This window comes from Ascaphus truei, chromosome 8 (assembly GCF_040206685.1).
Source record: "Ascaphus truei isolate aAscTru1 chromosome 8, aAscTru1.hap1, whole genome shotgun sequence".
NCBI lineage: Eukaryota > Metazoa > Chordata > Amphibia > Anura > Ascaphidae > Ascaphus > Ascaphus truei.
Window position 1 is genome coordinate 5,242,846 of NC_134490.1, and position 62,257 is coordinate 5,305,102.

A 62,257-nucleotide genomic window follows, 5' to 3' on the forward strand; every position below is an offset into this window, starting at 1 on the left:
ATATATGTATGTATGTTATGTATGTATGTTTGTATATGTGTGTATGTGTATATATGTATGTATGTGTGGGTATGTTATGTATGTATGTATATATGTATGTATGTATGTATATATGTATGTATGTGTGGGTATGTTATGTATATATGTATGTATATGTGTGTATGTATATATGTGTATGTATTGTGACAAACGGCTTACTCCGGGGCTCCGTCGTTTGTCCGGGACTGTTTAGAACACGGTCTTTTAGGGTAGGTTAAATGATGAGGCGTCACGTACTGTTCCTTTAAACAGGCTATGCCTGGTTTATTCAGTCCCAGGCACTGAGACTGCCACAGTGCATACAACAGAAAACAGATCAAAACAAAAGCTGCTCACCTGAGCGATAACTTAACTTAGATATCCCTGACTCAGGGTTGGAAGTGGCTTTTCCACTTCCAACATCAAAACACGGTACTTTTGCAGTCTTACACAAATGAACAGAAAGATTGAACCTGTTTGGGGAAGAGGCTTCTCCCCTCTGTAGTTCAGCAGCCTTCCAGCCTCCTGGCTCTTGTGGGGAGACCAGAGCAAACAGGAAATCAGTCTTTCATACCTGATTCCTAATTAGCATGACAGGTGACAGAAATCAGGCAGCAGACAAACTCTGGTCTGGATCTCTCATCCCTCAGTTCCAGCGCTTGCCAAACTGTGGGATGGAGTGTATGTATTATAAGGCTGCACTCCCAGGCCAAACAGGATAGAAACTGTCTAGTATCCTGGGAGCCCTATATACGGAATTTATTACCATCCCCTGGTTTCTGTCACATATCCTCCCCCCCAGCTCAGACCTCGAGGGATGAGCGACCATGGATATTAGGGAGTGCATCCTTGACAACCCGTCAGCATTGCCATGTTTGTGCCCTGACCTGTGTTCCACAGAAAATGTAAAGGGTTGTAGGCTTAGGAACCACCTGGTCACTCTAGCATTCTTTTCCCTGTTTTGACACATCCAGGTAAGGGGTGCATGATCTGTGACCAACCGGAATTTTCTCCCCAACAGGTAGTATTTGAGCGTCTCTACAGCCCACTTTATTGCGAGACACTCTTTCTCTACTATGGAGTAATTTTTCTCCTGGGGATTTAGTTTCCTACTTAAATAAAGGATGGGGTGCTCCTCACCTTGAGACTCCTGGGAGAGTACCGCCCCCAGCCCTACCTCAGATGCGTCGGTTTGGACTACGAACTCTTTGGAGAAGTCAGGTGTGACCAACACTGGTTGGGCACAGAGAGCTTCTTTCAGGCTTCTAAAGGCCTGTTCGGTTTCGGGGGACCACTTTACCATTAGCGGTCCTCTTGCTTTTGTGAGGTCAGTTAGTGGGGTTACCTTAGTTGCAAAATTGGGAATAAACCTTCTATAGTACCCAATTAACCCCAAAAAGGTCCTTACTTGTTTTTTTGTAACTGGCCTTGGCCAATTTTGTATCGCCTCCACTTTGAGTGTTTGGGGTTTGAGTAAACCTCTGCCAATAGAATATCCCAGATACTTGGCCTCCTCCAGACCAATAGTGCATTTAGCGGGGTTAGCAGTTAGTCCAGCAGACCGGACTGCGTCAAGCACAGCTTGGACCTTTGGAAGGTGGGATTGCCAATCTTCACTATGGATTACCACATCATCCAGGTAGGCGGCAGCATACCGAGCATGTGGTTTTAAAATTTTATCCATCATTCTTTGGAATGTGGCGGGAGCTCCATGTAAGCCAAAAGGCAACACCTTATACTGAAAGAGGCCGTCTGGGGTTGAGAAGGCTGTCTTTTCTTTTGCCCTTTCTGTGAGGGGAACCTGCCAGTACCCTTTTGTTAGGTCTAGGGTTGTGAGATATCGGGCTTTGCCCAGTCTCTCTACAAGTTCATCTACCCTGGGCATAGGATAAGTATCAAATTTTGACACCGCGTTTAGTTTCCGGTAGTCATTACAAAACCTTGTTGTACCATCTGGCTTTGGGACTAAGACTATAGGGCTGTTCCACCCACTTTGGGATTCCTCAATTACACCTAGTTTTAGCATTTTTTTAACCTCTAAACTTATAGCCTTTCTTTTGGCCTCTGGGATTCGGTACGGTTTAAGGTTAACTCGGACCCCCGGTTCAGAGACTAGGTCATGTTCAATTACGCTAGTTCTACCTGGCCGTATAGAGAAGATTTCTTTGTTTCTTTTCACTAAATTCTGAACCTCTCGTTTCTGATGAACAGACAGGGTTTCAGCTATGCTAACCTCTGGGTCAGTTTCTTGATTCTCTGACGGACCTGGGGGTACTAGGGTTAACAAGACTTCTCTATCTTTCCAGGGCTTGAGTAGGTTTATATGGTAAATTTGCTCAGGTTTCCTCCTACCTGGCTGTCTTACCTTATAATTTACTTCTCCCACTCTTTCCAAGACCTCATATGGCCCATGCCATTTAGCAAGGAATTTACTCTCCACGGTGGGAACCAGAACTAGTACCCTATCACCTGGAGAAAAAATTCTGACCCTAGCACCCTTATTATATGTATTCCTCTGTGCTTCTTGAGCTTTCTCCATGTGTTCCCTCACTATGGGTAGGACTGCAGCAATGCGGTCCTGCATCTGGGCAACATGCTCTATTACACTTCTGTAAGGGGTAACCTCGTGTTCCCAAGTCTCTTTGGCTATATCCAGTAAGCCCCTTGGGTGTCGGCCATACAATAGTTCAAACGGGGAGAAGCCAGTGGATGATTGGGGAACTTCCCTAATGGCAAATAACAGGTACGGTAACAAACAATCCCAGTTTTTCCCATCTTTATCAACCGCCCGCCGTAACATGCTCTTTAAGGTTTTATTGAACCTTTCCACTAAACCATCTGTTTGTGGATGATAGACTGAGGTTCTGAGATGCTTGATTTTTAGGAGTTTACATAGCTCTTTCGTTACTTGGGACATAAATGGTGTTCCCTGGTCAGATAGAATCTCTTTAGGAATCCCGACCCGGGAAAACAGAACTACTAACTCTTTTGCTATGTTTTTAGCTGAGGTGCTACGTAGGGGAACTGCCTCCGGATATCGGGTGGCATAATCTAATATTACCAATATATGCTGATGTCCCCTAGCAGACTTTATTAGGGGTCCTACTAGATCCATAGCAATCCGGTCAAATGGTACCTCTATTATGGGAAGGGGTACCAATGGGCTGCGGTACGCCTTGAACGGGGCGGTGATCTGACATTCTGGGCATGAGGAACAATAATTCGTAATTTCTGCCAGAACCCCAGGCCAATAGAAGCTTCGAAGAACCTTTTCTTTTGTCTTTTCCACCCCTAGGTGTCCCCCCAATGGATGACTATGTGCGAGGTGTAATACTACGTTACGGAATGTCCGTGGTACCAACAATTGTTTAGTTGTAACTGATTTCCTTTTATCAACCCGATATACTAGGTCGTTCTCTACCTCGAAGTAGGGGTAAGCAAGTGACCTATCTGGTTGGCCAGGAGTACTATTCTGGTCCCGTATATTTCCCCTTGCTACCGCTAATGTGGGGTCCTCCCACTGGGCCTTCTTAAAACTCCCAGGACTGACCTCTATGTCAGCGAGGGTCTTATCCGGTTCTGGGGTGGTAAGTGTCTGCTCAACATCTTGATTTGGGGTATTCCCTACCAAAGTAGTGATGGGGAAGGGAATTTTACAGCACTCCTCCTTTTCCCCCTTCTTATTTGGGCCCTCGTCAACCTCCATTTCTGAAAAAGGGAAAGGATTTGTTTCTTCTAATACTTCGTTATGGTCCGCTATTGAACTCTGGGTGCTATTCTGAGCGGGGGACCACATTTTTAGAAAATGGGGAAAGTCGGTCCCTATTAACACATCATGTGCCAGTTTGGGTACAATACCCACCTTGAAATCTAAAGAACCAAACTCTGTTTCAAAAAAAACATCAACAGTGGAATATTCATGATTATCCCCATGTATACAACAAATTGCCACTCTTTGTGAACTGTTTCCCTGTTTCTTCTTAATGGGCAAGAGGTATTCGGACACTAGTGTGACCATGCTCCCAGAGTCAAGAAGTGCCCGAACCCTCTTACCATTAACCTTTACAAATGCCCACAGATGGTTATTCAAGGGGTCCTCTGGGCTAGGGCCCATACATTGGGACAACAGCGAATAAGGTTCCACGCTGTTGCATTGCATGGGCTCATCATTTAGTGGGCAGATTTTTGCTGTGTGGCCCCTCTCATGACAATTTACACATTTAGGTACATAGTCTGTGTCCCACTTAGAGCCTTTTCCCGGCTCCCCATGTTGGCTATTGCCCTTAGTGTGCGAACCACTGTTGCTGGTGCTGCGTGAAGGTGGTCGCCGCTCTTCAGCGCCCCTTAACCCCGGTACCCTTTTACCGTCTCTGGAAGAGTCCTGGAACCTCGGGTAGTGGGGTTGCTCCACGACTGTGGGTTGCGGGTGCTCTTCTGCTGCATTGTACCTTTCTACGAGGGCCACAAGCTCATCCGCATTGTGGGGGTCACTCCGACTGACCCAACGGCGTAAGGCAGAGGGAAGTTTCCTCAAGAACTGGTCCATGACCAACCGTTCCACGATGTGGCTGGCTGAGTTGATCTCGGGTTGTAGCCACTTCCGGGCGAGGTGGATGAGGTCATACATCTGGCTTCGGGTGGCTTTATCCATCGTGAAGGACCATGCGTGAAACCTTTGGGCGCGAACAGCCGTGGTTACGCCGAGGCGGGCGAGGATCTCGAACTTCAATTTTGCATAGACGTTAGCTTCGGCTGGCTCTAGATCAAAGTAAGCCTTCTGGGGTTCGCCGCTTAGGAAGGGTGCGATTAGACCAGCCCACTCAGCTTCTGGCCATCCCTCTCTCTGTGCCGTGCGTTCAAACGTGAGAAGATAGGCTTCCACATCATCCGAGGGTCCCATCTTCTGAAGGTAGTGGCTTGCCCTGGTCATTTTCGGTACTGGGGCTGCCGCTGCCAGTGGAAGGTTACTGATAGTCCCCCTCAGGATCTCGAGTTCCTGCTGTAAGCCCTGAGCGAACCGCTGTTGCTCCTCTCTCAGCAAGCGGTTTGTCTCTTGCTGGTTTGCATTCGCGTTTTGCAGGGCTTCATTCGTCTGTTGCTGGTTTGCATTCGCCTGTTGCTGGTTGGCATTCGCCTGTTGCTGGTTGGCATTAATCTCTTGCTGGGCTATTAGCAGCTGTTGATGGGCTGCATTCGTCTGCTGCTGGTTTGCATTAGTTTCTTGCTGGGCTATTAACAGTTGTTGCTGGGTTTCATTCGCGTCTTTCTGGGCAGCGACATTGCGTACCAGCGCACCCACCACGTCTTCCATCTTGTTTGCAGAGGATGAAAAAAACTTTTTTTTTTTTTTTTTCAAAGTTCTTCAACCCGCAGACCCCCTAGTGCTCTGCCCGCATTCTCCACCATATGTGACAAACGGCTTACTCCGGGGCTCCGTCGTTTGTCCGGGACTGTTTAGAACACGGTCTTTTAGGGTAGGTTAAATGATGAGGCGTCACGTACTGTTCCTTTAAACAGGCTATGCCTGGTTTATTCAGTCCCAGGCACTGAGACTGCCACAGTGCATACAACAGAAAACAGATCAAAACAAAAGCTGCTCACCTGAGCGATAACTTAACTTAGATATCCCTGACTCAGGGTTGGAAGTGGCTTTTCCACTTCCAACATCAAAACACGGTACTTTTGCAGTCTTACACAAATGAACAGAAAGATTGAACCTGTTTGGGGAAGAGGCTTCTCCCCTCTGTAGTTCAGCAGCCTTCCAGCCTCCTGGCTCTTGTGGGGAGACCAGAGCAAACAGGAAATCAGTCTTTCATACCTGATTCCTAATTAGCATGACAGGTGACAGAAATCAGGCAGCAGACAAACTCTGGTCTGGATCTCTCATCCCTCAGTTCCAGCGCTTGCCAAACTGTGGGATGGAGTGTATGTATTATAAGGCTGCACTCCCAGGCCAAACAGGATAGAAACTGTCTAGTATCCTGGGAGCCCTATATACGGAATTTATTACCATCCCCTGGTTTCTGTCACAGTATGTATACAGTATGTATGTATGTATGTGTGTGTGTGTGTATGTATGTATGTATATGTGTGTATGTGTATATATGTATGTATTTGTGGGTATGTATATATGTGTATGTATGCATGTGTGGGTATGTATATATGTGTATGTATGTATGTATATGTATGCATGTATGTATGTGTGTATGTATGTAGCGTAGTGTTTCTCTATAGATTTCTACCAAGCACTATGACTTGGATTAATGCATTGCTGGCCCCTGTGGCAGTTAAGGGGTTAATTATAATATGTGTAACACTGAACTCTGGTTTATGAAACCTGCCACGCTGCAGTTAACAATGAAGGAACTGCCTGGGCTCATTTGCATGACCGTGTACCCAGAATGCTTTGCTGCATACCAATGACGTGTGTGTGTTGTGCCTCGTGCAGGACGAGTTCACATTGAGTTCTTATGTAAGAGGAGAGGATATCGTGTTATGCGTCCTCTGCGAGAGGAATTCTGTGACAATGTGTAATTATAATTATAAGCATCCTTTCTCTAACATAGACATGTACATGTAACATTGCATTCTTACTTACTTAATACAGATAAATGTAAGGTTATGCATTTGGGATGCAAGAATAAACACGCGACTTACAAATTAAATGGGGATAAATTGGGGGAATCCTTGATGGAGAAGGATTTAGGAGTGCTTATAGACAGCAGGCTTAGCAATAGTGCCCAATGTCACGCAGTAGCTGCAAATGCAAACAAGATCTTATCTTGCATTAAACGGGCAATGAATGGAAGGGAAGTAAACATAATTATGCCCCTTTACAAAGCATTAGTAAGACCACACCTTGAATATGGAGTACAATTTTGGGCACCAATCCTAAGAAAAGACATCATGGAACTAGAGAGAGTGCAGAGAAGAGCCACCAAATTAATAAAGGGGATGGACAATCTAACTTATGAGGAGAGGCTAGCTAAGTTAGATTTATTTACATTAGAAAAGAGGCGTCTAAGAGGGGATATGATAACTATATACAAATATATTCGGGGACAATACAAGGAGCTTTCAAATGAACTATTCATCCCACAGGCAGTACTAAGGACTCGGGGGGCATCCCTTAAGGTTGGAGGAAAGGAGATTTCACCAGCAACAAAGGAAATGGTTCTTTACAGTAAGGGCAGTTACAATGTGGCATGCATTACTCATGGAGACTGTGATGGCAGATACAATAGATTTGTTCAAAAAAAGGTTGGACATCTTTTTAGAAAGGAAAGGTATACAGGGCTATACCAAATAAGTATACATGGGAAGGATATTGATCCAGGGATTAATCCGATTGCCAATTCTTGGGGTCAGGAAGGAATTTATTTTCCCCTTATGAGATATCATTGGATGATGTGACTCTGGTTTTTTTTTGTTTGCCTTCCTCTGGATCAATATGTAAGTATAGATATAGGATAAAGTATCTGTCGTCTAAATTTAGCATAGGTTGAACTTGATGGACGTACTTCTTTATTCAACCTCATCTACTATGTAACTGTGTAACTATGTAACTATGTAACTATGTACTTCACTAGAACACCGTGCCTGTGATGTCAGAATCCTCGTCCTCGTTTTCTCACCTGAATGTCTCCATGTTATAATAATAACAGTAAGACGTTTCCTTATGTAGCGCTGATGGGGTAACCTGACCATGAGTACAATCTTGTTTTGATTGTTTCAGTTGCACCCAAACACAATGTGTCACCAGAACATATTTACGTGCAGGGACATGTCCGTGTGACAGGTGACTAAACTCATGTTTAACGTGTGGTATGTGCGTAACGTAACGTGTGTATTATGTGAGTGCCACAGTGATTAGTAATGTGACACTATGGAGATAATCATTAACCTCTGGTACGGGGGAATGCGCTGTGCCCTGTGTTACCTCTGGTACGGGAGAACGCGCTGCGCCCTGTGTTACCTCTGGTACGGGAGAACGCGCTGCGCCCTGTGTTACCTCTGGTACGGGAGAACGCGCTGCGCCCTGTGTTACCTCTGGTACGGGAGAACGCGCTGCGCCCTGTGTTACCTCTGGAACGGGAGAACGCGCTGCGCCCTGTGTTACCTCTGGTACGGGGGAACGCGCTGCGCCCTGTGTTACCTCTGGTACGGGAGAACGCGCTGCGCCCTGCGTTACCTCTGGTACGGGAGAACGCGCTGCGCCCTGTGTTACCTCTGGTACGGGAGAACGCGCTGCGCCCTGCGTTACCTCTGGTACGGGAGAATGCGCTGCGCCCTGTGTTACCTCTGGTACGGGAGAACGCGCTGCGCCCTGTGTTACCTCTGGTACGGGAGAACGCGCTGCGCCCTGTGTTACCTCTGGTACGGGAGAACGCGCTGCGCCCTGTGTTACCTCTGGTATGGGAGAACGCGCTGCGCCCTGTGTTACCTCTGGTACGGAGAACGCGCTGCACCCTGTGTTACCTCTGGTACGGGAGAACGCGCTGCGCCCTGCGTTACCTCTGGTACGGGAGAACGCGCTGCGCCCTGTGTTACCTCTGGTACGGGAGAACGCGCTGCGCCCTGCGTTACCTCTGGTACGGGAGAATGCGCTGCGCCCTGTGTTACCTCTGGTACGGGAGAACGCGCTGCGCCCTGTGTTACCTCTGGTACGGGAGAACGCGCTGCGCCCTGTGTTACCTCTGGTACGGGAGAACGCGCTGCGCCCTGTGTTACCTCTGGTATGGGAGAACGCGCTGCGCCCTGTGTTACCTCTGGTACGGAGAACGCGCTGCACCCTGTGTTACCTCTGGTACGGGAGAACGCGCTGCGCCCTGTGTTACCTCTGGTACGGGAGAACGCGCTGCGCCCTGTGTTACCTCTGGTACGGGAGAACGCGCTGCGCCTTGTGTTACCTCTGGTACGGGAGAACGCGCTGCGCCCTGTGTTACCTCTGGTACGGGAGAACGCGCTGCACCCTGTGTTACCTCTGGTACGGGAGAACGCGCTGCGCCTTGTGTTACCTCTGGTACGGGAGAACGCGCTGCGCCCTGTGTTACCTCTGGTACGGGAGAACGCGCTGCACCCTGTGTTACCTCTGGTACGGGAGAACGCGCTGCACCCTGTGTTACCTCTGGTACGGGAGAACGCGCTGCGCCCTGTGTTACCTCTGGTACGGAGAATGCGCTGCACCCTGTGTTACCTCTGGTACGGGAGAACGCGCTGCGCCTTGTGTTACCTCTGGTACGGGAGAACGCGCTGCGCCCTGTGTTACCTCTGGTACGGGAGAACGCGCTGCGCCCTGTGTTACCTCTGGTACGGGAGAACGCGCTGCGCCCTGTGTTACCTCTGGTACGGGAGAACGCGCTGCGCCCTGTGTTACCTCTGGATTGGGGGAACGCGCTGCGCCCTGTGTTACCTCTGGTACGGGAGAACGCGCTGCGCCCTGTGTTACCTCTGGTACGGGAGAACGCGCTGCACCCTGTGTTACCTCTGGTACGGGAGAACGCGCTGCGCCCTGTGTTACCTCTGGTACGGGAGAACGCGCTGCGCCCTGTGTTACCTCTGGTACGGGAGAACGCGCTGCGCCCTGTGTTACCTCTGGTACGGGAGAACGCGCTGCGCCCTGTGTTACCTCTGGTACGGGAGAACGCGCTGCGCCCTGTGTTACCTCTGGTACGGGAGAACACGCTGCGCCCTGTGTTACCTCTGGTACGGGAGAACGCGCTGCGCCGTGTTACCTCTGGTACGGGAGAACGCGCTGCGCCCTGCGTTACCTCTGGTACAGGAGAACGCGCTGCGCCCTGAGTTACCTCTGGTACAGGAGAACGCGCTGCGCCCTGAGTTACCTCTGGTACGGGGGAACGCGCTGCGCCTTGTGTTACCTCTGGTACGGGGGAACGCGCTGCGCCCTGTGTTACCTCTGGTACAGGAGAACGCGCTGCGCCCTGAGTTACCTCTGGTACGGGGGAACGCGCTGCGCCTTGTGTTACCTCTGGTACGGGGGAACGCGCTGCGCCCTGTGTTACCTCTGGTACGGGAGAACGCGCTGCGCCCTGTGTTACCTCTGGTACGGGAGAACGCGCTGCGCCCTGTGTTACCTCTGGTACGGGAGAACGCGCTGCGCCCTGTGTTACCTCTGGTACGGGGGAACACGCTGCGCCCTGTGTTACCTCTGGTACGGGGGAACGCGCTGCGCCCTGTGTTACCTGTGGTACGGGGGAATGCGCTGCGCCCTGTGTTACCTCTGGTACGGGAGAACGCGCTGCGCCCTGTGTTACCTCTGGTACGGGAGAACGCGCTGCGCCCTGTGTTACCTCTGGTACGGGAGAACGCGCTGCGCCCTGTGTTACCTCTGGTACGGGAGAACGCGCTGCGCCCTGTGTTACCTCTGGTACGGGAGAACGCGCTGCGCCCTGTGTTACCTCTGGTACGGGAGAACGCGCTGCGCCTTGTGTTACCTCTGGTACGGGAGAACGCGCTGCGCCCTGTGTTACCTCTGGTACGGGAGAACGCGCTGCGCCTTGTGTTACCTCTGGTACGGGAGAACGCGCTGCGCCCTGTGTTACCTCTGGTACGGGAGAACGCGCTGCGCCTTGTGTTACCTCTGGTACGGGGGAACGCGCTGCACCCTGTGTTACCTCTGGTACGGGAGAACGCGCTGCGCCCTGTGTTACCTCTGGTACGGGAGAACGCGTTGCGCCCTGTGTTACTTCTGGTACGGGAGAACGCGCTGCGCCCTGTGTTACCTCTGGTACGGGAGAACGCGCTGCGCCCTGTGTTACCTCTGGATTGGGGGAACGCGCTGCGCCCTGTGTTACCTCTGGTACGGGGGAACGCGCTGCGCCCCGTGTTACCTCTGGTACGGGAGAACGCGCTGCGCCCTGTGTTACCTCTGGTACGGGAGAACGCGCTGCGCCCTGTGTTACCTCTGGTACGGGAGAACGCGCTGCGCCCTGTGTTACCTCTGGTACGGGAGAACGCGCTGCGCCCCGTGTTACCTCTGGTACGGGAGAATGCGCTGCGCCCTGTGTTACCTCTGGTACGGGAGAACGCGCTGCGCCCTGAGTTACCTCTGGTACAGGAGAACGCGCTGCGCCCTGAGTTACCTCTGGTACGGGGGAACGCGCTGCGCCTTGTGTTACCTCTGGTACGGGAGAACGCGCTGCACCCTGTGTTACCTCTGGTACGGGAGAACGCGCTGCACCCTGTGTTACCTCTGGTACGGGAGAACGCGCTGCGCCCTGTGTTACCTCTGGTACGGAGAATGCGCTGCACCCTGTGTTACCTCTGGTACGGGAGAACGCGCTGCGCCTTGTGTTACCTCTGGTACGGGAGAACGCGCTGCGCCCTGTGTTACCTCTGGTACGGGAGAACGCGCTGCGCCCTGTGTTACCTCTGGTACGGGAGAACGCGCTGCGCCCTGTGTTACCTCTGGTACGGGAGAACGCGCTGCGCCCTGTGTTACCTCTGGATTGGGGGAACGCGCTGCGCCCTGTGTTACCTCTGGTACGGGAGAACGCACTGCGCCCTGTGTTACCTCTGGTACGGGAGAACGCGCTGCACCCTGTGTTACCTCTGGTACGGGGGAACGCGCTGCGCCCTGTGTTACCTCTGGTACGGGGGAACGCGCTGCGCCCTGTGTTACCTCTGGTACGGGAGAACGCGCTGCGCCCTGTGTTACCTCTGGTACAGGAGAACGCGCTGCGCCCTGTGTTACCTCTGGTACGGGAGAACGCGCTGCGCCCTGTGTTACCTGTGGTACGGGAGAACGCGCTGCGCCCTGTGTTACCTCTGGTACGGGAGAACGCGCTGCGCCCTGTGTTACCTCTGGTACGGGAGAACGCGCTGCGCCCTGTGTTACCTCTGGTACGGGAGAACGCGCTGCGCCCTGTGTTACCTCTGGTACGGGAGAACGCGCTGCGCCCTGTGTTACCTCTGGTACGGGAGAACGCGCTGCGCCCTGTGTTACCTCTGGTACGGGAGAACACGCTGCGCCCTGTGTTACCTCTGGTACGGGAGAACGCGCTGCGCCGTGTTACCTCTGGTACGGGAGAACGCGCTGCGCCCTGCGTTACCTCTGGTACAGGAGAACGCGCTGCGCCCTGAGTTACCTCTGGTACAGGAGAACGCGCTGCGCCCTGAGTTACCTCTGGTACGGGGGAACGCGCTGCGCCTTGTGTTACCTCTGGTACGGGGGAACGCGCTGCGCCCTGTGTTACCTCTGGTACAGGAGAACGCGCTGCGCCCTGAGTTACCTCTGGTACGGGGGAACGCGCTGCGCCCTGTGTTACCTCTGGTACGGGAGAACGCGCTGCGCCCTGTGTTACCTCTGGTACGGGAGAACGCGCTGCGCCCTGTGTTACCTCTGGTACGGGAGAACGCGCTGCGCCCTGTGTTACCTCTGGTACGGGGGAACACGCTGCGCCCTGTGTTACCTCTGGTACGGGGGAACGCGCTGCGCCCTGTGTTACCTGTGGTACGGGGGAACGCGCTGCGCCCTGTGTTACCTCTGGTACGGGAGAACGCGCTGCGCCCTGTGTTACCTCTGGTACGGGAGAACGCGCTGCGCCCTGTGTTACCTCTGGTACGGGAGAACGCGCTGCGCCCTGTGTTACCTGTGGTACGGGAGAACGCGCTGCGCCCTGTGTTACCTCTGGATTGGGGGAACGCGCTGCGCCCTGTGTTACCTCTGGTACGGGAGAACGCGCTGCGCCCTGTGTTACCTCTGGTACGGGAGAACGCGCTGCGCCCTGTGTTACCTCTGGTACGGGAGAACGCGCTGCGCCCTGTGTTACCTCTGGTACGGGAGAACGCGCTGCGCCCTGTGTTACCTCTGGTACGGGAGAACGCGCTGCGCCTTGTGTTACCTCTGGTACGGGAGAACGCGCTGCGCCCTGTGTTACCTCTGGTACGGGAGAACGCGCTGCGCCTTGTGTTACCTCTGGTACGGGAGAACGCGCTGCGCCCTGTGTTACCTCTGGTACGGGAGAACGCGCTGCGCCTTGTGTTACCTCTGGTACGGGGGAACGCGCTGCACCCTGTGTTACCTCTGGTACGGGAGAACGCGCTGCGCCCTGTGTTACCTCTGGTACGGGAGAACGCGTTGCGCCCTGTGTTACTTCTGGTACGGGAGAACGCGCTGCGCCCTGTGTTACCTCTGGTACGGGAGAACGCGCTGCGCCCTGTGTTACCTCTGGATTGGGGGAACGCGCTGCGCCCTGTGTTACCTCTGGTACGGGGGAACGCGCTGCGCCCCGTGTTACCTCTGGTACGGGAGAACGCGCTGCGCCCTGTGTTACCTCTGGTACGGGAGAACGCGCTGCGCCCTGTGTTACCTCTGGTACGGGAGAACGCGCTGCGCCCTGTGTTACCTCTGGTACGGGAGAACGCGCTGCGCCCCGTGTTACCTCTGGTACGGGAGAATGCGCTGCGCCCTGTGTTACCTCTGGTACGGGAGAATGCGCTGCGCCCCGTGTTACCTCTGGTACGGGAGAACGCGCTGCGCCCTGTGTTACCTCTGGTACGGGAGAACGCGCTGCGCCTTGTGTTACCTCTGGTACGGGAGAACGCGCTGCGCCCTGTGTTACCTCTGGTACGGGAGAACGCGCTGCGCCCTGTGTTACCTCTGGTACGGGGGAACGCGCTGCGCCCTGTGTTACCTCTGGTACAGGAGAACGCGCTGCAACCTGTGTTACCTCTGGTACGGGAGAAAGCGCTGCGCCCTGTGTTACCTCTGGTACGGGGGAACGCGCTGCGCCCTGTGTTACCTCTGGTACGGGAGAACGCGCTGCGCCCTGTGTTACCTCTGGTACGGGAGAACGCGCTGCGCCCTGTGTTACCTCTGGTACGGGAGAACGCGCTGCACCCTGTGTTACCTCGGGTACAGGAGAACGCGCTGCACCCTGTGTTACCTCTGGTACGGGAGAACGCGCTGCACCCTGTGTTACCTCTGGTACGGGAGAACGCGCTGCACCCTGTGTTACCTCTGGTACGGGAGAACGCGCTGCGCCCTGTGTTACCTCTGGTACGGGAGAACGCGCTGCACCCTGTGTTACCTCTGGTACGGGAGAACGCGCTGCGCCCTGTGTTACCTCTGGTACGGGAGAACGCGCTGCGCCCTGTGTTACTTCTGGTACGGGAGAACGCGCTGCGCCCTGTGTTACCTCTGGTACGGGAGAACGCGATGCGCCCTGTGTTACCTCTGGTATGGGAGAACGCGCTGCGCCCTGTGTTACCTCTTGTACAGGGAACGCGCTGCGCCCTGTGTTACCTCTGGTACGGGAGAACGCGCTGCGCCCTGTGTTACCTCTGGTACGGGAGAACGCGCTGCGCCCTGTGTTACCTCTGGTACGGGAGAACGCGCTGCGCCCTGTGTTACCTCTGGTACGGGAGAACGCGCTGCGCCCTGTGTTACTTCTGGTACGGGAGAACGCGCTGCACCCTGTGTTACCTCTGGTACGGGAGAACGCGCTGCGCCCTGTGTTACCTCTGGTACGGGAGAACACGCTGCGCCCTGTGTTACCTCTGGTACGGGAGAACGCGCTGCACCCTGTGTTACCTCTGGTACGGGAGAACACGCTGCGCCCTGTGTTACCTCTGGTACAGGGAACGCGCTGCGCCCTGTGTTACCTCTGGTACGAGGGAACGCGCTGCACCCTGTGTTACCTCTGGTACGGGAGAACGCGCTGCGCCCTGTGTTACCTCTGGTACGGGAGAACGCGCTGCGCCCTGTGTTACCTCTGGTACGGGAGAACGCGCTGCGCCCTGTGTTACCGCTGGTACGGGAGAACGCGCTGCGCCCTGTGTTACCTCTGGTACGGGAGAACGCGCTGCGCCCTGCGTTACCTCTGGTACGGGAGAACGCGCTGCGCCCTGTGTTACCTCTGGTACGGGAGAACGCGCTGCGCCCTGTGTTACCTCTGGTACGGGAGAACGCGCTGCGCCCTGTGTTACCTCTGGTACGGGAGAACGCGCTGCACCCTGTGTTACCTCTGGTACGGGGGAACGCGCTGCGCCCTGTGTTACCTCTGGTACAGGAGAACGCGCTGCGCCCTGTGTTACCTCTGGTACAGGAGAACGCGCTGCGCCCTGTGTTAGCGTGTCTCTGCACTAAGTTTAGGGGGCGCGAGCACCAGGGGAGAGCAGGCAGGGGGGCACAGCAAGAAAAGTTTGCGCACACCTGTGTTAGGCGGCGTCCATGCTGCCGAAGACCGTGTGCAGGCGCGACGGCCAGGTCACGTGAGCGGTTCGCCCAATGAGGGGAACAAGCTCCGTGACATTACAGACACGCCGCTAGACACGCCCCCCACGTTGCGTCTACCTTGGCCAGAAAACGCTCCCGCTAAACGTGGGTGACGTCACTCACGCGCAAGCGACAGCGCGGTCTTCAGCAGCATGGGCGCAGCCTTAGAGTAGTTGTAATGCAGGCAGAGGCCAAGGCAGGTGGCAAAGGTGCAAGGTCAGGATACAGGCTGGGGTCAAGGCAGGTGGCAAAGGTGCAAGGTCAGGATACAGGCTGGGGTCAAGGCAGGTGGCAAAGGTGCAAGGTCAGGATACAGGCTGGGGTCAAGGCAGGTGGCAAAGGTGCAAGGTCAGGATACAGGCTGGGGTCAAGGCAGGTGGCAAAGGTGCAAGGTCAGGATACAGGCTGGGGTCAAGGCAGGTGGCAAAGGTGCAAGGTCAGGATGCAGGCTGGGGTTAAGGCAGGCAGCACAGGAGCGGGCTCAGGAACCCAAGGTGCCCAGGGACACACAGGGAAGCATACCATGCTTGGGCCAGGGCTGGGGCTGACTGTTATTTAAGCCCTGAACAGGTGCAGACAAGTCCAGGAAGAGATTTGCCAGGAACCAAGATGACCACAACAGCCACGTAAGGGCAAGTTCCAGCAAAACCCTGGACTGGAACCCGTGCAGTATTCCCCCCTTCAGGAGAGACCTCTGGGCGATCAGAACCTGGCTTGCTCACGGTGATATTGGCGACTTCTTATTATTTCGGAAACGTCTCGGATGGGTAGTATACTTGAGGCCAGACTGTTTGCTAGCGAGTAGCATCTCTGAGACAGAAGGCAGTGGCACTGCAAGTCCCGATATGCAGAATGTATCATAGGAAGAATCGGGTAACATCACAGGCATCGATAGCACAAAGGCAAAGACCTGCGCGTACATAGATACCAGTGCGAGCTGCAGGAGCCACGCAAACGCCGTGACCCATCAGCTCCTGGGAGCCCATGCCACCCTCCTGGCTACGTTGGATCAAAAACTGGACTCAATCTCTCTACGCTGCAGGCCCTGTGCGGTCACCTCAGTGCCCCGGGTAGCTCCGTCTACGCCTGCGGCTTTAGGTGGTGATGTTGCACTAGTACTCTGTTCCGTGTTCCTGCCTGAGCACTGCCTTAGCTCCTGTGTTTCCCTGCTTGTGTTTGAACTCCTGCTTGGACCTGACTACCCCTGCCTGCCGCCTGCCTCAACCCCGGAACTGGACCTGACTACCCCTGCCTGCCGCCTGCCTCAACCCCGGAACTGGACCTGAGTACCCCTGCCTGACGCCTGCCTCAACCCCGGAACAGGACCTGACTACCCCTGCCTGCCGCCTGCCTCAACCCCGGAACTGGACCTGACTGCCCCTGCCTGCCGCCTGCCTCAACCCCGGAACAGGACCTGACTACCCCTGCCTGCCGCCTGCCTCAACCCTGGAACAGGACCTGACTACCCCTGGCTGCCGCCTGCCTCAACCCCGGAACTGGACCTGACTACCCCTGCCTGCCGCCTGCCTCAACCCTGGAACTGGACCTGAGTACCCCTGCCTGCCGCCTGCCTCAACCCCGGAACAGGACCTGACTACCCCTGCCTGCCGCCTGCCTCAACCCTGGAACTGGACCTGAGTACCCCTGCCTGCCGCCTGCCTCATCCCCGGAACTGGACCTGACTACCCCTGCCTGCCGCCTGCCTCAACCCTGGAACAGGACCTGACTACCCCTGCCTGCCGCCTGCCTCAACCCTGGAACAGGACCTGACTACCCCTGCCTGCCGCCTGCCTCAACCCCGGAACTGGACCTGACTACCCCTGCCTGCCGCCTGCCTCAACCCTGGAACAGGACCTGACTACCCCTGCCTGACGCCTGCCTCAACCCGGGAACTGGACCTGACTACCCCTGCCTGCCGCCTGCCTCAACCCAGGAACAGGACCTGACTACCCCTGCCTGCCGCCTGCCTCAACCCAGGAACAGGACCTGACTACCCCTGCCTGACGCCTGCCTCAACCCAGGAACAGGACCTGACTACCCCTGCCTGCCGCCTGCCTCAACCCAGGAACAGGACCTGACTACCCCTGCCTGACGCCTGCCTCAACCCCGGAAGAGGACCTGACTACCCCTGCCTGACGCCTGCCTCAACCCAGGAACAGGACCTGACTACCCCTGCCTGCCGCCTGCCTCAACCCAGGAACTGGACCTGACTACCCCTGCCTGCCGCCTGCCTCAACCCTGGAACAGGACCTGACTACCCCTGCCTGACGCCTGCCTCAACCCTGGAACAGGACCTGACTACCCCTGCCTGCCGCCTGCCTCAACCCTGGAACTGGACCTGACTACCCCTGCCTGCCGCCTGCCTCAACCCCGGAACTGGACCTGACTACCCCTGCCTGACGCCTGCCTCAACCCGGGAACTGGACCTGACTACCCCTGCCTGACGCCTGCCTCAACCCTGGAACAGGACCTGATTACCCCTGCCTGACGCCTGCCTCAACCCGGGAACTGGACCTGACTACCCCTGCCTGACGCCTGCCTCAACCCTGGAACAGGACCTGATTACCCCTGCCTGACGCCTGCCTCAACCCCGGAACTGGATCTGATTACCCCTGCCTGCCGCCTGCCTCAACCCCGGAACAAGACCTGAGTACCCCTGGCTGCCACCTGCCTCAACCCCGGAACTGGACCTTACTACCCCTTCCTGCTGCCTGCCTCAACTCCGGAACAGGACCTGAGTATCCCTGCATCCTAGGCCTCTGATCCCAAGCCAAGGTCGGTGTATTACTCCCTACCTCTGCCTTGCGGGTCTGTATTCTGGTTGCAGGTAGCAACGTTACACCCCTCACTCGTCCTGCACACAGTCAGTCCTCCTCACGTCCTGCACACAGTCAGCATTCCCCCTCACACATCCTGCACACAGTCAGTACTCCACCCTCACAGGTCCTGCACACAGTCAGTCCTCCCCTCACACGTCCTGCACAGTCAGCAATCTCCACATCTTGCACACAGTTGGCACTCCTCACATCTTGCACACAGTCAGCACTCCTCACATAATGCACAGTCAGCACTCCTCTCATCCTGCACACAGTCAGCACTCCCCTCACACTCCTGCACACAGTCAGCACTCCCCTCACACTCCTGCACACAGTCAGCACTCCTCACATTCCTGCACAGTCAGCACTCCTGCAGTTAGGTGCAGTACCCCTCTCCGCCGCCGGTGTCGCTGCGCACACACGGTATATATAGCCCGGACGGCTCTTTGTATCCGCACACTTGTCACCATGCTGCCTGTAGCAAGCCGCCTTCTGCTCCGATGCTGCCGGTCGGGTCCTGCCAGAGCCTGCAGCTCCCGCTCCTCTAGTAACCCGCTGGTGTACATGGACGTGGTGGCGGAGAGCCAGCCGCTGGGGCGCATTACCTTCGAGGTAAGGAGCTGCCCCCTCCCCCCCCATCCAGGGGCAGTTAATGGGGGTATCAGGGCTGGGGTGGAGGTAGAATGGGGTCTGCCCATGAGATCCGGACATTATCCGCAGCCGGGGTCTGTCATGTTACTTATATCATTGCAAGAAGGCACCTGAGGAGTTGGGCTACCATCAGTATCACTCCAAAGGTACCTGTAACTCCATAAACTATTGACATACGGTAACTAAATGCCCGGAGTACTTTATTGCTCGCTGTCTCCGGATAACAGTGCCTGATAACCTAACTCCCTGAGTGCCTGACTATCCTGGCAGCCCCAAGTTCTGAGTCTTTTCTCTGGTGATGTGATGCAGACCCCTCCAAAAATACGCGAGGTACCTCTGGGTCCTATGGTAACCCAACTCCTGAGGGAGGATGTGATGCGCTCACCTGTTATTTTTCTTTGATAGATAATTTAGGAGCAAGTTTGCTTAACGGCGCTGTTCCTTCGTGCCACGCGAGTTTGCATCGTGCCACGCACTGTTCCTTCGTGCCACGCGCGTTTGCATCGTGCCACGCGCTGTTCCTTCGTGCCACGCGCTGTTCCTTCGTGCCACGCGAGTTTGCATCGTGCCACGCGAGTTTGCATCGTGCCACGCGCTGTTCCTTCGTGCCACGCGCGTTTGTATCGTGGCACTTTTGAATCTCGCTTGCGATTCTGAAACTTTTGAAAATACCAAAAATTTCTTTCTGTTTTGGGACTTTTTTTTTAGTTGTAACTTTTTTTGCCGCAGAAAGTTCGCTGGAAATACAAAGAGCGGCTCCTGGCAGGTGCCGAGTACCTTATTACCCAGCCAGGCTTCCCTTACCTAATGTGGGGGATTTTGTTACTTGTGTTACTCAGTAGGATGCTCCTGTACTAGTGAAAGTGTGGGGAAATAATAAGTAATATTTGGTGATAGTTACTCTGGGGCTTTACATTGTAGTACTTTATTACTCAGGTCTTTATATGGTACTTTTACTCTTCCGCTGTGCGTCCCTGTGGCGGTGACGGGGATTAATGAGGGCACTGTGTGCTTTGGCCAAACATGCAAGTGTCAGCTGGGGACACGTATGGGGCAGTGGTGGGAGACTGGGACACGTATGGGGCACTGATGGGTGGCTGTGGACACATATGGGGCATGAGTGGGTGGCTGGGGACACGTATGGGAGCAGAGGTGGGTGACTTGATCACGTATGGGAGCAGCGGTGGGTGGCGCGGGGGGACACGTATGGGGGTGGTGGTGGGTGGCTGCGGACACGTATGGGGACAGCGGTGGGTGGCTGGGGACACGTATGGGTTAGCGGTGGGTGGGTGGGTGGTTGGGGACACGTATGGGGACAGCGTTGGGTGGTTGGGGACACGTATGGGGACAGCGGTGGGTGGGTGGTTGGGGACAGCGGTGGGTGGGTGGGGACACGTATGGGGACAGCGGTGGGTGGGTGGTTGGGGACACATATGGGTTAATGGTGGATGGCTCGGAGACGTATGGGAGCAGCGGCGGGTGGCTGGGGACACGTATGGGTTAGCGGTGGGTGGGTGGTTGGGGACAGCGGTGGGTGGGTGGTTGGGGACACGTATGGGGACAGCGGTGGGTGGGTGGTTGGGGACACGTATGGGGTTAGCGGTGGGTGGGTGGTTGGGGACAGCGGTGGGTGGCTGGGGACACGTATGTTTTAGCGGTGGGTGGGTGGTTGGGGACATGTATGGGTTAGCGGTGGGTGGGTGGTTGGGGACACGTATGGGGACAGCGGTGGGTGGTTGGGGACACGTATGGGGACAGCGGTGGGTGGGTGGTTGGGGACACGTATGGGTTAGCGGTGGATGGCTCGGAGACGTATGGGAGCAGCGGTGGGTGGCTCAAGACACATATGGGAGCAGCGGTGGGTGACTTGGACACGTATGGGGCAGCAGTGGGTGGCTGACGCTGGTTGGACGCGTATGTGGGTGGCTGGGGGACACGTAAGGGGGGGGGGGGCACATATGAAGTTTTTAGCACAGTGTAAATTCCCTTTGCCCTTCAGCTCTGTTGTAATTCTGAATCAAACAACCAAAGCAAACAGTTCCCCCGGTTCCTGGCTCCCTGTGCCCACGCTCGCCCTCTGACTGGTGCCCAGGGTCACATGTTGCCGTGTCCCGGCTGCTTTGTGACCTTGATACTGTGTGTCTGCGACAGGCTGATAGTTCAGACTTCCTGTGAAGAAGGAAATAGTTGGTGAGAAGGGGGGGGGGAGGACTTGGGGGACAGAGGATCTCATGTCAGAGCAATAGGAGATCCCACTGACCCTCTTCAGGCTCCACCCCACCCCAGATTTTGGGGATATCATTTAGATTGTAAGCTCCTTGGAGCAGGGACCTTTCCTATGGTCTGACATAACTTGTATGTGCAGGAGCCGCTCAGTGAGTAATGACTGATAATGACACTGAGCTCCTTGTGACCTTGGGCAAGTCACTTCATCTCCCTGTGCCTCAGGCACCAAAATCATAGAGTGTAAGCTCAGCTGCGCAGGGACCTGTGTCTGTAACATTCCTGTGTGCTGCGCTATACTGTCATTGTGACACGTGCTATACTGTCATTGTGACACGTGCTATACTGTCATTGTGACACGTGCTATACTGTCATTGTGACACGCGCTATACTGTCATTGTGACACGCGCTATACTGTCATTGTGACACGCGCTATACTGTCATTGTGACACGCGCTATACTGTCATTGTGACACGTGCTATACTGTCATTGTGACACGTGCTATACTGTCATTGTGACGCGCGCTATACTGTCATTGTGACACGTGCTATACTGTCATTGTGACGCGCTTTGTGTCCCATTGGGAGAAAAGCGCTATATGAAATAAAGTTCCTTCTTTTTGTTATACACAGTGACTGTCCCTCCCGCGTTGTGCCGCGCTGCAGAATATGCGTGCCGCGCTGCAGAATATGCGTGTCCCTCCCGCGTTGTGCCGCGCTGTAGAATATGCGCGTCCCTCCCGCGTTGTGCCGCGCTGCAGAATATGCGCGTCGCACAAGTAAGAGCATAATATGAATATTTTTTTTAATTGATGTTTGCACTGGCAGGTTTCCCGTGGTGCAGAACCACACGCCGTCCAATAGCAAAGTGCAACGGATGATGTAGCAACCATCCCATTGGTCCATGCCACCTGTGAGATTCGGCGGCCATTTAAATTTTTCTACAGTGACCAAGGACAACGGTGACTTTAACCTTTGAGTAACTTGGGGGAGGGGGGGTCCCCGTAGCTGAAAATTCTGCAGTTGTCTTTAAGCCCACACTGGTTCCCATCCATGGGAGGAGTGATCTACAATCCCAGCCCAGCGCATTCAATGTGCTCTACACAGGGCTGGTTATACGGGGGCGCTGTCGGTAAGCGGGCGAGGCGGCTTTCAAAGGAATCAGCGTGGCAAGAGGGCACCGTTATTTTAGCACTGCGCCTTGATCATTTTGATCTAAGGAGGTTGAGCTTTGGTAGGACAGTTACTCTGTATCACTATATGGGGGTGTTTACCCTTTCACTGCCAAAGTGACCTGCGGAGCGTTTGCCGTGTTACCACTTTTCAAGGCAAAGGAGGGCATTTTCTGCGGCTAATATTTTGATCCCACCATTTAACCCCTTCAGTTTCCTACTGCATATTTTGTGGCCCGAACAACACAGTGGTCCCAGAGAGAGACAGCCCAGCGTGTTTGTCTCTACTGTGACACAGGGATTTCGAGAATTCCGCCTGAATATTTAAAGAGCGCGATGTGCACACACTGAGCAATGTGATCCACCCCGTTCTGTTTCGCTTCCTTGAAGAGGCGTAACCCGGGCGTTCCTGCTGGCGAACTCGCCGACTCGGTGCTCTGTGCCCGGGTCATTAGTTGGAGAACACTTCTTTCTTTTACATCTTGTCCAAACACGTTTTCTGCTGCTGGAATTCCCAAGTAAACGCTCCGTGTCATAACAGGGACACGCGTCCTTATTCTGCGGCTCAGCTGAGGGACTAATCCAGCAATCTGTTTGACTAATGCGGCTTATTACAATTATTATTATTATTACTACAGTGAACACAACAGACAACAATTCTTTACCTCGTTGTGGAGACAATCACCACATTACAAAGCTTGCAAACGCTCCAAAGCCACACACAGACACACACACAGACACACACACAGACACACACACAGACACACACACAGACACACACACAGACACACACACAGACACACACACAGACACACACACAGACACACACACAGACACACACACAGACACACACACAGACACACACACAGACACACACACACACATACACATACACATACACACACACACGCTATATATAACATTTCCATTTTTTCCTAGTTGGGACGACCCCTGCCCTGTAGGGATACGGATTCTTCCTAATTTATATATATCTCTATAACTGATTAGGGAAGGACGAACACGAACCTAAATAAAGTGTATTTCGTGGCATGATAGCAGGGGAATGGTTCCATGGTTCGCAATCAGACCTTAGTAGGGTAAGTATTAGTTTGAAGCTTCCATAGTTACCTCTTCTGTAGGAGTTTAGGATTTGGACTGTTTTTTATTTTTGCCAGTCCTGGCCACGCGCCGCTTTCTGCGGGGGGGGTTAATCTTTAGTTTGGTCCGCGTTGGGCAGCACGTGAGCTGGGAGGAAGCGATATAAATGGATTCCAGCGACGGGTGTAATGTACAAGGCGGCAGAATCCAGGTGTTGGGAATGACCGGTGGATATAACATTTCCTGGTTAGATAGAACGGTTACTTTGTGCCAGGACACAGCAGGACAGGTACAAGAGATACAATTTGAATTCTCTGCTTACAAATATTTGACACGTCCCTTCCACAGAAGAAGGGCGAAAAACACGAAGAACCTGAGATATATATATATGTAATAACCAGCCACGGACATGCCACATGTCACAGGAAGTCGTGAGAAGTAACAATGAGACCAGTTCCTCTCTTCCAAATCGCTGGATTATCTCTTCTCTCGTTAATATATATACACACAAACACACACACATCTCTGTTTTATTCAACACCCCATTTGATGAAGTTGTTGTTATTAGGATAAGATGTACATGCCTGCGACATGCTGCACCCACAAAGGATATTGTATTTCATAACAAGGTGAAACTTAACTGCGCATTATTTCTTTAACTGTAAAATAATTTCCCCTCAACTAAAAATATATAATTTTTCTTTTCAGTTAAAAGCTGACGTGGTGCCAAAGACGGCAGGTAAGATTATTATTAGTATTATTATTAATCCTGGTCCTTCTCTGGATGGGAGAAATCTAATGGTAACCTACCTCCTGTGTGCATGCTGGTGATGTCTGATTAGCGCCTTAGGTTTTCGGGTCCCGCCCTCTCTTTCCGAAGCTGAATTCATTTAAAAAGATCTGGTGCTTTATTCAGGAGATGTAAGTGTAAAACAAAGGAGGTTAAAATGGAGCTCTCCCCAGTGTCACGGTGACCGGTGTAACCCCAATGCTAGAGATGAAGCTTATTGATCACTAGAAACAGGATAGTGCACGGGAATCCAAACGGGTTTTCTGAGAATCACAGTTTGGGTGTGGGGGGTTTTGGGGGGGGGGGGGGGGGATGATGAGGAAGGATGCTGGGGGGCGGGGAAGGACGACGATGACTTTCACATCAACATTTGTTAGAACTGTGAAATCTTCCAGAGAATTTCAATGGAGAATGTTTGTTTTTGCCGCATATTCCTTCGGAGAAGCGCCTGTTGCTGGTTGGTACTTGTTGTGCATGTTAATTGGAGGATTTTGGCAGCCTGTGTGTGTTTGTGTCACATCTGTGTGATACTGTTACACTCTTGGTCCCTCCCTGCATCTTTACATCGCAGACTTTCAGATTTGCACGAGACTAACCCTGGTCTCCAGTTATTCTGTTATTTAAGTAATAATCCCCTCAGAACAGGGCATTACTGGGCAATAATGCCCTGGCTGGAAGAGTTGAAGGCCCGAGGCGAAGCCGAGGTAACCCAGCCAGGGCATTATTGGCCAGTAATGCCCTGTTCTGAGGGGATTATTACTATTATAGGTTAAATGTAGGCTTATTTCATAAATAATAGACACTTTTGTATAGTTATATAGATTTTTTTTAAAAATTAAAATAAAACTGTACTTACATTAAAAAAAAAAAAATATATACACACACACACACACACACACACACACACACAAACACAGCTGTCCCCCCACTCTATAAATACACACACACTGTGCAGCCTCCACACAAACTCTGCAGCCCCCTCTGTACACACTAACACACAACACTGAAGCTCTACACACAAACTCTGCAGACAGACTTACACACAGACAAACTCAGCAGCTACAAACATACACCCTGCTGCTGCGCACAAACACACACACACATACACTAATGCTACACACACACACTCTTCAGTTATATACACACAGAGAAATTGCAGTTACACAAATACAACACACTGCAGCTCTACGCACACAACTCTGCAGGCAGACCTACGCACACACACTCTGCTGCTAGCCTGCCATAAACACAAACAAACTCTGCAGCTATATACACACACACACACAGACACAGAAATTTTAGTAACACAAACTCTGCAGCTACAGTATATATACACACAAACTGCAGCTACACACAAACAAAAACAAACACACTGCAGCTACAAACACACTGCAGCTACACACACACTGCAGCCACAAACACACTGCAGCCACAAACACACTGCAGCCACAAACACACTGCAGCCACAAACACACTGCAGCCACACACACACTGCAGCCACACACACACTGCAGCCACACACACACTGCAGTCACACACACAAACACGCACTTTGCAGGGGGGGGGGGGGGGGAGGTCGCTGCCTGGCTGCTGCCTCCTGTCCAATCACGTTTCTTGCCTAAGCTGCTCAGCCAAATGAAAGCTGATTGGCTGGAAATGAAAACTTGGCACCGTGCCAAAAATTCCGGCCTATTAATGAATAATGCCTGGAATTTTATCCAATCAAAGAGCAGGGATTTCAATAATGCCCGGAATTTAACATCTTTAGCCTATAATATTATTTTTATGTGTATTGTTCTGACATCCCAACCCCCAAACTGTGACTCCGCCCTGAGACATACTCCATCCCCACAATGAGCGGCCACTTTACATTTTGTTTCAACATTGCCCTTATTCCCTGTAGAGTGAAAGCTCTGAGGAGCGAGGCCTCATCGCCTCCGGTGTCGGTTTGTGCTTTTCTCCTGATTTGGGTGGTCACCCTGTTTATGTAATATTCATAACTCTGTACCCCCATTGTACTGCGCTGCAGCATATGTTGGCGCTTGATGAGCAATCTGATGATAAACTGTATTAATCAGAAGTGATAAATGGCCCAAAGACGACGAACCAGGTCATTCTAAAAACCAGTTTAGAAGACAGTGTCTTTAAGTGGAAAATGTGTAATCCTCCTGCTTTAATCTTAACCAGTTCTGTTATTTAGCACTGCCCCATTAACCCCTGCATTGCCCACAGCCCAGCAATGTGGATGTATATTTTTATTTATATAGTGCCCACAGTGTCGCAGCACTTTTTTAAGAGCGCCAATACGGGGTAGTATAATACTATAAGTGCAGCAAAGATAAATTCCCTGGCCCGGGGAGCTTACAATCTAAGGTTAACATGCAACAGTCAATAGTTTAATTGACCTTTTTTAACGTTCTGAACGTGCCCTTCTCTGCAGAGAATTTCCGCGCCCTGTGCACCGGTGAGAACGGTTACGGTTACAAAGGGTCAACTTTTCACCGGATCATCCCTAACTTCATGTGCCAGGTAAGTCTGATTGTTCTCTCGCCGGCCTTTCTTATAACTCCAGTCCTCAAGGGCCATCAACAGGTCAGGTTTTCAGGATATCCCAGCTTCAGCATAGGTGGTTCTGATTGAGCCACCTCCTGTGCTGAAGCAGGGATATCCTGAAGACCTGGTGGTGACCCTCATACTGTTATTACAACAAGCAGCAAAAAACGAACACTTCTCCCTTTTTCTGTAAGTGCCACATTACATAGTGGGGTATGTTGCTAGTAACGCGTTTTAAACACTACGTATTGGGTGCACGGTCCCGCTGCGTTCCCATCACCAGCAGAGAACGTGTAGCGCTGTGCGCTTATAAATACGGTAGTCATTGGCTTTTATGCTTATTTGGCGGCAAACGCATTGCCCGTGCGAAGTCTTAACTCTGTGTTGATTTGGCCCCAAATCTTTCATAATAGCACCCCATATTACAGGTCTCCCTGGGGTCCTTGTGTTTTTGCGCAGAGTATTTCCATTATTATGACATTCGGGATGGTTCGGATTTCATGCGGCTTTGTAGAGAAGACATGTAAAACTAAAATCCTTTCTGGCTGTATAAACGTATCCTTGTACTTCTAGTAACAGGACTGGTCGTATTCAGGCGTGCCTCGGCTTGTAATATCTATTGTAACCTTTTAACATCAGGGATCTTTTTTTTTTTTTTTTTTGCATTTTTAGGGTGGCGATTTCACCAATCACAACGGCACCGGCGGGAAATCCATATATGGCAGCCGCTTTCCGGATGAGAATTTCACACTGAAGCACACGGGGCCAGGTACGCCCGTTTCATTGTCAGGCCGCCCCTACATGGGAGCTGCGGGATTCAAACACGGACTTCCTGTTTGGGAGCAAAATGAACCAATGTTAGCAACATGACGGCAGGGGGAATTGTGAGGGCTTTCCCAAAAAGGAAAACCACAAAGTATTTTCTTTCATTAAGTTACAGACATAAGTGGGAACAGGTTGCTAGGGAGTCACTGACCCGAAGAGGTGACAATTTAATAAGTGTATATCCTAGTCTCTCTGTAGTCTAAGTGCAGATGATATTTGCTTGTAGGTTTGATTGGATGAGCTTGTAGCGCGCGAGTGGCCAACTCCAGTTCTCAAGGGCCACCAACAGGTCAGGTTTTAAGGATATCTCTGCTTCAGTACAGGTAGTGCAGTCAAAGACTGAGCCACCTGTGCTGAAGCCGGGATATCCTCAACCTGTCCTGTTGGTGGCCCTTGAGTACTGGAGTTGGCCGCCCTGCAGTAAGCGTGCAATATGGGTATAGATTTGGGAGGACTGAGATTTCTCCCCTTTGAGTGATCGGCCAGCGTCACGCTCCATATTCCACAGGCAAAGTGGCCCTCCCATATAAAGGGTTTGGGGGAGTTTCCCCAGGAAAGTGACATGTTTGTTTTAAGAATAATCACATTTGTTTAAGGAAGCCAATTCTGCAGTTTAGGTAACAAAATGTTGTTAGAACGATTGTTTCTTTAACATGATCTTTATTACGTGACTATTTCTGACACGGGGATCCAGGCCTTTTACTGTATCCTAATTTAACAAAGAGAAGACTCGGACCCTTGTGTAGGAGCCTGCGTGTCTCCCCACAGCACAATGCAACTTGCCACGCTCCGTCCCTAATCACAGAATACACACCCCCTGCTGCTCTTATACGTATAATGCAGCAAACCTTCCAATGTTGCAGTGATCAGGGCAGGTGTAGAAAATCAAAGTGGTGGCCATCTTTAATAGGTGCCAGAGAAAATGTTTCCCATTTTGTGGAAAGGTCAATGTGATAAAAGATTGCAATACAGCAGGTACAGGATGTAAGAAAATAAATGTCTGAATATTGTTCTACTCCTTGAAGGCATCAGCTATGTTTGTGCATGTTTGGAGGTGGATCTATGTGTTAGTTACTAATCACGGGTTGTATATCTCTGGATTACACCACTGTATAACAAACCGCATTGTAAACAGTGACCCACATGTATAAGTGCAGGAGATTAAAAATGGTAACTGTCCCTGACTAGCTGCTGTACTGCAAGTCTCCATGTGGTGTGTAGCAGATACATTGCTTCCAGTTAAGGATACATTGTAACTAATTATCTTTATTGTCTTCTCCTAGGAGTCCTCTCGATGGCCAATGCGGGACCGAACACAAACGGGTCCCAGTTCTTTATCTGTACTGCGGAAACTGAATGGTGAGTGTGTTCTTCCCTGTTGGTGCTGACACGGGGGGATTAGGCATCACCTGATGTATTACACACTGTATACGAATGCCTCTTTTTCGTGGTCTGTTCGTGGCCTACCAATTAGGAGGTAGACACGTTTACATTTGTTTTTTGCTTTCCGTGGGCTGCCCTGTCTTAACCCAAGCTTGGTCCCTCTCCTCGGGCTGCTACTGTGTATATAGCTGCAGAGGGAGACGGATAGACTCGGTTACCATGCAATGTTAATACCAGCCAGGCGCTGGGAATGGGGTCTCTGTCCTTCTGACCCAGGCACTGCCACCAACCCCTGCGCAGCCACAGATGTATGTGGGAGTTTCTGAAGCCACGGTGTGTGTAGACCAGGGGCGGGCAACTCCAGTCCTCAAGGGCCCCCAACAGGTCAGGTTTTCAGGACATCTGTCATTTTGGAATGACCGGAACATTGCAGGGAACCCTTTAGGGATGTCCGGGGGAGCCGAGGGTTCCTAGGAACGAAGAAATCTGCTGCCAGACAGAAACACTGCCGGGGTTTTGGGTTATATTGAGAAACTTCCTTTTTGAGGGGCCGGTAAGAAGCCTCAGTCACAGTGAATGCTTTCGGTTTCACCCCCTGCGCTTCTCTTGCGCCTCTTCTCTCTTTAGATATTAATGAGTCTGCAACATGTCGGGTGCTCTGTGTTCTACCCCCTGCTGGGAGGGAACTGTTACAATGTATCACGTAGGGACAATGAGAAATGACTGACCGCCCTCTCTACCTGTGTAATGCTGGACATTAAATAGGTTCCAAGCACTTCTCCCCTGCAAACGGTTTCACACTGGTTCCAGTTCCACTTGGCTGAATATCTGGGGGCCGCATGTATGGCAGAGGGGGCCAACATCAGTTCTCAAGGGCCACCAACAGGTCAGGTTTTCAGGGTATCCCAGCTTCAGCATAGCTGGTTCAGTCAAAGACTGATCATCTGATTGGGCTACCTGTGCTGAAGCAGGGATATCCTGAAACTCTGACCTGTTGGTGGCCCTTGAGGACTGATGTTGGCCCCCCTGGTATAAAGATATATGGCTGTGAAATAACGTGCAGATGTGATAATGTCCACTAGGGGGCATCATGAGACTGGAGTTCATGTGTGGTCATGATATGATATAGCTCTTCCTGGGGTAGGGGGGCCTCTCACCCCTCACTGCCAAGGCAACGGCTTCAGCTAAATATAGTAGAAGGTAACCTACTCAAAGCGTTCAAGTTGAATTCTGCTCATCTGCAACTAAAGTATGACTGCAGGGTGCTTGGGTGCAGCTGGTTCCTTACAGTATGACTGCAGTGTTCTTGGGTGCAGCTGGTTCCTTACAGTATGACTGCAGTGTGCTTGGGTGCAGCTGGTTCCTTACAGTATGACAGCAGGGTGCTTGGGTGCAGCTGGTCCCTTACAGTATGACTGCAGGGTGCTTGGGTGCCGCTGGTTCCTTCCAGTATGACTGCAGTGTGCTTGGGTGCAGCTGGTTCATTACAGTATGACTGCAGTGTGCTTGGGTGCAGCGGGTCCCTTACAGTATGACTGAAGGGTGCTTGGGTGCAGCTGGTTCCTTACAGTATGACTGCAGGGTGCTTGGGTGCAGCGGGTCCCTTACAGTATGACTGCAGTGTGCTTGGGTGCAGCTGGTCCCTTACAGTATGACTGCAGTGTGCTTGGGTGCAGCGGGTCCCTTACAGTATGACTGCAGTGTGCTTGGGTGCAGCGGGTCCCTTACAGTATGACTGCATTGTGCTTGGGTGCAGCTGGTTCATTACAGTATGACTGCAGTGTGCTTGGGTGCAGCTGGTTCCTTACAGTATGACTGCAGGGTGCTTGGGTGCAGCTGGTTCCTTACAGTATGACTGCAGTGTGCTTGGGTGCAGCTGGTCCCTTACAGTATGACTGCAGTGTGCTTGGGTGCAGCTGGTTCCTTACAGTATGACTGCAGTGTGCTTGGGTGCAGCGGGTCCCTTACAGTATGACTGCAGTGTGCTTGGGTGCAGCTGGTTCCTTACAGTATGACTGCAGTGTGCTTGGGTGCAGCTGGTTCATTACAGTATGACTGCAGTGTGCTTGGGTGCAGCTGGTTCCTTACAGTATGACTGCAGTGTGCTTGGGTGCAGCTGGTTCCTTACAGTATGACTTCAGTGTGCTTGGGTGCAGCTGGTTTCTTACAGTATGACTTCAGTGTGCTTGGGTGCAGCTGGTTCCTTACAGTATGACTGCAGGGTGCTTGGGTGCAGCTGGTTCCTTACAGTATGACTGCAGTGTGCTTGGGTGCAGCTGGTTCCTTACAGTATGACTGCAGGGTGCTTGGGTGCAGCTGGTTCATTACAGTATGACTGCAGGGTGCTTGGGTGCAGCTGGTTCCTTACAGTATGACTGCAGTGTGCTTGGGTGCAGCTGGTTCCTTACAGTAGAACTGCAGGGTGCTTGGGTGCAGCTGGTCCCTTACAGTATGACTGCAAGGTGCTTGGGTGCAGCTGGTTCCTTACAGTATGACTGCAGTGTGCCTGGGTGCAGCGGGTCCCTTACAGTATGACTGCAGGGTGCTTGGGTGCCGCTGGTTCCTTACAGTATGACTGCAGTGTGCTTGGGTGCAGCTGGTTCCTTACAGTATGACTGCAGGGTGCTTGGTTGTAGCTGGTTCCTTACAGTATGACTGCAGGGTGCTTGGTTGTAGCTGGTTCCTTACAGTATGACTGCAGTGTGCTTGTTTGTTGCTGGTTCCTTACAGTATGACTGCAGTGTGCTTGGGTGCAGCTGGTTCCTTACAGTATGACTGCAAGGTGCTTGGGTGCAGCTGGTTCCTTACAGTATGACTGCAGTGTGCTTGGGTGCAGCTGGTTCCTTACAGTATGACTGCAGTGTGCTTGGGTGCAGCTGGTTCCTTACAGTATGACTGCAGTGTGCTTGGGTGCAGCTGGTTCCTTACAGTATGACTGCAGGGTGCTTGGGTGCAGCTGGTTCCTTACAGTATGACTGCAGTGTGCTTGGGTGCAGCTGGTTCCTTACAGTATGACTGCAGTGTGCTTGGGTGCAGCTGGTTCCTTACAGTATGACTGCAGTGTGCTTGGGTGCAGCTGGTTCCTTACAGTATGACTGCAGGGTGCTTGGGTGCAGCTGGTTCCTTACAGTATGACTGCAGTGTGCTTGGGTGCAGCTGGTTCCTTACAGTATGACTGCAGTGTGCTTGGGTGCAGCTGGTTCCTTACAGTATGACTGCAGGGTGCTTGGGTGCAGCTGGTTCCTTAACGTATAAGTGCACAGTATCCAACGGCTTAAATGGCAAAATTAAAATGATCTTTGTTAAATGAATGAACAACCCACAAAATACCAGGGAAAGAATGCACACATTTATTCATAACATCTTATACCACAAGGGCCACAGGGCACCCACTGAGCGGGGGAACCCCCATATGTGAAACAAATATTATAGCACTGACGGGGCACACAGAATTGTACAGGCACTTCAGGGTTTTTTTTATTTCCCGTCCCCAACTAAATGTATCTAGAAAAACCATTTAACTGCAACCAATGGGCTTCTCACCACTGGTCCGCCTGCTTCCGTGTATACAATGTTACATGTAATTCACCAGCACAATTACAGCTACCGGGAGGCGTCTAACATCTATTTTTGGTGCACGGAGACACTTCCTGCCTTGGACCACTTGTACCTCCCACCAGTCTTACCTTGTGGCTGCTTCTGATACCTTTGTCCCTCTCCTATTCCAGGCTGGACAATAAACACGTGGTGTTTGGCTATGTAAAGGACGGCTACGACGTGGTCAAGAAAATGGAGGTTTTTGGTGCGAAGAATGGCCGGCCCGGCAAAAAAATAGTCATCGCACAGTGCGGGGAGCTGCCCTGACCCCATCCGGTCCTCTCTCTGGCCCCTCCATCCCTCACTGAATCCTAACCCGCTCGGAGCTGTGAATAATACATTTCTGTGAATGTTATCACCATCTCTACTAAATGGTGCTGCAATATGTGGCAGGTGCCCCAGTACTGAAGTTAATTATTTAATAATTTAATAATTTAGTGCGGCCCTGACTGTAGAACTGACCGTTGCTTCAGCACTAAAATGATTAATCCCTGAAATGATGAGTAATGTAATAGGGATGACCAATTCCAGTCCTCAAGGGCCACCAACAGGTCAGGCTTTCAGGATATCCCTGCTTCAGCACAGGTGGTTCAGTCGAAGACTGAGCCACCTGTGCTGAAGTAGGGATTTCCTGAAAGCCTATTGGTGGACCTTGAGGAGTTGATCACCCCTGATGTAATACAATGCTGAGCTCCCCTCCCCCACATCAGCACTGAAGGGGTTAATGGGAACAGTCTTTAAACCAATACATAATAACTTGTATCTGCCTCACTTTCCAGGTGTGAGCCTCTCCTCAATGATCGCCGGGTTACACGTGTAACCAATGCATCTTCACACACCCCTGTGCCTGCTTTGCAAAGGAATGGGATGTGAAGGGGTTACCCTAAACTTGGGGTGGCTGAGCCCTGAGGAAAGGTTCCCCGACCACTGCTTTAGTGAAATTGTTGCCCGGCAAAGGTATAATGGCATCAAAAATAGGATTCAAATTGAATTGGACGACTGCTGTGAATCATTTAAATGTCTCAGGGAAATATACAGACCACATTCTCTTTACAAGGAAGCTAGAAATACAACCATTATACCGACACCTGTAATCCAGAATGCATCTCTATAGGTACATGTAATCCAGAATGCATATCTATGGGTGCATGTAATACAGAATGCATCTCTATAGGTACATGTAATCCAGAATGCATCTCTATAGGTACTTGTAATACAGAATGCATCTCTATAGGTGCATGTAATACAGAATGCATCTCTATAGGTGCATGTAATACAGAATGCATCTCTATAGGTACATGTAATACAGAATGCATCTCTATAGGTACTTGTAATACAGAATGCATCTCTATAGGTGCATGTAATACAGAATGCATCTCTATAGGTGCATGTAATACAGAATGCATCTCTATAGGTACATGTAATACAGAATGCATCTCTATAGGTACTTGTAATACAGAATGCATCTCTATAGGTGCATGTAATACAGAATGCATCTCTATAGGAACTTGTCATACAGAATGCATCTCTATAGGTACATGTAATACAGAATGCATCTCTATAGGTACAAAGCTCTACTCACCTTTATTAAATGCACATTTCTTTTTTTTGCTGATGTCTTTTAAGCATTTGCTCCAATAATTCCTACTTTTTCAGACGGTGCGTTCCCATAACATCTGTTTGTAAGTGATTACTATTAGTACAATGCCTGCTGTTTCATCTCACAGAAGGGCCGGGGACGAGGTCTGTGTAATTAAACGCTCATCTTCTGATTTACAACGAGAACTGGAACCGTATGAATGTCAGATTGCGATTTGCTTTTATATACCTCATGGGCATGTTATCTGCCTGCTTTGGTACATGAGAAGTCAGGATTATTTCTTAGTATGAGAGTTTGCCACAAACTGTTTACAAAGGGAGAGACATGGCAAGGGCTCGGTAGTTGTTGGCTTGGCCACCATGTGTGGCTAGCAGCTGGACCGGCATTGTGTTTCAGGTCTGCAGTTATTCCAGCTGCTCAGCATGGCCAATGGATGGATTTCACTTTTACTCTTGGAGACCTGGCGGTGCTCACTACCCATCACTATGCAATCTAGGAATGTACAGTTACACAGGACCATGTGCTTATTACGCCCTTATCTGGCAGCTAATACACTGTTTTCCTAGTGGGGAGACGAAAACAACGATAGACTGATAACATCGATATTTTCTATCGCACTGTTCTGGGGCAGCTTTTACCCTAGGAAAACTTTGGGTAATAAATCCTGGCATGTTCGGTGTCCGTCTGCTGGCAACAAAAATTGGTGCCAAAGGAAATGTAACATTACATGTAATGGAGTTATTAGGCCTCTGTGCACTAATGAGGTTTCTTTGGCTGGGTCTCTCACATATTGTATATGCAGATCTGCTGGGATTGTTACATAGGAATCCGATCTCTTCCCCCTCCCGGGTTGTTCATCTGATGCTTGTTGTTTACCATATATGTGGGCACTATGTTTTACTTTTGGGGGCTGGATACGATGCAAGGATTTTGTACATTGGTTAAAAACAAATGTAGCAGATTAATTTATTTTCATGTTTTTGACTACTGCTAAACTATTGCTGTGAAAACACAATAAATGATATTTAATACAAACAGACCATGGCATGTATTATTGTGCTGCTGCTGCTGCTGCTATAAAGGGCTTTGGGAAGGTGAGATGCTGCACGTTGTACATATTCCTTGGTTCATAGTCCTGAGCGAGTCCTGATCCCGCAAACACAGCTTAACTGAAACGCTGTATATACCAGGGGTGGTCAACTCCAGTCCCCAAGGGCCACCAACAGGACAGGTATTCAGGCTATCCCGGCATCAGCAACGAGAGAACAAGAGCCCCAAGGAGAGCACTCAACCACTAATAATGGACAGGTGTACTAGAATACATGTGTTGAGAGAGAGGAGTGAGTGAATATTAAAATATACAAGTTTAATAGAGTCGTAACTCAGAAAGTTAAAATAATGGAGGACCGCTGTGAGTCCAGTGTTTATACTATTGTAAGCCAGTATACAGCGAATTAAATAAAAGACAAATGAACCTAAATGTGGATAACTGTGCTATCTAAAATCTTATGAAACCTGATAATACCTGACACCCACTACCGAGAATACTTGGGACACCATCGCAGTATATGGTAAGTGATGCAAATCAAGATAGTAGTGTGGGCTGTTTCGTATAGAGGTAAATAGTCACAGAAGGTGGCTACATAGCCCAGTGTCTCAAGGGTTAATAAGGTAACAAGTGTTCATCAAGCTAGTACACAGGTAGTGCATATACACACATAGGGGTAGCAGTCCTATGTAGATAGTGCTGTCTTGCCCCCTAGGATGCACATGTAGCATGCGTAGCAAGCCTGAGTTTGCCCCACAGTATATGTGAGATAAGGTGACAGTAAGCTGCGTCTGGAGTATAATCACATATGTTCACACACGGGCCAATACAATAGCCACCCGCATCGCACAGTTCAGGGAGTCGCATCGCACAGTTCAGGGAGTCATAATGATATCAATTACTCTTATGACAATACACATATAGTGCCTGTCCACGTGTGGATCAGAGAGTGAAGACCCTGGGGTGACCATGTATATATCCAGCCAATCTGGAAGGTGAGAGCCCGCTCTCACGGTGCACTAATCGTGCGTGTGCATCTTAGCTGTGTGTGAAGCAAAATCAGTGGCTCCTATGACAGTACACAGGTAGTGCCTGTTAACATGAGGCTCTTGAGGATTAAAGTCATGTCCCTTGGCATGAAACATATATGTGTCAAAACAGTGTGAGATGCAAAGTCAGGGACGCCTAGCACAGTACACAAGTAGTGCCTGTTAACATGAATTATATACAGATCACGGGGTTCCTTCGTTCTTAAGCAGCAGACGTATCTCTTGAAGCGTGGCCGTGCACCTTCGGTTACATACCGGGTGCTCAAAATTGTCAGCCTGAGGTGCGTCTATGCTAAAAATCTATTTGCAAGATGCTACAGTAGCAAAGCCCCATATCAAGGGCTACTGGGGATAGGAAGCGCTCCGACCGTAAGTGCATGTCCTGCCCCTCTGACGTAATGACGTCATCAATCGCCGACGTACGTTTCGCTAGGTACTGCTTTTTCAAGGCTGGGAAGAGGCACTGGTAGTGCTCTCTGTATATGTAGGGTCAGCAGTCTGCTAATTGGTAGTGACGCGTTCCTAAATTTACATGTTTAAAGGTGCACACATGCTAGGTGGGCATACAAGCCCTTATCCTTGATTCTAATGGGAATGAAGTTTGTCTATACACTAGATGTTTGTACACAGTGAGCGGATATATTGTATTGGGTCCTGGTGGTATATAGGAGGCTATGGAAGGCTGCTGGGTGAGTCAGATAAAGGGGCTAAATACAAACCCCTCATTTAACCCACGGGGTGCCAAAGTGCTGAGAGTATATATCCAGCGTGATTCCATTTTAAGAAGTGCCTGATCCCAGTTACCCTTTCCCGGCATCAGCACAGGTGGCTCAGTCAGCAGGATATCCTGAAGACCTTTTGGTGGCCCTTGGGGACCGGAGTTAACCACCCCGGGTATATACCATTCAGATGGGTCTCAACTTAAATGTAGGTTAAACTATATAAAGTTTGTTTCTAGTTTATGTATCTTTGTTAATGTTTTTTTTTTTTATGCCTTTTAAATGATTTAATGTTAAATGGCAGTTGGAATATCCGTGAGGCCTTGTATAAAGTATAAACGCAGAGTTTAACATTAATTTCTCTAGTTTACTGGGTGGCACAATAACTATATTATGTCCTGATTATAACACTGCCTGTGAGTAACACGTGTTATATACATTGTGGCTACAGAAATGTAGGCTCTATACAATATGGGGTGCAGCATTATTTCCCTTGTTAAGCGGGATTTAAGCATTGAAATGAATGAAGCACGAGAAGATGGCTTCACAGGATAATGAATAACAGCCTTGGGTGGTTATTAATTACTGCGATAGTGCTGATCGGGTCACTACACCCCATTATCCTAAGGAAACTCGCACTGGCCTCAATGGGATTTTCTGTGTGATGGTCCCCTGACCCATGTCACACCCAGTCCAACTTTGTACTGATCGGGTCTGGATCGTGTAAAGCAAAGTTTAGAGATAAAAGTCCCAGTAAAATGCGTATTTATGTCAACACAAAAAAATTGCTGATAAATTATGAGGAAGAGTAAATAACAATCCCACTTCTGGCACAGTTACACGTCTCAGACAGGTCTGCAACCCTGCCCTTCCCCATTATCTCTTGGTATACAATGCTTCCACTGTAGCCAGGGATTCTGGGTAATGAAATACAAATGAGCACACCGTGCTCATTTGCATGTCATTACCCAGAATCCCTGGCTGCTCTTTGCTGGTCTTGGTGTACTTCTTACCTATTTTAACACGGACCCCCTATAAGGTTATGCCTGCCAGCTTTTTCTGCACAGCCTGGGTTAAGGAATACCTGGAAGAAAAGGGTAACTGCACAGCTTGTCCACTAGGTGGCACCCTGACATAGTGCTTCCTCATGTAGGACATACCATTCTATTCCCTGTTACTTTGTTGCCACAGATATGAAGTTTGTACTTTCAGTTTATCACATGTGGTGAGTTTAACAAGACAGCTGGAGAAATAAGGCTGCAGTGAGTGGGGAGTTATAGGAGTTATCTGCAGCAATGTGTTAACACCTGTGACTGGGAAGACATTTTAGTGGCAGGAGAATTAAAGGTTCAGTCCCACTGGGCTTTTGGGCCAACATTTCAATCCGCCTGGCATTCTGAAACATGGAAAACAGGGAATTTAAGTCGTTTTCAAAGTGACTTAAAAATGAGTGGTGCTGTGTCTGATTGAAAAAAGATCTACATGTATTAAAGCAAAGGGGACCGTGGACTATTTTAGTGACTTTTAAATAAAATGTGTGCTGTAAAATAAATGATTAGCTTTTTTTTTTAATACATATATTAAAAAAATATTTGTTTAATGAAAAGGAGTGTCTGAATTTCTACTGCAATGTTGTTGACTGAGCCACCTGTGCTGAAGCAGGGACATCCTGCAAACCTGACCCGTTGGTGTCCCTTGAGGCATGGAGTTGGCCTCTCCTGAGTCCTATTATATTGAGTGCGGCGAGTTCTTCCTCTTCGGTGACACCTTGACAGACACGCGTCAGCGTGCCGCGCTGTTTCATTACTGCGGGTGTCGGTGAAATCTATTTATGAAAGTCTCCCGGCTAGAAAACGTGGCCCAAAATTTTTCAAACTCGAAGCGTTTGTTAAAACCGGTGGCATTTTTCTGCGCAGCTTCAGCCCAAGTTTAGCAGCTGGAAGACTTTAGTAAATAAAGTGCTGCAATAACTCTGCTTACAATTGCACTACCTTTGCTTTTGATACATAAACCCTACAGACCAGGAGCGGCCAACTCCAGTCCTCAAGGGCCACCAACAGGCCAGGTATTAGGGACATCTCTGCTTCAGCACAGGTGGCTCAGTCAACGACTGAACCATTGATTGACCCACCTGTGCTGAAGCAGAGATATCCTGAAAACCTGACCTGTTGGTGACCCTTGAGCACCCTTGCCGTAGAGTATGCCATGTCCCATATAGGAGACGTTGTAGGAAACCGCTGCTTGTTTTGCACAAACTCGTCACCTGTTCTTTTCCGTATTTCACCACCTTGTCCGACCATGAATCTGCAGAATAATCTGTAATCTGCGAGACGCTTCTCTCCCACTAGGACGTTTCTGAACTCTGCAAACTGATCTGAGAATAACGGAAATCCTCCCGTGGGGGTAGAATTAGGAGGTGCCCTGCCTCAAAAAACCGACGGAGGCTGGATCGGAAAGTAAAAATGTATTGAACCATCAGCAACATCCTGGAGCAAAGAGCAGTGGAAGAGTCTCTAACGTGTTTTGTGCAATAATGCGCTTTGTCAAAGCTCTTTATTTCTACTTCTTAATATATTTACATGGCCCACATATAGAGTCACATTTGTGGATCACAATTATGAAGTCTGAGCACTGATTTTGGAACAGCTGTTCCCTGTAACGATGCGCTCACCACAAACAAAGCGTGACCGCGAGGCCAAGGTGGGGATTTGATATAACACCAACCCACAGCCGCGTGGGCGCGCGTCTGGAGTGTAGATTGGTCAAGATAGCCGGGTCGGGGTAGGAGAGGTCTGGAAGGTCAGTAATACTTGCCGAGGGCGGTGATGGAGAGTAGTGGATCGTAGGAGGTGCTTAGCGGTGGTCTGGATTGGGGAGAGGCGGATCGTTGTGGTACTTTGCTGAGGTCAGTAATGGAGAGGAGCGGATGGTCATACGTAGCCGAGGTCTGAAGAGCGGAGTCCGGAGGAAAAGCTAAGGTCAGGAGCAAGGACCTGGAAGCACAACAAGACTGTGGAGGCAGGACAGCAGTGAACACTTCGCTCATAGGAAGGTTTATGCTCAGCCTATTTGCCAGTGGGGCAGCTGAGCATATAAAGGGAGATTGTCCAATGAGAGGAGAGCATACTCAGTAGTATCTATGGCTGTGGTTGGCTGGAGAAAATCAGCACAGGTGTATACTAGGCAGAGGAATTAGCAACAGGTGTAGTATAGGCAGAGGAGCGTGGAAGGTTCTGTGCATGCGTGCAAGGGCCACGCATAGCGGGTGCGCGCTGCGTGACGATGGCGTCACCGCGCGAGCGTAGCCTGGAGGCGGGGCCTGCGGGGATGGCATTTAGTGCAGAGTGTGGTCCGCGCACGCCCCTAGATTGAATGCTGGTATTCACCGGCAGACTAGATTTGTTGCAGAAGGCGGGAGAAGCGGAACACCCGGTCGTGGGTTTGGGGTAAGCGAGGAGCGCGCCGAGGATCACGGATCCTGACATGCTGCTAACCATCTTCCCAGAAGCAGGGCAAATAATGTAACCGGTGCTATGGCTTAAAACATTCACAATTCATTTAAAGATTATTTTAATGGTGATGGCGCTGTGCCATTGCAAAATAATATTAAAATATTGTTTCTATACCTTGTGTATCTGCAAGTTAACGCAGACTGATGTTGAACAGCCAGCTATATGTGACAGCAACATTTAGTACAGTATATGTATATAGTTAATATTCAAGAGACTGATTATGCTTTTTGGCCCACACATAATGGAGTCAATGTTATGTCTACCTATGCGTCCATCATTCAGTATGATAGGAGATGTGATATATCTGTTGCTACGTTATTGAGGCTGAGTGAATACAACTCACACAATAGCTAATATGTCAGACTGACTTAGTTTTGGAGTTATATTTTATATATGTCACATTTCAATCTATAGAAGTTGTGCTTTTAGCAATATATAAATATTTTGGTGAAGTGAACTGTTCAGTATCTTTCATGCTAATAACATTATCGATGCAATGTTGCTTGATTTATGGAGAATAAATACACAACCCGTAATAATTGTATTTTATGACAGTTGTGGATGTAGCCAGGTCCCCCAGGCTTACCCTTATCTCCGCATACTGGGAGAATAGGGAAGGTTGCAGCATGCAGGGAGTGCTTCCGTATATCGGAGGCTCCGCAGTGACCGAGGTAGTGGGCTCCGCCATGTTGGTGTTCGCGCATGCGCGGCGAGCCCGTGGAGGTGGTGAGGGAGCAGAGGTTGCGCATGCGCAGCAGGAGGTTGCGAAAGCCCGCGAAGAGGAGCTGCTCCTATAGGGTGGAGCGCATGGGACTACGAGTCCCAGAAGCCATAGCGAGACCAGGTGACGCCAGGGAGCTTATGGGGCGGGCGGAATATCGGGAGGAAGAGTTATGAGGTTGCGCAGGGGAGTAGGCCGGCAGAGCCGAGCGGGAGGAGGAAGGAGGAGGATCGCTACATGTAGGGAGGCCAACAGCCCCTACACTAGGCCACATGCCCCGGCCCAGTTATGCCCTGAGTCCCCGTAGAGTGAAGCGGAAGTAGGGACCGGCCCTCAGATAGGACACCGCCCTTTAGAATCAGCAGGAGAGTGGTACATTCAGAGACTGTTGCACTATCATACCAGAAAAGAAAAAAAAAGGTGATGTATAGTAGCGCTAATGACAATAGACAATATACCCTGCTTGAAGGGTGAGCCCTATTGGTACAAAGGCAGCCTGATGGTAATCTGATGGTACATTCAGAATAAACAGCATAAACAGATAAGTCCTATCTGATCACCCAAAGACTAAGAGACTGCTGATCATTTTGGGACTTGAGCTATTTCCACTATCATACCAGAGGTCCGGGCTCAGACCTCGGCTGCACAGTAACAGCCAACCGGGTGGGATCGCCCCGGAAGGTGTCCCTGGAAGTCATTCGTCGTCTGATCCTTTGTGAAGTTCCTTGGCAGGACCGAGCGCTGGAGCGCTCGGCAGGTAACACCATCAAGTGCACCAACTGTATACTGTACATATATTCATATCCGAACATAGTGGCTGCGCAGTCACACACATATACCTCACTTTGGGGGTGGGGCAATATTGAGTGGGAACTGGACATGGTGTGGGTCCCGTCCTGCGAGACGCAGTAGTATAGTGTCTCCTCTAGGGAGGGACACCTGTTGATAATATGCAAGGTTATGGTTGCGTTAGTAAAGTCATCGGTTACATTTATATGCTGTGTGTGTGTGTGTAATACATTATTGTCCTGCGAGGAACAACTTATACTCTGCTGGGAGCCATCGCAGGCGGAGGCGCTGCCCCAAGTAAGAGGTTATCAGTATTCATACAAGTTGCCCCAGGCTCTCCGTGGCGGAGGCTCAGTCCCTGCGATCCAACAGGTTACACAGCATTGGTAGCGTACTGTATTCAATAGGAAACAGGGCTACATGTATCATTACAGTTTATAAAATATGTATGCTATATGTACCTCTACAGTGATCTATATTGTATTGTATGTCTTTATTTATATAGCGCCATTAATGTACATAGCGCTTCACAGTAGTAATACATGTGGTAATCAAATAAATAACAGATAATATAAATAACAGATCATGGGAATAAGTGCTTTAGACATAAAAGTAACATTAAGGAAGAGGAGACCCTGCCCCGAGGAGCTTACAGTCTACTTGGTAGGTAGGGAGAACGTACAGAGACAGTAGGAGGGAGTTCTGGTAAGTGCGTCTGCAGGGGCCAAGTTTTATGTATCATGAGTTCAGAATATCCACAGTGCTATTCATATGCTTCTTTAAGCAAGTGTGTCTTAAGGTGGGTCTTAAAGGTGGATAGAGAGGGTGCTAGTCGGGTACTGAGGGGAAGGGCATTCCAGAGGTGTGGGGCAGTCAGTGAAAAAGGTTTAAGGCGGGAGAGGGCTTTAGATACAAAGGGGGTAGAAAGAAGACATCCTTGAGAAGAACGCAAGAGTCTGGATGGTGCATAACGAGAAATTAGGGCTGAGATGTAAGGAGGGGCAGAAGAGTGTAAAGCTTTAAAAGTGAGGAGAAGAATGGAGTGTGAGATGCGGGATTTGATCGGAAGCCAGGAGAGGGATTTCATGAAGGGAGATGCTGAGACAGATTTAGGAAAGAGTAGAGTGATTCTGGCAGCAGTGTTTATGATAGATTGTAGGGGAGACAGGTGAGAGGCAGCAAGGCCGGACAGCAGGAGGTTACAGTAATCAAGACGGGAGAGAATGAGGGCCTGAGTCAGAGTTTTAGCAGTCGAGCAACAGAGGAAAGGGCGTATCTTTGTTATATTGGAAAAAGCGACAAGTTTTAGAAATGTTTTGAATGTGAGGGGCGAATGTGAGAGAGGAGTCGAGTGTGACGCCTAGGCAGCGTGCTTGGGCTACTGGGTGAATGATCGTAGTTCCAACAGTAATGTGGAAGGAGCTAGTAGGGCCATATTTGGGAGGAAGTATGAGGAGCTCTGTTTTAGCCATGTTAAGTTTAAGGCAGCGGAGGGCCATCCAGGATGATATAGCAGAGAGACATTCAGAAACTTTGGTTTGTACAGCAGATCGGGTGGTGAAAAGTATATTTGTGTGTCGTCAGCATAGAGGTGATATTTAAACCCAAAAGATGTTATTAGGTCACCTAGAGAGAGTGTGTACAGAGAAAAGAGAAGAGGTCCCAGGACAGAGCCCTGGGGTACCCCCACAGAGAGATCGATAGAGGAGGAGGAGGTGTTAGCAGAAGACATGGGAGAGGTAGGATGAGATCCAGGACAGAGCTTTGTTCCGAATACCAAGAGTATGGAGAATGTGAAAGAGAATAGGGTGGTCCACGGTGTCAAATGCTGCAGAGAGGTTGAGTAATATGAGCAGAGTGTAATGACCTCTGTCTTTGGCATGTGTGAGTGTTTGAACTTTACGTACATTGTTGATTAGGCAAACTGATAAATATTATTTTATATCAATATATTTTCTATATTTAGTAGGATAGCAATCAGTGTATGTATGTATATATGTATATGTATCTACTATATATTTCTGAAAGCACTGTATGTCTGCGTCCCTAGCGGCAATCTCATTGGTCCCTTGGCCTGCCCGCCCCGCACCTCTCATTGGCCTGAGGCAGAGTGACGGGCAAAAAAAACCACACACACACACACACACACACACACACACACACACACACACACACACACACACACACACACACACACCCTCACCCCCCCCACATCCCACCCCCCCTCACCCCCCCCACATCCCCCCCCTCACACACACCCCCCCCCTCACACACACACACACACCCTCACTCTCCCCCGTCAGTTGGACCGCAGCTCACCTTCCACACACACCCCCCCCTCCTCTCCCGGTGCCCCTCACTCTCTCCCCCACCTCACCCAAATTCCCACGCTCCGCAACATCCCCAGCCGCACCATCACCCTCACCGTGCGCCGCGGCCCTCCTGCTCAGCAGCAAACTCCAGGCTCCTCCCCCCTCGCGGCGCGGCCCGGGCCTCCTGCTCTCCCCATCACGTGCGCCGCTACCGGAGAGGGGAAGCGCTGGCCGGGCCTCCTGCTCTCCCCCTCACGTGCGCCGCTACCGGAGAGGGGAAGCGCGGCGCGGGACTCCCCCTCACGTGCGCCGCTACCGGAGAGGGGAAGTGCGGCGCGGGACTCCCCCTCACGTGCGCCGCTACCGGAGAGGGGAAGCGCGGCGCGGGACTCCTGCCACTCTTGCCCCCCCCCTGCTTCCCGAACTCACCTCCTGCCCCAGCCAGATGCCACGGGGTCAAGGTAAGTCACCCACTGTCTCTCACCCACGCACTGTCACCCAGTCACCCACCCAGTCACCCACACACCCACCCAGTCACTTTCACCCAGTCACCCACCCACCCAGTCACCCACTCAGTCACCCACCCACTCAGTCACCCACCCACCCACTCAGTCACCCACCCAGTCACTTTCACCCAGTCACCCACCCACTCACTCAGTCACCCACCCACTCACTTAGTCACCCAAAAACTCACTTAGTCACCCACCCACTCACTCAGTCACCCACCCACTCACTCAAGTCACCCACCCAGTCACCCACCCAGTCACCCACCCACCCACCCAGTCACCCACCCACCCAGTCACCAACCCAGTCAGTCAGTCAGTCACCCACCCACCCACCCAGTCAGTCAAGTCACCCACCCAGTCACCCACACACCCACCCAGTCACTTTCACCCAGTCACCCACCCACTCAGTCACCCACCCACCCAGTCACCCACCCACCCACCCACTCAGTCAACTCAGTCACCCACCCACTCACCCACCCACTCAGTCACTCAGTCACCCACCCAGTCACTCAGTCACCCACCCAGTCACTCAGTCACCCACCCATTCAGTCACCCATTCAGTCAGTCACCCACCCAGTCACTCAGTCACCCACCCATTCAGTCACCCATTCAGTCAGTCACCCATTCAGTCAGTCAGTCACCCACTCACCCACCCAGTCAGTCACCCACTCACCCACCCAGTCAGTCACCCACTCACCCACCCAGTCACCCACTCACCCACCCAGTCAGTCACCCACTCACCCACCCAGTCAGTCACCCACTCACCCACCCAGTCAGCCACCCACTCACCCACCCAGTCAGTCACCCAGTCAGTCACCCACTCACCCACCCAGTCAGTCACCCACTCACCCACACAGTCAGTCTCCCACTCACCCACCCAGTCAGTCTCCCACTCACCCACCCAGTCAGTCTCCCACTCACCCACCCAGTCAGTCTCCCACTCACCCACCCAGTCAGTCTCCCACCCAGTCAGTCTCCCACCCAGTCAGTCTCCCACCCAGTCAGTTTCCCACCCAGTCAGTCTCCCACCCAGTCAGTCTCCCACCCAGTCAGTCTCCCACTCAGTCTACCACTCAGTCTCCCACTCACCCACCCATTCAGTTTCCCACTCACCCACCCATTCAGTTTCCCACTCACCCACCCATTCAGTTTCCCACTCATCCACCCATTCAGTTTCCCACTCACCCACCCATTCAGTCTCCCACTCACCCACCCATTCAGTCTCCCACTCACCCACCCATTCAGTCTCCCACTCACCCACCCATTCAGTCTCACACTCACCCACCCATTCAGTATCCCACTCACCCACCCATTCAGTCTCACACTCACACACCCAGTCTCACCCAAAACCACCCACCCAGTCACCGACCCTGAAAAAGTCACCCAGTCACCGACCCACCCACCGACCCAAAGTCACCCACCCACCCAAAGTCACCCACCCACCCAAAGTCACCCACCCACCCACCAACCCAGAGTCACCCACCCACCCACCGACCCAAAGTCACCCACCCACCAACCCAAAGTCATCCACCCTCCGACCCAACTCACCCACCCACCGACCCAACTCACCCACCCAACCACCGACCCAAAGTCACCCACCCACCGACCCAAAGTCAAACCGACCCAAAGTCAAAAGTCACCCACCCACCGACCCAAAGTCACCCACCCACCCACCAACCCAAAGTCACCCACCCACCGACCCAAAGTCACCCACCCACCGACCCAAAGTCACCCACCCACCGACCCAAAGTCAAACCGACCCAAAGTCACCCACCCAGTCACCGACCCAAAGTCACCCACTCAGTCACCAACCCACCCACCCACTCAGTCAAGTGTCACCCACCCACACAGTCAACCACACACTCAGTCAACTCAGTCACCCACCTAGCTGTCAAGGGGGGGGGGGAAGCCTAACCCTGTCGTACGCCCCCCCCCAAAATTACATCCTGGGCAACGCCGGGTCTCTCAGCTAGTATATATATATATATATATATATATATATATATATATATATATATATATATATATATATATATATATATATAGCATAGTTACCAGTCCAAGAACCAATAAAAGAGACAGCATACAGCAAGGAGTAATCCAAAAGTGATGTATTAGAAAACACACTGTTACACGAATGCCAACGTTTCGTTCCCACAGAAAGACATTCCTCAGGGCCGTGCAACCATCAACTGTGAGTGACCCATATATATACCCGCACCACAAGTGCACATGAACCAAATACACCAATCACCAGCACCCAATCCATATCAAAATGCACCTCACCTGGTTATCTCACAGCTCCAACCAATCTCTGCAAGAAGCTTATGTCTACCACTCCCCCAACGTAGGGAGTTCAATCCTGTAATCAGAGCAGTCGGTTCTGACGTCATTGCCTGGCGTCTAGTGCCAATATTTACAGTGCAGTCCCTGTCGCGCATACGCGAACAGAAGTGATGTGAGCCGAGGAGCCAATAGGGCAGACTCCACTGCGAACTGAATATGGACACAGTGAGCGTCAGTGAGTGCCCTGGCAACTTCAGACGCCAGCAGACAGCATTGCGCATGCGCACTAGCACTAATAGGCCACTAGGGACAACACTGCATCATCCAGCATAGACAGGCAACGTGAAAGTAAGCAAATGATTAAGCTGCTGGCATAGCTAGAGATCAGAGCAGGAGATGTGTAGTAGAAAGAAGTAAAACACAGGTGAGGCTATATCTTGATACTGGACAGAAAATAAAACACAAAAACCAACAGGGAAGGTGAAGTTGTGCAAATAAAGTGAAGCTATGGTAAACATTTGGGATCACTGATTATCAAGCGGGATGATACAACAAAAACTAAAAACACACACATGCAAGTCAAGCAATGGGCCTGTATCACAAAAAGCACCCCAATTTTAACTCCTCATTTAGGCTACCAGGTGCCACCGTCCGTAACTCAAAAATTAGTCTGGCCTCTTGCTGTAACAAGATTTTGCCCCTGTCCCCTCCCCGTGTAGGTACCAGGACCTGGAGTATAGGCATATACCTAAGTGTGGCTAAAGAATGTCTCTCTTCTTTAAAATGTCTGGCAACAGGAAGACATTTCAGGTCTGTGACAGAGTGAAGTCAACTCCTATCAGTTACGCCTGGGCGACATATGCCTGAGTGCTTCATCCAGCACTCATAAGGGTTAACTCAGGTGGAAGTTAGGTAGTCAGGAAGTAAGCTGACACCTGAGAGCCATAAAGGTAGAAAAGGATCTTGTTACCAGCAGTAGCTAGCTCTCTCAGACAAGAGCACATGGATGTATGTGCTGCTAGACAGACGGATACAGCACACTACTTACTGCAGCCAAAGTAAGATTTGTTTCATTTGTTTTCATGACTGCTTAAAAGACTCTGAAGGTTTGGTTATGGTTTAGCCAGCCAGCCTGCTAGATAGGTCTGCTGTGTTAGTCAGTTTTTCTCCCAAAATGGAGCAGGATTTATTTGTTTAAAGGGACAGTGTACCCGCATGTTATGTTGTAATGGAGAAATAAAGCCATTGAACATTTTTCATTATCCTGAAACTATACGTGTGGACTGTTCCCTGACCTTGGCTACAGGCCGTCCTGCCACAAGTGGTGTCAGAAGTGGGAAGTCGGACGGCCCATGTATCTGAAGGGCCACACAGGAAAAAAAAAATGGAGACAATTTTTTCTCAGTTCCTTGAGCAACAGCTCCAGCTAGCACAGAAGCAAGCTGAGCGACAAGCTCAGCAAGATGAGCAACAGGCCCGGCGGGAGGAAAAGCTACTCCAATTGCTGGCCGAAGGCCCAGCCCCAGGCAGACCAGGGATTCCAAATAACCCACCGGTGATGCTGCCTAAAATGAAGCCAACCGAAGACCCAGAGGCATTTCTCCTCACTTTTGAAAGGGTAGCCACGGCCCACGGCTGGACAGTTGATCGCTGGGTAACGACTCTGGCTCCACTCCTCATAGGGGAAGCTCAAGCAGCCTACCATGCTCTTCCAGCGGACGAGGCCATGGACTATCAGAAACTGAAGGCTGCTATTCTGGATCGCCTAGGCCTCACGCCAGAGACCTACCGATAGCGGTTCCGGACAGTCAAATATACAAACAGAGACAGACCCCGGGTCGTAGCCCACCGCTTAGTAGACTTATGTACCAGGTGGATACAACCGGAAAAACATACCAAGGCAGAGATCCTTGAACAGTTTGTGCTCGAGCAGTTCATACAGATACTGCCCCCCTCCTCCCGCTCCTGGGTAAAAAGACACGCTGCATTTTCCCTGAATTCAGCGGTCCGCTTGGTGGAAAACTTCCTGGACGACGACACCCAACAGGATAGCTGGGAACGGCCGGTGCAAACACCAGTTGCTTCCAGTGATACTAGAGGCAGGAGAGCAGACAATCGAGGGTCTACAACCCGCCAGCTCGGGAGATCCAGTCAACCCGATCGGAAGACCCTTTCCCATCTCGGAGGGTTCCTGGTACAAACTCCCGCCGAGACGCCCATCCTGGGTCCGAGGCCACTGGATCACTCAAGGGAGGCCGCCACCCACAGTATTCCCCGAGAACCTGGACTCCTGTCACCCACCCGGTGGAGTGGATAACCCCACCAACCAGAAGGGAGGACCACATCCAACAGCGAAGAGGTCCAAACACCAAGCCCCGTCGAGAGCTTCCGCGGACGACCGAGTTTGCAGACTCAGGAGATGAGATGGACTGTTCATATGGCAGAACCACTGCCACAGCTTGTCTCCGAGGGGACCACAATCCGTGGTTAGTCCCGGCATCTCTGGAGGGGACAAAAGTAAATGCCAAGCTGGACTCGGGCTCTGGAAAAACCCTGATCCTAGAGGGCCTAATTCCAAGCAATAGACTATCTTATGACTCTCCTTGGAATATCGAGTGTATCCATGGGGATACAAAGAGATACCCGACGGCGAACGTTACACTGTGTATCCAGGATCAAGAGGCTAGCCAACTAGTGGGAGTTGCTCCCTAGCTACCTGCTCCTGTTCTACTTGGCCGAGACTGGCCCTACCTCGAAACATTGTTGGCCCCTACTCCTACGGAGCCTACTTCTCTGGTACCGGAGAAGCCCGGAGACTTGTTCCCTTTTTCCCCAGAGATTTTTCCCCGTAGACACCATGTCCCAAAGACACGTAAACCGAGACATGCGGAAAAAGAGGACTGGTTAAGAAAGGCTGGGACTTTTGGTAACATTAGTCAGCCCAAAGGACTGCAGGTCATGGCCGGGGATGACCAGGGTGGGGAACAGATAGATACGGGAGTGTTGCCAGACCTGGATCTTCCTGACTTCCGTCAGAGGCAGAGGGAGGACCCAGCTCTGGCTAGACAATATGAGAAGGTGGTACAGGTCAACAACAAGATAATAGATGAACAAGGTGTAAAAGTGTTTCCACATTTTGAACTGTTGAATGACATACTATATCGTGTGAATAAGGTTACACAAACAGGGGAGGTCATTCGACAGATGCTAGTCCCTAAAGGGTTGATTAAAACAGTGTTTACCCTAGTCCATACTCTCCCATGGGGTGGTCATTTGGGCACAGATAAGACCACGGACCGCATCTCGTCCCGGTTTTACTGGCCAGGCATACATGGTGACATCATGAAACTATGTGAGACATGTCCTGAATGCCAGTTAACTAGCCAAAAAGGACAGAAGCCGGCTCCTTTGGTTCCTCTGCCCTTGGTAGCCGTCCCATTCGAGAGAATTGGGGTAGATCTGGTTGGACCTTTAGAACCCTCTGCGAAGGGACATAAATTTATACTCGTTGTTGTTGATTATGCCACCAGGTATCCTGAGGCCTTCCCTCTGAGATCAGCCATTGCTAAACAGGTTACTCACAGGCTGTTAGAACTGTTCTCTAGGGTAGGACTTCCCCAAGTAATGTTAACTGACCAGGGAACAAATTTCATGGCAAAGTTAATGCAGGATGTCCTGAAGTTATTGGAGGTAAAATCCGTCCAGACCTCGGTCTACCATCCTCAGACTGATGGATTGGTAGAGAGGTTTAACCGTACTTTAAAATCTATGCTTAGGAAGTTTGTGGATACTGAAAAGCGAGCTTGGGATGAACTTCTCCCTTTCCTGTTGTTTGCGGTACGAGAAGTTCCGCAATCATCCACAGGCTTCTCCCCGTTTGAGCTCCTATATGGACGCCAACCTCGGGGTATTCTTGACCTACTGAAGGAATCCTGGGAGGAGGAGCCCTCCCCCTCCAAGAATACCCTACAGTATGTCATAGACCTTAGAAACCGCCTAGACATGATAGGTCGGTTTGCGAAGGAAAACCTCAAATCTGCTCAAAAACGTCAAGAGAGGCAGTACAACCAAAATGCTCGCTTGAGGGTCTTCCAACCTGGGGACCAAGTGATGCTACTACTACCGACATCAGAGAGTAAACTCCTTGCGAAGTGGCAGGGTCCTTTCCAAGTTCTCCGCCGCACCGGGGAGGTGAACTATGAGATCTCTCAGCCAGGGTCCAGGATAGGGTAAACAAATCTACCACGTGAACCTCCTGAAACCCTGGAAAACGATGAGATCGCTGTTCATTCACCCTCGGGAAGGAGAGACGGATTTGGGTCCAAAGCTTCCAAAGGGTAGTACATACACTGACCATCAGGTTCCCATGGGAGAGCAGTTAACAACGGAACAAAGGTCAGACCTACTTGATGTATGTGACCAGTTCTCAGATGTTTTTTCTGACCTGCCAGGGCAGACTGATTTAGTGTCCCATAGGATTGAGACAGAACCTGGCGTAAAAGTACGGTCCCGTCCCTATAGATTGCCAGAGGGCCGAAAAGACCTGGTAGAGAGGGAGATAATAGACATGTTGGAATTGGGCGTGATCGAGGAGTCCCCCAGCGAATGGTGTAGCCCTATTGTGTTGGTCCCTAAACCAGATGGGAAGGTGAGGTTTTGCGTGGATCTGCGAAAGGTAAATGCTGTATCCAGATTTGATGCATATCCAATGCCTAGGGTGGATGAATTGCTTGATTCGCTTGGTAAAGCAGAGTATATCTCCACCCTAGATCTCACGAAAGGATATTGGCAGATACTTTTAGCGGAAGAATCCAAATGCAAAACTGCCTTCGCCACCCCTCTCGGTTTATACCAATTCGTCACTATGCCATTTGGGTTACATGGGGCTCCAGCCACGTTCCAAAGGTTAATGGACAAGGTAATACGACCCCATAGGGCATATTCCGCGGCCTACTTGGATGACATTGTCATCTATAGCAGACACTGGCAGTCTCATATAAAAAGGTTAAGGGCAGTCCTAACGTCCTTAAGAGAAGCAGGGCTCACTGCAAATCCCAAAAAATGTGCCCTGGGTAAATCCATTACAAAGTACTTGGGCTATGCCATTGGGGGAGGGATAGTAAGGCCACTAGCTAGCAAGGTGGCCGCCATAAAGGAAGTTCCCACCCCACAGACAAAGACACAGGTCCGCTCCCTTTTGGGGTTAGCAGGGTATTACCGGCGGTTTATCCCCAATTTTTCAGAAATTTCTGCACCCCTAACAGATCTGACAAAAAAGAGTGCCCCGACCCAAGTTAAATGGTCTTGGAAGTGCCAAGACGCCTTTGACATGCTAAAAAAGTGCCTGTCAGAGGGCCCCGCTCTTCGGAGCCCAGATTTTAAAGAGCCCTTCATCATCCAGACGGATGCCTCAGAGGTAGGACTGGGAGCAGTACTGTCTCAGCAATTTGATGGTGTTGAACACCCCATACTGTTCATCAGCCGGAAGCTGTTCCCAAGGGAAGTGAGGTATTCCGTTATTGAGAAGGAGTGCCTCACTGTAAAATGGGCAATTGAGGCCTTGAGACATTATGTTGCCGGAGTACACTTCACCCTGGTCACTGACCATGCGCCCTTGAAGTGGTTAAACACCATGAAGGACACAAATCCAAGGTTGACCAGGTGGTATATTGCCCTCCAACCCTTCTCTTTTGATATTCAGCATAGACCTGGAAAGGACCATGGAAATGCTGATTTTTTGTCAAGGGAAGGAGTGGAGGGTCGGGCTTCAGGCGTGTGGGACACTAGCCACACACAAACAGGGGAGGTATGTGACAGAGTGAAGTCAACTCCTATCAGTTACGCCTGGGAGACATATGTCTGAGTGCTTCATCCAGCATTCATAAGGGTTAACTCAGGTGGAAGTTAGGTAGTCAGGAAGTAAGCTGACACCTGAGAGCCAGAAAGGTAGAAAAGGATCTTGTTACCAGCAGTAGCTGGCTCTCTCAGACAAGAGCACATGGATAAACAGAAAAAATACTGTGCGCTACTACCTAACTAACTACTAAAATTTATAATATATGGATATACACAGTGCAGTGACTAAACCATAAAAATATATGATAAAGGATTATACCACAGCTCCCACAGTGAGATATATAAAATAAATAAATTATATCACATAACCGTGTTGAGGATACAGGCGTCTGCTGCTATAAACACAGGGGGTGGCTCAGCACCCCACACACACTAAGAAAATGGAAACAAAACAAAACAGCGCACAACGCCAAATGGTGAAGCAAGTTCAACAATATAATTCAAATTAAAGGGGTAATATATCTGCGTACATAATAAAGGTTGGTAAAGTGCATTTAGTGTTTATCACACTGTTTATCACTCGGCAGCTGTTGTCAGGAGAGTCAGGTGCTTGCTTCTCTCAGCTAGTGCCACTCCGTTGGTTCTGGGGCAGAACGTCAATCTTTGGCTCCCAAGGGGGTTTCCCTTCACGCAGCCAGGTTCAGCTGAAGGTATTGGTGCTCGGTGAGATCACTCCGGCTTCCAGGCCGTCTGGAGCAGCTCCTGTACCTCAGCAGGTGGATCCTCTGCACGGAGGTTAGACCGCAGCTTGCAGGGGCACACTCGGCGGGCCACGATGCCGCTCCGTCGCGGGACGCTGTGTGATGACGTCTCTGTCTCCACAGCAGTGGTGGAATCGGCAGGGAGGTGATACAGTCTCTCAGAGTCTCTCACAAAGGCCCAAAACAGCACACAGGATTGATAAAATCAGGGCAAAGCCAGTGAATAGGCAATAGCCAATATAAGCAGATATAAGGCAATAGAAAATGACATCCAACGCGTTTCGTAGAATTAACTACTTCTTCAGGGAATAATTAGGCCATTACCCAGAGGTCTTATATACCTCACAGAGATACCTTATTGGTTGACCAATTAAGAATAAACCAATCATCTAAAATAGGTAATGGTCAGTGTGATAGGGAAGATGTGTAATTTACTTTTAAAACAACAACTTTATTAACAAAAGGAAAAATACATATTAAATTAAAACTTACATATAGACAAAACCTAGCATAAATAATTAAAAACATGCTGGAATAAAAGAAACACAATATTAGTTGACTTAAAATAGACACCATCATTAATTATATAAAAAGATGTAGCTAGAAATAAAGAATAGAATGAAGCAAGGAAAACAGAAATACAAAGATCAATAGTACATCCCCTAGGTTCAAAGGGGCGGAGGGCTAAAGATTTAATAAAGTGCCCAAATGTCCACATCCTCATTTAACCCCTTAGGGGACATAGTATCTAACTTATGTATCCAATATGTCTCTTTGGAAGATAGTGTTTTGACTCTGTCCCCACCTCTTCTATTTACAGGAATAAACTGAATCCCCTTAAAAGTGAGACTTGACGGATCTTTATTATGGTGTACCAAAAAGTGCCTGGATACACTATGTTTTTCGAAACCATTTTTAATATTTCTGACGTGTTCCTGGATACGGACCTTAAGGCTGCGTTTGGTTCTGCCTACGTATTGATACCCACACGCACATTCCAATAAGTATACAATATGTGTGGATGTACATAAAATAAAGTCATCAATATTAAAAACTTCCTTTGTGATTTGTGAATAAAATGTATGTTTGTCAGGATGTTGTTATTTACAAATTGTACACTTACCACAGATATAGTTGCCCTTTGGTTTAGGCCCTAGCCAATTCTTTTGCGATGTGGTATTATTATTACTTATAAAAACATCACTAGGTGCTAACAAGTTTTTGATATTTTTGGCTCTCCTATAAATAAACTGTGGTATTTAGATGTGATCCCAAAATGGGATCATTGCACAATATACCCAGTGTTTATTAAAAACCTTTTCAATGTCCCTATGAACAGAATTAAAATCTGTAATGAAGGCCACGTTAAGAGTGTCATTTTTTATATTTTGACCTTCTTTGTTTTTTGTCTTGGATCTATTTTGAATTAGCATATCCTTACGATCCATATTACGTACCCTTATGATCTCTCTTTCTAGAAGTTCCTTAGGATATCCCCTCTCTCTAAATCTCAAAAATAATTTATTAGCCTGTTTGTTGAAAACCTCTAAACTACTACAGTTACGTCTGAGTGTAACAAATTGCCCCCCTGGTATATTGTTTATCCATGTATTTTTGTGATTACTATTCGCCATCAGCAAGTTACTAGTATCCTTCTCCTTAAAGAAGGTCTCAGTCTCCACAGTGCCATCCATTTTGGAAGTAAGTCTTAAGTCCAAAAAATCTATCTGGGTGGCATCCACCTTGTGTGTGAACTGAAGGTTGTAGTCATTCCTGTTCAGGTTAGCTACAAATGCACTGGCTGAATCGTAATCACCATCCCACACACACAGGATGTCGTCTATGTAGCGTCTCCCCACAACGACATTCCTGTGGTATGGTTTGTCGGGCATAATGAACTGAGACTCCCACCTTCCCACATACATGGATGTATGTGCTGCTAGACAGACGGACATACTGCAGCCAAAGTAAGATTTGTTTAATTTGTTTTCATGACTGCTTAAAAGACTCTGAAGGTTTGGTTATGGTTTAGCCAGCCAGCCTGCTAGATAGGTCTGCTGTGTTAGTCAGTTTTTCTCCCAACATGGAGCAGGATTTATTTGTTTAAAGGGACAGTGTACCCGCATGTTATGTTGTAATGGAGAAATAAAGCTATTGAACATTTTTCATTATCCTGAAACTACACGTGTGGACTGTTCCCTGACCTCGGCTACAGGCCGTCCTGCCACAAGGTCCATGTCATCGGGCCCACTTGCTAGGGGTTTTCTGATTGTCGTACGATGCATAGCCATTCGTTCTTTGAGCATTCTCACGGCCTTGCCAATGTACAGGAGTCCGCACGGGCATTTGATGGAATAAATCACAAATTTGGATTCACAATTAAGTGCTTGCTTAATTTTGATGGATCTAGCAGTATGTGGGTGATTGTAACTCGGTCCTATCTGCATGAACTAGCAGTTTGTGCAGCCGTGGCAACGATATGACCCGGGTTTTTTAGCCAACTAGGTTTTGGAGGTAGCATACTTTTCTATAGGGTCTGAACCAGTAACCATGTCTCCAATACTGGGCCCACGCCGGAAGCAGAACAATGGAGATTCTTTGGCACACATACCCACTCTCTCATCATTCTCCAGGGTGCGCCAATTATTGCGGATACTTCGCTTGATCCCATTTGAGGCTGTGATGAAGGTGCTGAGGCAAGGAGCCGTGGAGGCTGGTAAGGCAGGATTGTTTTGTGTGTCCAGGGCTCCATGTGGGGAGGGAGTGCTCTGTGTGGGGAGCGAGGAGAACCCCGATTCCTGACACTCACCTCTGCCGCAATCCAAGCAAACCATCCATAGATGCCGCGCCGTCTGACAAAGCAGGAGCTCCAGGACCGGTCTTAGACCCCGGCCTCGTGTCCCGCCCTGCGAGGACACTGGCGACGCGTCATATTGCGGCAAGCTCAGCACAAGAGGGGTTAATCCCCACTGAGCCCCATCTCCTTCACCTGCGGTCAACTCCGCCCCCGTCTACCATTGGTGGCTGCTTCCTAGTAGGCCTTATTGCCTAAACCTTCAGACAGCATATTGGCCTGTACTACCTTATATGCTCAGCCAGCCCTCTGGCAAATTAGATGAGCATAAGGCTGAGTCCATGCTCCCTGCTTCCTCGCTGAGGCGCGCTGAGGCTCAGCGAAAACGGGTGCTTTCCCTGGCCTTGCGGTTGCTTACCGCACGCGCCGTCAGCGGGCCATCAGGGGGCGGGCCGGGGGCGGGCACGTCACTGGCCGGGGGCGGGCCAGTGACGTCACAGAGCTGGTTCGCCCTCATTGGGCGAACCGCTCACGTGACCGGACTGTCGCACCGGCAAGCGGGGGAATTTTAAATTCCCCTAAGACCTGCGCTTCCGCAAGCGCGCGGTGAGCCCCTACTAAAGCCGCTCTAATTGCGGCTGTAGGGGCTCAGTGCTGAGCGGGAGCACGCTTCCGCCAGCAAGCGGTTAACATGGCCGAGGCCTAAGACTTCCTTCCATACGAAGAGCTTACTGTGATCCCTGCCTCCTTGCCTTGTACCCTGCACCGCTGTTCCTGTTTTGTTCCTTGTCTGGCCTTGGCTCGTACCTGGATCCTTTACCATCTCCGCTCCTGACCACGGCAAGTACTTACGATGATCCACACCTCTCCAACCCCTGACCATGGCAAATACCTTTCCAAGATCCACTCCTCTCTGACCCCTGACCCTGGCTATTGCCTACTGTGATCCATACCTCTGCAATCCCGACCCGGCTAACGACTACCAATCTGCACTCCGGATGCGCTCACTCGGCTGGAGGTCGTTTTTATTTAATCGCCACCTCGGCCTCGCGCCCACGTCCTGCTTGTGGTGAGCACCCGTCACAATAGCGAGTAATTGGGGCTGAGATGTAAGGAGGAGCACAAGAGTGTAAAGCTTTTAAAGTGAGGAGGAGAATTGAGTGTGAGATATGGGATTTGATCGGAAGCCAGGAGAGGGATTTCAGCAGCGGAGAGGCCGAGACAGATTTTGGAAAGAGTAGAGTGATTCTGGCAGCAGCTCCTGCTTTCAAAAAAGGGCCATGTTGAGGGGCAAATCACGGTGCTGGGACCGGCATCCCCTGGCCGCGCAGGCCTGATTTTCTGTAGCTCGCGTCGGAAAAAATCTCTTAGATTTTCCCATTTTGAATTTGCAAAGTTAAAAAAAAAAAATAATAATAATCAGATACCTGACACAGTTGAACACTATTTGCATGAAAACACTTTTTTTTAAAAAACATTATTCTTTGTTATTAATGCACTATTTTGTGTCATTAAACAGTAATCATTTTTATTTTGTAACTATATAATTTGCAATGCCCAAAGTATTACACACTTTTACATATATACTTTTTTTTTTTTTTTAACAATATTTAACTCACATTTAACCGAAAGAGAGTACTGTATTTTAAGGTTAATTTCTTGCTCAATCATTCTACCATTAAACTTGTCACACTATATTGCATATAGTGCAAGCATACTGTAATGCATATTTAATATGCCAAAAGCTTTTATAATTTACGATTTTACAATAATTTAATAATTAGATATTGGAAAATATATAATCAATAAATAATAAATAGACTTACTTGGGATGGACAAGATCTCAGCAATTTCTCGCCACATTTTGTTATGAATGTATCTGTCATGATACGTTCGACTGTGTTGGTTCCACAACGCATCAAGCCGATTAATTTCAAATATTAACTGCTCAATTGCAGAATTATCCATTGTATTACAGAAGTATTAAATGTCACATTAAATATGACATTTTTTTAATAAAAAGTAATTTTTTCATAATAGAAAGTAATTTTTTTTAATAATAAAAAGTAATATTTTTTATAAAAAAAAATATATATACTGTATGAACAATAATACAATTTATATATATTAAAGCTTAAATTCATGAATATTCTACCATGGCTCCTATATGTGTTTCATACTTTGCCGATCCAAGTACCACCTCAAGGTCTAGCCGACTTCCAAAAAACGATTATTAAATTCGTATGGAACAATAAAAAACCCAGAATTAGAAGGGATATATTATATCGCCCAAAGGAGCTGGGAGGCTTGGCTATGCCAAATAGTTTGAAGTACTACAAGGTAGCCCAACTGAGGCTGATAGTTCAATGGCATGTTCCCTCAGCATCCAAAAGATGGGTGGAGTTGGAGGCTAGTCTGACCTCACCGATACCATTAGCAGTTATATTCTGGCTATACAAAAAAGACCGACCAAAGATAGTCTCCAATAGCCAGATTCTAAAGTACACCTGTGAAATATGGGACTCAGCCAGGTTTAAGCTGAAACTCACACAAAAAAATTCCCTGATGATCCCGCTAGTGAACAACCATAACTTCCCTCCAGGATTCCATGAAACCTATCTGGACTGCTGGAGAGGTAAAGGCATTTCAAAAGCTGTAGACCTATTCTCACACTCCAAGTTACAAACATTTCAAGAATTGCAGGAACAGTTCGAGCTGCCAAACACAGATTTCTATCGTTATCTACAAGTTAGACACTTTACTGAGGAGAAGTTTGACCGGGATGATATCCCTGATCTCATGTATTTTGAGAAAATGTGTACACAGGCCTCGGACAGGGCTAAAGTTACATCATCTTTATACTATCATATTAACACAATCGGCTTGCAGGATAAAGATGGATATATGTTGGTTTGGGAGAGAGAACTGGGAGAGAAAATTAAGTGGGAAGACTGGCGGGACATCTGGGAGGCGGTGGCCAAAGGGTCCACCTGCATCTTAATAAAAGAAAACACCTATAAACTTTTGTACAGATGGTATAAACCACCAACTAAATTAAATCTTACAAATCCAAATATATCCCCACTGTGTTGGAGAGGCTGCGGACAGAGAGGATCCCTGTCCCACATCTGGTTGGACTGCCCCAAAATTCAACCCCTGTGGGAGAGTATATTTAGTATTATCTTGATTACTACGGGAGTCAAGATACCAAGAGACCCATGGTTTCTACTATTAGGCAAACCATTAGAGGGTGTGAATGAAACCGACTCCAAATTAATAGGACACATTATTAGTGCAGCCAGATGTCTAGTTGCCAGGTGCTGGAGGCAGACGAATCCACCCACATACAGAAAAGTTAGGGAACAAATTTCCAATGTTATGATGATGGAGAATCTAACGAGCTATCTAGAGGACTTCATGATTAAATTCCGGAGAGTTTGGGATCCCTTTCTATAACAGGGCTATATGTGTAAGGGCGGAAAGACAGAGCAGACTTTTGGGCCCCTTCCCCAAATTAAATGTTAGAAGTGGTGAGAATAAGAATATGATGCATAAATATATTAATATGTTGTATTGAAAATGAGATGTTTATAATATGTGGTGACATCACCCTCCCCAAACCCCCCACCTTTCTTACTCCTACCCCTTTCCCTGGTTTACATGTTTGTGAGTTCCTATGTTATATGCTTCCTGTTATTAAAATGTATCCCTCTATTATAATGTGCTAGCTCTAAATGTACATCACAGTATTATTAATCTGTGTTAAGAGCTAATTATAGATGAAAATGTATCTGCTATCTGTTAAAATGGATATTTCTGTGAAAATACAAATATAGAGATTTAAAAAAAAAAAAAAAGCTTAAATTAAAAGTTTTCATATATATATATATATATATATTGATTAGTCAAGTGACGATAATGCTGCTTCTCAAACCAAGTAATATTCACTGAGGTGTGACACTGTCAGGGACACGTGCAGGCCTGGGAACTGTGTATTCATATAACTTTGCTGTCATTGGCTGGCTACATACCACCTGACGCGGCTGCCGCCTGTAAATACACATTTTCTTGTCTCACCAAACTGCAGCAGCATCACCGTGCTACATCGCCGCCAGGAGCAGCAGGCACTTGGCTACCTTCAGTAGCCAGCAATTGAAGAGTCCCAGACAAGTCATGCCATAGACGTTACCAACTGCTGCCACAGGTATTTCTCAACTACCTGACAAGGACCAATACAGAAAGGCACCTACGGCAAAGCTATCTCCCAGATTTATTGGCCCTTTCATCGAGAGGGTCAATCCGGTGGCATACTGGCTACGCCTTCCAGCCTTCATGAAGAGTCCATCTGTATTCCATGTGTCCCTACTAAACCCTTTGTACAGGATACCAAGACTCCTGTTCCTGTGTCTCCTCCGTAACCTATCCTAGTTGAGGGACAACAGGAGTTCGAAGTTCAGGCGATCCTGGATTCCAGGGTATCCAGAGGCACAATCCAATACCTAGTCCATTGGAAGGGCTTTGGCCCTGAGGAACGTTCCTGGATCTCTAGGGATCGACTTCACGCCCCTCGACTGGTTTGGACACTCCACCAGAGACACCCCTCAAAACCATCCCTGGAGCGTCCGGAGGTCGCTCCTGAAGGAGAGGGTACTGTGAAGATCGGGCGAAGTCTCCGCTCCAGAGATTCAGACTTGCTGCAACTATACCTCATTAGAACCTGCTGTGTGCACACTGCGCAGCATCTAAATAGGACTCTGGTTTCACTTTCAGCATCTGTCATGCAGCCGTGTTGCCAATGGCTATTCATCCTTTATAAGCTCAGCCTTTGCCTATGCAAATTGGCTGAGCATAACAGTTGGTTTCTTGTGACGTTGTGCTGGTCGCAAGCACTCTGTTATTCTTTGTCCTGCCGTGCTTTGCCTTGCCTGTTTTGCCTTGCAGTCTCACCTGAACCGTGACCACGGATATTCACCTATTATCCTCCAATCTCCTACCCTCGACCACGGCGAGTATACCGACTTCTCCTACCCTGACACGGCAACACGACTACGAACCTGCACACCGGATATGGCCGCTCAGCTCCGCGCCAGTGTTTACCAATTCCCACCTAGGCCTCGCGTTCCTGTCTTATTTGTGGCGAGCTCTCGTTACACTGACCTGTTGGTGGCCCTTCAGGACTGGAGTTGCCATTCGTGCTGTATGGTTTTATCACAGAGCCAAGATCTTAGTCTCATACGGTTATTACAACAAACAGCAGCAGCAAAACCCGAACACTTCTCCCTTTTACTGTAAGTGCCCCATAAAATAGTAGGGTATGTTGTTAGTGTCGTGGAAAAACTCAGTCCCACACTTATTCTTTTTAGGCAAAAACAATCTGTTGGAAATCTTTATTGGAACAGCTGCTTGCAAGAGTTACATTTACATACAAATCATGACATGTGTCAGATCGAACATAAATTAACTGCTCTATAGGCTATAAGCAAGCAATCTTATACCAGAAGGCGCGGCGGGCATATTTAATATCACACTGTCAGCACTTATGACTTCATTGGACATCTTACTTTTCTTTATCTTGTTTTTCTTGCAGTTACTTGGTTATACATTTTGCAATATATTTTAGCAGATTAAGCAAAAAGAAAACTCTTGTGCTAAGCTACCTCATCTTTCTCAAGGCCGATAGCCGGTACATCTCTCTGTCTCTGACGCTACAAGAGGGGGTTAAAAGATAAGACGAGGGGCCCAGCTAAACAAAGAAATTGCAGTTCCAGCATTAAGGAAAATTCGAAGGGAAAAATGTGTTTTACACACACACACGCACACACACACACACACACACGCACGCGCACGCACACGCACACGCACACGCACACGCACACGCACACTTAACCCATAACACTATGAAACACAAAGCATGACTCTTCTTATAGTTATGGAAAACAAAAGCCTGGTTATAGCTATGCATATAAATAATGTGACAGTATTATTCTTCAATACTATTAAC

The 62,257-nt window shown here is 49.8% G+C and overlaps 1 protein-coding gene across 2 annotated transcripts; it reads left to right on the forward strand.

Moving 5' to 3' along the window:
• Positions 1-18,540: 18,540 nt before the first annotated feature.
• Positions 18,541-34,998, forward strand: PPIF (peptidylprolyl isomerase F). 2 transcript variants are annotated; one of them, XR_012803408.1, is made up of 7 exons: positions 18,541-18,684; positions 23,924-23,954; positions 26,446-26,534; positions 27,231-27,327; positions 28,667-28,742; positions 32,495-33,477; positions 33,538-34,998. XR_012803408.1 is itself a non-coding variant. In XM_075610378.1 (6 exons), exons 1-6 carry the CDS (start codon positions 18,541-18,543, stop codon positions 32,628-32,630), a joined length of 573 nt encoding a protein of 190 aa, XP_075466493.1. In that variant the 3' UTR covers positions 32,631-34,998. The 2 variants fall into 2 exon arrangements, 1 of the variants encoding a protein (XP_075466493.1); XM_075610378.1 differs by having other exon boundaries at positions 32,495-34,998.
• Positions 34,999-62,257: the final 27,259 nt, after the last annotated feature.

Excerpts from the sequence above, each read along its gene's own strand:
- PPIF (XM_075610378.1), top strand. The coding sequence starts at position 18,541 with ATGCTGCCTGTAGCAAGCCGCCTTCTGCTCCGATGCTGCCGGTCGGGT. Across the intron at positions 18,685-23,923 it reads TGGGGCGCATTACCTTCGAG|TTAAAAGCTGACGTGGTGCC; the intron begins GTAAGGAGCTGC and ends TTTTCTTTTCAG. Across the intron at positions 23,955-26,445 it reads CGTGGTGCCAAAGACGGCAG|AGAATTTCCGCGCCCTGTGC; the intron begins GTAAGATTATTA and ends CCTTCTCTGCAG.